Source organism: Muntiacus reevesi, chromosome 21 (genome assembly GCF_963930625.1).
Source record: "Muntiacus reevesi chromosome 21, mMunRee1.1, whole genome shotgun sequence".
NCBI lineage: Eukaryota > Metazoa > Chordata > Mammalia > Artiodactyla > Cervidae > Muntiacus > Muntiacus reevesi.
This window is the reverse complement of record NC_089269.1, coordinates 23,425,868-23,497,956: the sequence shown is the minus strand read 5'-3', so window position 1 is coordinate 23,497,956 and position 72,089 is coordinate 23,425,868.

Sequence of the window (72,089 nt, the reverse complement as noted above, 5' to 3'; positions counted from 1 at the left end):
TGTAAACTAATGAAATGAGAAAATTCTCTAACACTAAATACAAAAATAAAAACACAATATATTATAACCCTCGATGTAAGACTGGATACTATAAAACTCTTAGAGGAAAACATAGGCAGAACACTCCAACATAAATAGCAGCAATACTTCTTTGGATCTATCTTCCAGAATAATGGAAATAAAAATAAACAATTGAGAAGTAACTAAACTTAAAAACTTTTGCACAGAAAAGGGAACCATAAACAACACTGAAAAGACAGTTCATGCACTGGCAGAAAATATTTGCAAATGGTGCTACCAACAAGAGATTAATTTAAAAAATACACAAACAGTTTAATAGCAATAAACAAACTAATCAGAAAGTGGACAAAAGATTTAAATAGACATTTCTCCAAAGAAGACATAGAGATGACCAATAGGCACAAGAAAAGATGGTCAATATCACCAATTATTAGAGAAATGCAAATAAAAATTACAATGAGATATCACCTCACACCAATCATAATGACCATCATCAAAAAGTCTGTGTGTTACTCACTCAATCATGTCCAACTCCTCGTGACCCCATGGACTTTGGCCCACCAGTCTCCTTTGTCCATGGAATTCTCCAGGCAAGAATAATGGAGTGGGTTTCCATTTCTTTCTCCAGGGATCTTACCGACCCAGGGGTCAAACCCGGGTCTCCTGCATTTCAGGCAGATTCTTTACCACCTGAGCCACCAGGGAAGCCCTCAAAAAAATCTACAAATAATAAATACTGGAAACATGTGAAGAAAGAGAAATATTCCTACACTGTTAGTGGGAATGTAAATTCATGCAGCCAGTATGGAAAATTGTATGGAGGTTCCTTCAAAATCTAAAAACAGAGTTATCATATTATCCTTCAATTCTATTCCTAGGCATATAACTGAAGAGAACTCTAATTCGAAAACATACATGCATCTCATTGTTTTATTTATAACAGCCAAGACCTGGAAGCAACCTAAATATCTATGGACAGAAAAATGGATAAAGAAGATGTGGCATATATTTATTTATACAATAAAATTAAATAAGAATGATATAATATCATTTTCAGCCACATTGATGGACCTAGATATTATCATACAAAGTGAAGCAAATCGGACAGAATGACAAATATATGATATTACTTATATGTCAAGTTTAAAAAATATTATACAAATAAGTCTACTTACAAAACAGAAATAGACTCATAGATATAGAAAACAAGCTTATGGTTACCAAAGGGGATAGTGGTTGATGAGAGAAGAGGTAAAATAGGAATTTGGGTTTATCATGTACACCCTACTATATATAAACTAGATAGACAACAAGGACCTACTGTATAGCATAGGGATCGATATGCAATATCATGTAATAATCTATAATCATATCATTTTAGATATGAATCTAAAATGATTCATATCATTTTGCTGTATACCTGAAACTAACAATATTTCAAATTAAGTATACATCAGTTGTTAAGAAAAGGTTAAAAAAGGTGTTGCTCATAACATTTTGTTCATAACCCTTATGGCAGAAAGTGAAGAAGAATTAAAGAGCCTCTTGATAAAAGTGAAAGAGGAGAGTGAAAAAGTTGACTTAAAGTTCAACATTCTGAAAACTAAGATCATGGCATCTGGTCCCATCACTTCATTGCAAATAGATGGGGAAACAGTGGAAACAGTGGCTGACTTTGATTTTTGGGCTTCAAAATCACTGTTGATGGTGATTGCAGCCATGAAATTAAAAGGCACTTACTCCTTGGAAGGAAAGTTATGGCCGACCTAGACAGCATATTAAACAGCTGAGACATTACTTTGTCAACAAATGTCCATCAAGTCAAGGCTATGGTTTTTCCAGTGGTCGTGTATGGATGTAAAAGTTGGACTCTAAAGAAAGCTGAGTGCCAAAGAATTGATAGTTTTGAACTGTGGTGTTGAAGAAAACTCTTGAGAGTCCCTTGGACTGCAAGGAGATCCAACCAGTCCATCCTAAAGTAGATCAGTCCTGGGTTTTCATTGGAAGGACTGATGTTGAAGCTGAAACTCCAATATTTTGGTCACCTGATGTGAAGAGCTGCCTCATTGGAAAAGACCCTGATGCTGGGAAAGATTGAGGGCAGGAGGAGAAGGGGACGACAAAGGATGAGATGGCTGGATGGCATCACCCACTCAGTGAACATGGGTTTGGGTAAACTGGAGTTGGTGATGGACAGGGAGGCCTGGCGTGCTGTGGTTCATGGGGTCACAGAGAGTCGGACATGACTGAGAAACTGAACTGAAGCAAAAAGTAGAATCAACCCTGATGTCCATCACCTGGTTGATAGATAACCAAATTTTTTTTTCATTTATTTTTATTAGTTGGAGGCTAATTACTTTACAATATTATAGTGGTTTTTGCCATACATTGACATGTCAATGCATGCCAAATTATGATATATCTTTAATTAATAAAATGAATACATTGCTGATAGGTGCAAAAACTTGGACAAGTATCACAAGCATTGTGTTACATTAAAGGAGTAAAATGCAAAAGTATATATCTTGTATGATCTATTTATTCAAAATTCAAGGAAATGTAAATTTATGGAGACAGAAACCAGAGCAGCACCTCCTAGAGTTTGGGAAATGGATTGACACCAAAATTGTATGAAAAAAGACTTTTGGAAGTTATTAAATATTTATGCCTTGATTTTGAAATAGTTGCAAAGCTGTCTATGAATGTCAAAGTTCCTAATTTGTACACTTAGTTAGATTTTGTTGTCTAACAATTATATCTCAATAGACATAGGATAAAATCAGATTTTAAAAAGTATTTGAAGTAGAATATTACAAGCAAAATAAATGGCTCTTCTCAAGTATAAACAATGTTTCAATGACTGTCTCAAAAATTTTTTCAGTTATCTCAATATCTAAGAAGAGAATATATTATTAAATTAATCTTAATCAAAATTGATAGTAAATGGATTCCATCCATAGTGCACCAAGTAAAATTCTCAGACAATGGTATCACAAGGCTAAAACAGATTTATTTTTGGGGGTCTTTGCACAGTATCAGTCAGGCAGCTAGTTTGCTAAATTTGGTACAGATTTAATTTGGCCACTGAATGCCTAATCTAGATTTCAGATAATTTCTTTTCCCAAGTGCACTGATCCCTGTGGCAATAAATGAATAAAGGATATTTCACTATTTGAACACCACTAATTTAAAGCAACTTAATCAACCCTCTTCATTGAAAGATTCTGGACTACAATTACAGCACTAATGTCTAGCTGTCGGTTCTTTTCAGGTCTGGCACTAGAGAATAATTGCATCTCATGTATTTTCTTGTGGAAATTGCTTCATGCCTGGAGGTAATATTTTCTCCTTTAATCATATCTTATGTGTGATGTAACTTTGAGTCATATACAGGACTTTTTAGCTACACTATAGCAATATGATCCCCCTTCCCAATCCAGACACCATTCAGTTAAAAAAAAAAAAAATTATAAGGATTCATCAATGTCAAAAGTACATCTAATGGTATAAAAGTCATAGTGTCGTTGCAATATGACACTTGATATTTGTATGATGTTCTGATTTTTAAGGTTCATTATAGGCTAAGAAGACTATTTCTGAAATTTTAACAGCATTTTGACATTCATTTTACCACTGTATCCTTTAAAATTTTTGTTGCAAAATAAGTTCTTAATAATTGACTAAAACAATATACCTTAAAAAATATTGCCATCAGAGGATTTTAATAGCTCTACCAAACATTTATGGATCTTCCAAAGGAAATTAAAACCAGTGACAGACAGGTAAAAGCATCATAAAATATAATCATGTATTTTTATATATCAAGTAAATTCCAATGGGAGTTAATATTCTAAAATATAGAACTATTCATCAAATATTTTGATTTTTAATATTTACAACTGTCCACTTAAAAAGGTCATTAGCCTAATTATGTTAAATACAATTTCATCCCAGTTATCATCAAAAGCAAAGTTACATTTCTCACTTAGCTTTCCTAAGTTTTATTCATAATAATTCTTTCTTCTCCAATTAGTCTTCAAAGTTCCTCCACCTCATTTATTCTATAAATTCCCCTCCAAAAGGTATTTGAAAGTGCCATAATCTTTGTCCAAAGAGCAGTATGAAAGTAGTATAATAATGTTCGTCCATTTGTGGAGAACAGTTGAATAATTTGTAACTTCAGGTCAAATGTCATGGTACAAAATATCATCTCATAAGTCTTTCTTGACTTAAAAGTTTTAAAGTTCTCCAAATTAGTCAGATAACCACACTATCATCAAACAAGAAGAAAAATAGTTGATCAGGACCTGAGTTTTACCTACTGAGGTTTAACACAATCAGACTTCTGTAATAATTTTGTATGTGAGATCATCATGTGTTTTTGTCACACAGTCAAAGGTTTTAGCATAGTCAATGAAGCAGATGTTTTTCTGTAATTCTCTTGGTTTTTCTATGATCCAACAGATGTTGGAAATTTGATCTCTGGTTCCTCTGCCCTTTCTAAATCCAGTTTGAACATCTGGAAGTTTTTGGTTCACATACTGCTGAAGCCTAGCTTGAAGGATCTTGAGCATTACCTTGCTAGCATGTGAAATGAGTGCAATTGTGCAGTAGTTTGGACATTTTTGTCATTGCCCTTCTTTGGGACCTAACCTTTTCCAGTCCTGTGGCCACTGCTGAGTTTTCCAAATTTGCTGGCATATTGAGTGCAGTACTTTCACAGCATCCTCTTTTAGGATTTGAAATACTTTAGCTGAAATTCCATCACTTCCACCAGCAAGGTATCTGGGGTCTGTCAAGAAACTTGCTTTAAAAACAAATAACATCATTGAGATGCACTTTGATATTTATAGCCTTCTGAGAATTGTAATGACTCCCTTATGAAGTGGTTATGAAGGGACACTTCTAAAATATGATAAATTTCTCTATAAATTTTGTTTAAAATCTTTTTAAAAAACTTCTCAAATTTTGATTTATTTTGTAAATCCACCATTTCTATTTAATGAAATGGTTCTTTTTATTTTTTTTCCTGCTTTTATTTATTTATTTATTTTTTGAGTAGCTTATTTATTTATTTATTTTATTTTATTTTTATTAGTTGGAGGCTAATTACTTTACAATACTGTAGTGGTTTTTGCCATACACTGACATGAATCAGCCATGGATTTACATGTGTTCCCCATCCCGATCCCCCCTCCCGCCTCCCTCCCCATCCCATCCCTCTGGGTCTTCCCAGTGCACCAGCCCTGAGCACTTGTCTCGTGCATCCAACCTGGGCTGGTGGTCTGTTTCACCCTTGATAGTATACTTGTTTCAATGCTGTTCTCTCAGAACATCCCACCCTCACCTTCTCCCACAGAGTCCCAAAGTCTGTTCTATATATCTGTGTCTCTTTTTCTGTTTTGCAAATAGGGTTATCGTTACCATCTTTTTAAATTCCATATATATGCATTAGTATACTGTATTGGTCTTTATCTTTCTGGCTTACTTCAATCTGTATGATGGGTTCCAGTTTCATCCATCTCATTAGAACTGATTCAAACGAATTCTTTTTAATGGCTGAGTAATATTCCATGGTGTATATGTACCATAGCTTCCTTATCCATTCATCTGCTGATGGGCATCTAGGTTGCTTCCATGTCCTGGCTATTATAAACAGTGCTGCGATGAACATTGGGGTGCACGTGTCTCTTTCAGATCTGGTTTCTTCAGTGTGTATGCCCAGCAGTGAGAGTGCTGGGTCATATGGCATTTCTATTTTCAGTTTTTTAAGGAATCTCTACACTGTTCTCCATAGTGGCTGTACTAGTTTGCATTCCCACCAACAATGTAAGAGGGTTCCCTTTTCTCCACACCCTCTCCAGCATTTATTGCTCGTAGACTTTTGGATAGCAGCCATCCTGACTGGAGTGTAATGGTACCTCGTTGTGGTTTTGATTTGCATTTCTCTGATAATAAGTGATGTTGAGCATCTTTTCATGTGTTTGTTAGCCATCTGTATGTCTTCTTTGGAGAAATGTCTGTTTAGTTCTTTGACCCAGTTTTTGATTGGGTCATTTATTTTTCTGGAATTGAGCTGCAGGAGCTGTTTGTGTATTTTTGAGATTAATCCTTTGTCTGTTGCTTTGTTTGGTTCTTTTTAAACTTTGAGAAACTGAATTAAATTTTCATACCAAATTAAACTGGCATGAAATCTGTTTTGCTTTTAAAGACAATGATGCTAATTTTTTTATTTCATATGCTGCCTCATATTCTTCTGTAAGTGCTATATTCATATACTATAAACAAACATGAAGTTATTTGTTTATAACATGAAGAAGAAGTTACAAATTCTTCTGTAAGTGTTGTATTCATGTTCATAAGCTTAATAATGTAAGTGTCTATTGAGTGTTTGCATAAAATAAATTTTGCATTTGTGTGAAGGAACTATTATAAGAAACACTTAGAGGCAAACACAAACATAAAAGAAGCAAACAAAAAAACTATTTTAATAATTCAGTATTAGTTATAATGATAAACTCATCCAAAGAATATAAAAAGAAAAATCAAAGAAATAATAAAGGGGGAAAAAAAGTATGGCATTGACCAGAGAAATCAAGCAGTAAGTGGTAATTTCGGAAAAGGATAAAACACAGTTATTAAAGATTACAGATTTAGGGGCTGAAATAGATCTGAAGAGATTTCTGTAAACAAAAGGAAAATCTATTCTTCAAAATTACTCTATAATCCTTTGACTCAGCTTATTCTAAGATAAAGAGAATTGCTCTCAATTGACTAATAAAACTGTAATCCTTGACTAATAAAACTATAATCCACTCAAGAAAGATAATTCTCACTCTTTCAGAGTCTGAATGCTAAGAGATGGACTTAGAAAACTGGAAGATAAAAAGTAGGATATGATTCAAAACAGTAAGGTAATCTTAATAATAGTGAGGTTTGAAGTATTCAAAATGTTAAGATCTTGAAATATATAAACTGTTCATATATAACTGAGTAATTTATACTATCTATATAATTGTGTTGGAAGCTTGGGACCAATTTGATTACAGTTTACTATTTTAAGCCTATATACAGAAATACTACAAGATATAAAAATCATGTAGATCCCAGTAACGGTAGAGTTGCAATATTTTGTCTCCCTATACTTAAACACTAAAAATCAGGAATTGAAATCCCATAACTGTGGTAGAACCCCCCGTATTTCACCTTCAACAAACATGAAAATGACACTAAATTATAGATCCCACCTCCTCTGTAATGTGTAAATATAGCCCTTTGCAAAAGTTTTATAGAAGTAATAAGGCAATTTCTTCATTGAACATCACCAAAATGAATTTACATGTTAGGGAGGATCTTTTGTTTACTGGAAAAATTTCACGGGCTATAGACTTGCAATATTAAGCAATTTCCATATTCTGTTAATGGCTTCTCAGGTAAGGCTTTGTACGGTAAATATTGTACTTCTCACATTTTTATGTTCTAGATAAAAAAACAAGAAAATTGTCTTATATGTTCTCTACAAGTGCTTAAAACATTTCTTTAATTTTTTCCACAAGTCTTCTGGGAGGTACAAGCAGCTTATTCAAGGCTTTGAAATTATTCATACAAGTCATTTATTGCTTACTTTGCTAAAATTCTTTCCCTTTCTCTTTTGATTGCTTCTTTTCCTTCTTTTCTGATTATTCCCTCATTGGACAATTTTTCATGCTACTAGGAAATATAAAGCTATTTTTATCACAGAAAACTATGAATAATGATTCAAAACATATTTCAATTTATTTAGCCTTTTCTGGGATAAAGTCCAATTACACCTTTTAAAGTATGCCCTAGTTGATACTATGCCTGCATTGAACTTCCAGGATATGTTTTATGATAAAGAGCCATTTAAGGAATGTATATTGGTGTGCGCTGATTTTAAGGAACTGTTTTAGTTACTATTTTCTTTTACAATTAGTCTTCACTGTATAATCTGTGTGTACATATAAGCAGCATACATTTTAAAAAAATTGCATTAAGCAAATGAGCACTTTGCAAACACAATTTGTTTTATCAGTGCTTGTATTCATTGTAATTGCTCACTATATTCAGATGACAAAATAATTTAAACTGACTACTGAAGTAAACTTTTGTAGTTTTCTAATTTGCAACATACAATCATTTTATTCATTTTATTAAAGAATATTATCCTACAGTATTTGTGAATGCCTAAATACAATAAATTTTAGATGTAACAAATTTCAATTATAATTTCAAATTTTAATAATAAAGCTTAGGTACTTTATGCTAACCACAAATATACCAATATTCATAATGGCAGGTCCTTAAAACAAGTAAATATTAGTTCAAACATTTATAAGAATCATCTTTTGGTTCTAGATGTTTCTATCCCAGGTTGGATTAAGTAGAATATGGGCCTTGCCTTTTTCCTAATGCAACTACTTCTGTCATTTATCTCCCTTTAATCATGCTTTTTCTGATACTAAAGAAGCTGTCTTATTTCTATTTATTTGAAACTATTAACTTTTAGTGGATAACTCTTGGTAAACATAATTGAACTCCTATTCATAAGACCTTAAATATGTGATTCAGAGTAAGTGGAACATCTCATTGAGTATAGAAAATAATGACTATTTAGTTATCTGTATATTGGGAAAAATAAAATTTGTTTTTATTTGTAAACAATTTCAGGACTCTTCAATGCTACTTGAAGTATGGAATTAAAAAAGAAACCCTCTATATTCAAAGTACTTGTGTGTTTTTCATTTAATTAAGATAATAAATTGTATGGCTATTGGTTACTGAAGAAACTTTTAATTGATTATTCTGAAAATACAAGAATAGCTGGTTAACAGCCTTGAGTAAGGGTAGAGGGGAGAGAATAGGAGGGTACTCCTTTGGGGGGAGTGTTTCAATTGTAAATTAAATGTATTAAATAAATTAGATTAATGTATCCCTTCATTTAAAATTTTAATAAATAATATAGTCTCAGCAACTGTAATAACTCATGCTTACTCCCCCCAAAATTAAATAATTATCCTCCTACAGGAGGGGTCTTTTACTAATGATTCTGCTCATTCTCATTGCTTAGATATGAGACGTAAAAAATGATTTTTGAAAGTGCTGATGTACATTGCCTTAAACATGTATTCTCAAGTCCAGATATCTGCCAAAGTCTGCCAGATACAATTTGCATTTGATTAGTCCTTTGAATTCAAACTTGTTCATAAATAAAATGACTTCATGGTCAAAAATCACTTGACAAAATTCTATGATTTATTATTATGAGGTCACCTATATTATATAACTTAGTTATCAGAAAAAAACATAAACCAGAATATAAAACTATAGATCATGATTAACGTAGTACCACTATTTCCCTCCTGACCTCTTGCCATTATAGTCCAGAGTTGTAAATGTTCCATAGTTTACACGGCACCAGCACAACCATCTTATTTGATTCTCAAAATCACCTAATGAGGAAGACTTATGATAACCCAGACATCCAGACAAGGCTTCCAAGAATAACAGAGTTTAAATCTATGTGAGCCTGGCCCTTATGTTGTTTAGTTGAGTCTGACTCTGTGACCCCATGGACTGCAGCACACCAGGCTTCCCCTGTCCTTCACTATCTCCTAGAGTTTGCTCAAGTTCGTGTCCATTGAGTCAGTGATGCTGTCTAACAACTTCATCTCTCTCCCACCTCTTTCTTATTTTGCATTCAATCTTTCCCACACCTGTGGGAAAGACTGACTCATTTTCTAATGAGTCAGCTCTTCGCATCAGGATGTCAAGTAATGGCGCCTCAGCTTCAGCCTTTCCAATGAGCATTCAAGGTTGATTTCCTTTAGGATTGACTGGTTTGATCTTCATGCAGTTGAAGGGACTCTCAAGAGTCTTCTCCAGCACCACTATTTGGAAGCATCTATTCTTTGGCGCTCAGGTTTCTTTATACTTCAGCTCTCACATCAATATGTAACTACTAGAAAAACTATAGCCTTGACTATAAGGACCTTAGCTGGAAAAGTAATGTCTCTGCTTTTTAACATGAAGTCTAGATTTGCCATAGCTTTCCTTCCAAGGAGCAAGTGCCTTTTAATTTCACGGCCTCAGTCATCATCCACAGTGATTTTGGAGTGGAGAAAAATAAAAGTTTCCCACTGTTTCCATTGTTTCCCCATCTCTCTGCCATGAAATGATGGAACCTTAGTTTTTGACTAAGTTTGATTGAGTTTTAAGACAGCTTTTTACTCTCTTTCACTCTCATCAAGAGGCTCTTTGGTTCCTCTTTCTGTCATTAGAGTGCTATTATCTGCATATCTGAGGTTGTTAATATTTCTCCCAGCAATCTTGATTCCACCTCATGATTCATTCTGTCCAATATTTTGCATGATGTACTCTGCATATAAATTAAATAAGCAGAATGACAATAGTCAGCCTTGTCATCCTCCTTTCCCAGTTTTGAACCAGTTCATTGTTCCACGTCCAGTTCTGTTACTTTTTGACCTACGTACAGGTTTCTCAGGAGACACAGACAAGTAAGGTGGTTTGGCCCTCATGAATATTGTTTATTATAGATAATTCCTGTTATAGGGCAGCTGTTTTAAATAACCAAATCAAGTATGCAGGAGAATAATGATAATACAAAGACAAAAATGCCATAAAACCTGAATTTTATTTACATATTTGTTTGCATTTGTTTTTCCTGTGCTTTTGGTTTTTTCTTAATCATTCTTTCTCCTAGCTTATCCAGTCAGGTTGAAAATCATTGACATTAACTAAACAAAACTAAAGCATTTTCTTAAAATTTTGTCAACCACCAGTCTTTGATCATTAAGAAAATTAAATAAACAATCCAATTTACCATCATATTAAAAATTATTTTGAATAGGAATAACCCTCCCTAAGGAAACATAAGACTTGTCCTCCAAATAATAAAAGATGTTGATTAAAGAAAGTGAAAGTCTCTCAGTCATGTCCAATTCTTTGCGACCCCGTGGACTAGTCCAGGGAATTCTCCAGCCAGAGAATTCCCATTGGAGTGGGTAGCCACTTCCTTCTCCAGGGGATCTTCCCAACCCAGGGATCGAATTCAGGTCTCCAGCATTGCAGGTGGACTCTTCACCAGCTGAACCACCAGGGAAGCCCAAGAATACTGGAGTGGGTAGCCTATCCCTTCTCCTGCCAATCTTCCTGACCCAGGAATTGAACCAGGGTCTCCTGTATGGCAGGCAGATTCTTTACAGCTGAGCTACCAGGGAATTGAAGAGAACATAAACAGATGGGAAGATATACTGTTTTCTTAAGATGTAAGACTCAATATTCTTAAAATGACCACATTGCCCAAAGCAGTTGACAAATTAAATGCAATCCCTATCAAAATGCCAATGGGATTTTTCACAGAACGAGAACAAATAATGTAAAATTTGTATGGAAACACAAAAGACCCCAAATGGCCAAAAGCATCTTGAGAAAGAAGAACAGACGTGGAGGAATCTTGCTTCCTGACTTGGGACTATAATACAAAGCTATAGGAATAAAAAAATATAGCACTGGCATGCATGCACACACACACACACACACACACACACACACACACACACACACGTGCACTCACACACAAATCAGTGGGACGGGCTAGAGAGAACAGAAATAAATCCACACACTTATGGTTCATTAACCCATGACAAAGAAGGCAAAAACATACAATAATGAAATGATAGTCTCTTCCATAAAGCTCCTAGAAGAAAACATGTACAGGAAAATCATTGACATAAATCATAACGATCTTATTTTTGGATCTGTTTCCTGAAGCAAAGGAAATAAATGTAAATACCAATCAATCAAACAAACAAACAAATGTGACCTAACTAAACTTAAAAGATTTGGCACAGCAAAGGGAAATACTGATGGCACAAAAGACAACCTACTGAGTGGGAGAAAATATTTGTAAATGATATGACTGATAAAGTATTCACATCTAAGACATATAACAACTCATACAACTCAACACTGAAAAACAAACATCCTGATTAAATAATGGGCAGAAGATCTGAATAAATACTCTTCAAACAGGACATACTCATGATCCACAGGCATATTAAAAGATGTTTAACATTACTAGTCATTAGAAAAATGCAAATGAAAACCACAATGAAATTATCATCTCACATCTGTCAAAATGGCTATCATCAAAAAGAAACACAAATAACAAAGGTTGGCAACAGTGTGGGCAGAAGCAAATCCTCACATACTGCTAAGGAGAATGTAAATTGGTGGGAAAGTTTGGAGGTTCTCAAAAAACTTTAAGTAGCCCTATCGTATGACACAGCAATCTCCCTTTTGGGAATATATCCAATGAAAGCTAAAATGCTAATGCAAAAAGATGCATGCAACTGAATGTTCACGGCAGCATTATTTACAATTGCCAGGATAGGAGGGCACACCAATTGTTCATCAACAGACAAATGGATAAAGATGTAATACATACACTCATAATGGCATACTACCCAGGCATATAGAAGAATGAAACCTTGCTAACTGTAGCAACATGGATGGACTTAGAGAGTATTATGCTAAGTGAAATAAGTCCAAGAGGGAAGGACAAATACTGTATGATATCACTCATATATGGAATCTTAAAAATACAAACTAGTAAATATAACAAAAGAGAAACAGACCCACAAATATTGAGCATAAACCATTGGTTACCAGTGGAGTAAGGAAAAAGGATGAGGGAAAATACAAGTGTAGGAGATTAAGAAGTACAAACTCCTATGCATAAAATAAGCTACAAGGATATCTAGTACAACACGAAGTATAGCCAATATTTTACAATAACTATAAATTGAGTATAAATTCTAAAAAGTATGACTCACTATACTGTGCAACTATAAATATATGATATTGTACATCAATTGTCCCTCAATTTAAAAAATAGAAATGCTGAATCTCCATCCCCACCCTAGTTGACTAACATACAAATTGAAGTTTACATTTGTAGTCACAAATTTTACATAATCATATTCAAAAAGGTAAACTTTCCTAATTGTTACCAAGGGTATATATAGCAAAATAGCTATCACTTCAAATTTTTTTTTAAGTTAAATCTCCTTCTGCAAGTATACCCAGTTTATCAGATAAACAGGAATGCATACTACAAAGTGTGCTATCGTCACTCAACCTTCCAAAGCTGGGGTGCAAAACAGTATTAGAAAAATTATAACTTAGGAATCTTATGTATATGGATGAAAATCATTTTTTTAATCAAATATTAGTTAATGATAGCTGTGCATATAAATGTAGCTGTATTAGCATTTTTCTTCACTTATTTTTATTAGTTGGAGGCTAATTACTTTACAATATTGTAGCGGTTTTTGTCATACATTGACATGAATCAGCCATGGATTTACATGTATCTTCTTTTCATTCAGGCCTGAATATTATCCAGCCCCTTTTGACTGGCTGGTGATTCTTAATAAATAACTTATCTGCTGAAGCATCCCTTATCTCATAAATAAATTGGGTATACCAAGAATTTTGTTTAGGTTGGTTGGGGATGTTATGAATCATGTGCAGAAATCATGTGATTTATAAAAGGAGATTGACTATTTAAAAATCATACACTGTGCTTTACATGTTGATTAAAGAATACAAAATCTTGTGGCATATTTCATATGTTAGTTAACAAATACATCTCCCAAACTTAGAAACTAATATTGATCCTTTTATTGTGATGTTCCAGCAAGTGTAAGCAGTATAGAATGAGGAATGAGAGAGCATTGACCATCAATGTTAAAGTTTAATTCCATTATGATATACACTCCATAAGAATAGAGTCTTAGTCAGTCTTTCCCAGGATGAGAGAACTGATTTTATTGAGTTGGTATCTTTGGTTTGAAGAAACTGAACTTACCTGGATAGGTTTATTCTGAGTTTTATATTTTAGCTCTCCTTGTCTGCAAATAAGAATTGTAAATGTGGAGAGGGGAAAGAGATGGTATTTAATTTACTTCAGAATTCACAGTAGCAGTGATCACTTTTTGGCTGCAGATCTAAACTATGTTTTCTATAATAATCTTCAGCAAAAATGAAAAAAAAAAACTAGCTAATTTTTTTTTCATTCCTACATGTTTCCTGTCTTTTATGGAAATCAATTTTTGCTGAACCTGGAGGTTATGTTTATTGGTTCAATAAACCTTAGCTAGATAGCATATTAAAAAGCAGAGACATTTGCATATAGGGTTATCGTTACCATCTTTCTAAATTCCGTATATATGTGTTAGTATGCTGTAATGTTCTTTATCTTTCTGGCTTACTTCACTCTGTATAATGGGCTCCAGTTTCGTCCATCTCATTAGAACTGATTCAAATGAATTCTTTTTAACGGCTGAGTAATATTCCATGGTGTATATGTACCACAGCTTCCTTATCCATTCATCTGCGGATGGGCATCTAGGCTGCTTCCATGTCCTGGCTATTATAAACAGTGCTGCGATGAACATTGGGGTGCACGTGTCTCTTTCAGATCTGGTTTCCTCGGTGTGTATGCCCAGAAGTGGTATTGCTGGGTCATATGGCAGTTCTATTTCCAGTTTTTTAAGAAATCTCCACACTGTTTTCCATAGTGGCTGTACTAGTTTGCATTCCCACCAACAGTGTAAGAGGGTTCCCTTTTCTCCACACCCTCTCCAGCATTTATTGCTTGTAGACTTTTGGATAGTAGCCATCCTGACTGGCGTGTAATGGTATCTCATTGTGGTTTTGATTTGCATTTCTCTAATAATGAGTGATGTTGAGCATCTTTTCGTGTGTTTGTTAGCCATCTGTATGTCTTCTTTGGAGAAATGTCTGTTTAGTTCTTTGGCCCATTTTTTGATTGGGTCATTTATTTTTCTGGAATTGAGCTTCAGGAGTTGCTTGTATATTTTTGAGATTAATCCTTTGTCTGTTTCTTCATTTGCTATTATTTTCTCCCAATCTGAGGGCTGTCTTTTCACCTTACTTATAGTTTCCTTTGTAGTGCAAAAGCTTTTAAGTTTCATTAGGTCCCATTTGTTTAGTTTTTCTTTTATTTCCAATATTCTGGGAGGTGGGTCATAGAGGATCCTGCTGAGATTTATGTCAGAGAGTGTTTTGCCTATGTTCTCCTCTAGGAGTTTTATAGTTTCTGGTCTTACATTTAGATCTTTAATCCATTTTGAGTTTATTTTTGTGTATGGTGTTAGAAAGTGTTTTAGTTTCATTCTTTTACAAGTGGTTGACCAGTTTTCCCAGCACCACTTGTTAAAGAGGTTGTCTTTTTTCCATTGTATATCCTTGCCTCCTTTGTCAAAGATAAGGTGTCCATAGGTTCGTGGATTTATCTCTGGGCTTTCTATTCTGTTCCATTGATCTATATTTCTGTCTTTGTGCCAGTACCATACTGTCTTGATGACTGTGGCTTTGTAGTAGAGTCTGAAGTCAGGGAGGGTGATTCCTCCAGTTCCATTCTTCTTTCTCAAGATTACTTTGGCTATTCGTGGTTTTCTGTATTTCCATACAAATTGTGAAGCCAGAAAGATAAAGAACATTACAGCATACTAACACATATATACGGAATTTAGAAAGATGGTAACGATAACCCTATATGCAAAACAGAAAAAGAAACACAGAAGTACAGAACAGACTTTTGAACTCCGTGGGAGAAGGTGAGGGTGGGATGTTTCAAAAGAACAGCATGTATATTATCTATGGTGAATCAGATCACTAGCCCAGGTGGGATGCATGAGACGAGTGCTCGGGCCTGGTGCACTGGGAGGACCCAGAGGAGTCGGGTGGAGAGGGAGGTGGGTGGGGGGATCGGGATGGGGAATACGTGTAACTCAATGGCTGATTCGTGTCAATGTATGACAAAACCCACTGAAATGTTGTGAAGTAATTGGCCTCCAACTAATAAAATAAAATTTAAAAAAAAAAAAAAAAAGAAAAAAAAAAAAAATAAAAAGCAGAAACATTACTTTGCCAACAAAGGTCCTTCTAGTCAAGGCTATAGTTTTTCCAGTGGTCATGTATAGATGTGAGAGTTGGACTGTGAAGAAAGCTGAGCACCAAAAAATTGATGCTTTTGAACTGTGGTGTTGGAGAAGACTCTTGAGAGTCCCTTGAACTTCAAGGAGATCCAACAAGTCCATCCTAAAGGAGATAAGTCCTGGGTGTTCATTGGAAGGACTGATGCTGAAGCTGAAACTCCAGTACTTTGGCCACCACATGCGAAGAGTTGACTCATTGGAAAAGACCCTGACGCTGGGAGGACTGGGGGCAGGAGGAGAAGGGGACAACAGAGGATAAGATGGCTGGATGGCATCACTGACTCGATGGACATGAGTTTGAGTAAACTCCAGGAGTTGGTGATGGACAGGGAGACCTGGCATGCTGCGATTCATGGGGTCGCAAAGAGTCAGACACAACTGAGCAACTGAAGTGAACTGAACTGAACCCTTAGCAGAATCATAGGTATTACCAACAAAGTGATTATTCCATATGAATAAACCTCAATGGTTTAAAGTATATGTTATTTTTGAAGTTGTTCAGCTATATTTTAGCATTCTGATTTGAAGTTATTATGACACAGGGTCAGGGCCAACTAAGGCTATAAAATATTTAATTTCAGAGGAGATACTGGCATCATAATCAAGGTTCTTATTCAGACAAAACACACTTGCCCAGCTCACTGTAAAATATTAAAATATCCTTCTTCTTGTTGACAATTATTGTTGCCAATCTCCCCACCCCACTTTCTTCCTATAGTCTATAGGAACAGATTTCAAGAGTTAATGCTTGCTTCAGTGTGGCACTTCCCAGTCAGCCTGTCTCTTCTACTTTTGGAAGTGTCCTGCCTATAATTTTGTGACTATTGTATCTTTCCCCTGCACCCCCAACCCATTATGAAATGTCTCTGTGTAAGGGGAGAACATCTGCTTTGGTTCATACCAGGTGATCTAGTGAAAGAATCAAGTTGCTTTCTGTTTCTACCTTCCAGGAAGTCCAGTTTACTCAATTATTTGGATCTGTCCTTACTATGCTAGGGAAACAAGGGTTTATTTAAACAACATTTTATTGAAATTGCCTATTTTTCTCTTTCCTATCTTCCTTTTCTTTTTTCTCTTTTCTTTTTCCAGTATAACTCAATGCTCCAAATTGGAAAATATGGTTCTCAGGTAAGTTGAGAAGGAATTTTGGTGAAGAAAATAATAGTTTTCTTTCTAAAAACTAAACAAATGAGATACATATAGATTAATTGTATTCTTATCCCCAGTTGTCTGGTGCTAACACATAACCACAAAATTATGTACTAGCCTGATATCACCATTAGGATTAGAATAAGAGCAATGCAAAAGATTCTACTTATCAATGTCACTGTAGTTCTAGCACAAATCAGTTGCTAAGGCCAAAAGTGCAAACCCTGTGATTCAGAAGAGATAGACAACATCAGAAAATGCACAGAGTCAGAAACAGTAGAGGAAAAATCGATGAAGAAAAAGATAGACTGAGTACTAAGTACTATTGAAGACTGAAGAAAAGACAGTAAAATCCTTGCTTTATTTTTTCAATCACCTACTTCGGTATATTAACAATTTTACAGCATACTATTAATTTGATATTGATAGTGCAATGCAATGTTCACTTAAATATCAATCAAGTTTTGCCAAAGCATGATTGACAGAATCACAGGAAACGCTAACCTGAATACTTTTTTGTTTTGATTACTGTCTTTATACTGTAACCAATTGCGAGATCCATGTGGTGAGAAACCATATGTCTTATCCCTTACCAAATGTATATTGCTATCACGTAAGATGGAAGTCAATATGACTGTATCAAATTGAATGAAATCTCACTGGTTAAATATAACAAATATTTTATACTCATGAAGGTCTTCAGAGAATTAGAAGGATCTTTAGAACTACATTGTTCCAATCAATTATTCATGAATTTAGACTGCTTTCATTTTACATCCTGTAATATCAATGGATGCTTTCTCTATCCCAGAAGGGAATATAATGAGGGAGTTGTCACCTTGTGACTCTAAGTAATTTCACTCAGAAGCGATACATGGTCCTGACAAACTTCAAAGAGGCTGTAGGAATATGGGAAAACATGGGTTATTTTTGTGGACCTTGAATATGTTTATAATATTTGGGAAATGACTGAAGCATTCTAGGCACTAGAAAATTGGTACCAGACAATTGTTCATATAACAAATGTACTAGTGAAAGATACTTTCTCCATAAAAACATGCTGATTTCTCAATAATTTGACTAACTAATGATATAAATTTTAAAAATACAGCTCTTCTTTTACAGTAAATTGCAAAGCAGGTTAACTTAGTGAAGTGAAAGTCGCTCAGTCATGTCGGACTCTTTGCGACCCCATGGAGTATACAGTCCATGAAATTTTCCAGGCCAGAATACTGGAGTGAGTAGCCTTTCCCTTCTCCAGGGGTTAATTCCGTATTCTAATTCAAAAAGATGGTTCACAACATAGAGTTCTTCCTTTACACGTTGAAGCCGTTGGTGACTCAGACAGTAAAGAATCTGCCTGCAATTCAGGACACCCAGATTTGATCCCTGTGACGGAAAGGTCCCCTGGATAAGGGAATGGTAGCCCACTCCAGTATTCCCTCCAGGAAAATCCAGTGGGCAGAGAAGCCTGGCGGGCTATAGGCCATGGAGGTCGCAAAGAGTCAGCCACGATTGAGTGACTAACACTTTCCTTTACACACTAAATTGGGGGACTACTCTATATGTAGTGTTTAAATCTGTATACTCTGACCCTAAACAGTGTCCCAACTATGTAAAACTCCTTCGGGTGTTTCAGACTTATTTTCTCTGGGAAACTCAAGAGACAGGCACTCTATTCATACTCATTATATATAAGAATGTGTGCGCATGCTCAGTCCTGTCCAGCTCTTTCGCAGACACCAAGGGCTGTAGCCTGCCTGGCTTCTCTGTCCATCCAGGCAAGAATACTGGAGCCGGTTGCCATTTCCCAATTCAGGGGATCTTTCTGATGCAGGGATTGAACCCGCATCTCGAGTGTCTCCTGCACTGCAGGCAGATTCTGTACCGCTGCAACCCCTGGGAAACCACATGATAATAATAAGAATAGACCTTCTAAATACCTAGCTTCTTTTCTGGTGCACACATAAAGTAGATCATAAGGTCTATAAAAACATTTTCATTGTTGACCTGACCAGGAAATGTGACACAAATTATAGTTACATACTATTCATTGATAGTGGTTGAAAATACAGACTGAAATTAAATTCCAGTTTTGTTATTTCCTGATTTTGTGATACTAGTCAAGTTATCTATAGGAATATTGAGACAGGTTGAGGGAATTTATTGAAATACTTTTTAACAGTGCTTGGCACAAATTAAGGATTTTCAAAAGTTAAGTATTAGTGCATAAAAATAGAAAAAGCTGAGCTTTATAATTAATGTCATTGAAATTGAATTGTTTATCTCAGGCTTAGTTATGCATTGTACAACTTTGATCAGGTGTGAATAATTATAACCTGATTAATAATCATATTAATCTATTTTAATATTTTTAATTATTCTTAGGACTGATTCTACTATTCAGTCATTTGACTTTATAAAGCGTCATTCTATTAAAATGAGTGTGTAATCTAATTAATGTTCTATTAAAGAGGCAAATTTCACATTTCCTTTAGCAGTATCATCAAAATTTTCCATGTAAACACACACACACGTATGGGAATGTTTGTGTAAGTGGAAAATTTATATAAAATATATGAATGGCCTTTCTTAGTTCTATAAAGAGTACAGCTTAAAAAGAAAATTATTTTTATTGCCTGGTAATTATTTTATCCATGCTAAGGAATTAATGTCTTATAATTTGATCACTGTACCCATTAACTAATGTTTTTCTAATTTACTGATAGATATCTCAGATCCATTGAAGAGAAAACACAAAATTTCCCAGAAAGAATCGTAGTTAAATGTAACCATTTATATGTTGAGCTTTTAAATTTCTTATAACCAATTTCTCTTTACAAATCATATTTTCAAATATTCCACACACTTCCTAATATTAGACTTACATTTCTTAAAATGCCTATTTTGAATTCTGTACTAATCTATACTATTTCACTCCTTTTACTCTACTCCATATCAAAATGCTGAACTTTTGAGTTTTGCACCCTGATGTACATAATTACTATCTTTTAAAATTATGATCATTTCATGTAGATTATTTTTCTCATATTTTTTAACATACTCAACCATAAATAAAAAACTGGTGTGAATATAGTATGTATCATACAAGTAAGGATTCAATAAAACTATATTACTTTTTTTATGTAGATGATTAATTAATTTTCTTACAAAATTATAATGGAATTCAACCATATTCTCATGTTGCAGTATGTGGTATTTTAATGTGTTTAAAATTTGCTTTAACCTTTGAGTCATTCATATTGGAAGGCAAGAAGCAACTTCTAGCTAAATCAAGTATGTATTGCAAATAAGGATATTTCAGATTGCAGTCAAGGAAACAGAGCTTTTATGATAATGCTTCAATTTTTATCAAAATTGATCCCCTTTCTAAAATGATTCCACTCAACTCACCCTACTCATTAACATGAAATATATGAAGGACGTGTGCCTCTTAGGAAACCAATAATACTTCAGTCCCTAGAGAAAACTTTATCTGAATACCAAGATATGATGAGCTAGATTGCCTAAAAAAATGGGGTACAGGTGGGGATGTCTCATTTTAATTATTCAAAAGTAACTCTATCTAAAAGTTTGAAGTGGAATTTTTTAGAATTTATTGAGGTCACCTTCATCTCTTACATATTAAATGAAATGATTTTTTCATACTTGTCTCCAAGCATATAGAAGAACATTTGAAGGATCTTGTTAAGCACACTCTGGTACTTAACTATAATATAATTTCACAATGTTCTGAAGAATGTGCAAGTGAAATAATAGTTAATAAAAATGTTACATCATAAAAGTTATAAGATTTAAATCAAACAAAAATTATCATATTCCACCCAACGCTTCCTTAATGGTAGCAGATAATTGAGACCTGCTCATTGTAAAGTTAAAAGTATCATTTCCTTAAGGAATAATAGTCTGGAATGGGTTCAGAGAAAGAATTGGTAAGCAATGCACTCTGTACATTGTCTTCATAAATCAATAAGACCATTAAAACTCAAGTGCATTAAAACATGCTATCAAAATTGGGCTATCAAATAATGATAAGGTTGCCAATGATAAAGTTCCAATTTGTTAGAAAAACAAAGATATCCACTTTTCTACATAAACCTCTTTCAGCTCCTTTTATCTTACTATACGAAAGACTCAACAGCAAGCAGAATCTCTATCCCCCTGAGCCACTGAGAAAAAAAAAACTATTTTAACTGCAGCAACAAAATGGTCCCAAATATTCATTTTGCCAGTATGCAAAAGTAGTTTGCATTGAAAATTATACAATAAAAAATAGTATCTTCTCTGACATATGAAAATATGCTTTTTATGCAAAATGTATGCTGATGTTTTAGGCCATCCAATGCCCAAAAGGTCACAGATTGGCTCCATAAAAGGCCAAGCTGCCCAGACAAGTTTACACCATCCTAAAGAGGAACGCCTACTGAAAACAGATTTATGGTAGGAAATCATAAAATCAACTTGAAAATATAATGTTATATAAATGAGAGTATTTTTTCTAGTTTACAGTTACAACTTTGCTTATATAATGTTTAAAGTAATTAAGTTATTTTCCATGTAAACTTTTCTTAATAATGATATACAAAATATTAAAGAAAACACAGTAGTTAGGAGATAGATGCTTCATTTTTGATCTGTCATGCTTAATTAACTATAATTAAATAACACATTTAATCTTATTCTTGAATATATGTGCTGAAAATTATTTAAAATTCAAGGTAATATTAAGTTTTATAAGAAACACTCTGAAATATTTTAAATAGGAAATTAGATATATACAATTATAGATATGATTAATGCAACTGTGAAAAAAGGTGTCATTTTTGTTTATAACATATTACTAGTAAGACCAGGTGTCCCCTACTTAGGTATCCAAAGTAGCTACTTCTCTTTGATTTGACCTTACAAAATCTATTTGATACACTAGTCACTATTAAAATATGAAGGAAACAGAAAAACATTTATTTCATTACCATATATTATACTGGTTATTAATACAGTTAACACCTAAAACCAACACCAATCTCTATTTTTCAACACTGTGTATTATTATAAATCCTGATAATTTATATTGATAAAACTCTGTTATTTTTATTAATTTACTTATTCTGAATGAGGGTTGTGACTAGTCAATATTAGAATTAAGTATACAGGACTGATGCTGAAGCTGAAACTCCAATACTTTGGTCATCTGGTTCAAAGAACTGCCTCATTTGAAAAAGACCCTGTTGCTGGGAAAGATTGAAGGCGGGAGGAGAAGGGGACGACAGAGGATGAAATGGTTGGATGACATCACCAACTCAATGGACATAAGTTGGAGTAAACTCTGGGAGTTGGTGATCGACAGGGAGGCCTCCCCTGCTGCAGTCCATGGTGTTGCAAACAGTCAGACACGAGTAAGCAACTGAACTGAACTGATACCCCAATAATTTAGCAATGCCACAGCAGAATGTTCAGAATGTTCTTTTGTTCTTCTTCAAGTACTTTGGACTTCAAAAATACTTTGTGAAGAGAACACAAAGGCTCTATAATATTATATTACATTGCAGTAACATCGTAAACAAGGATTAAGGTAAATTGTTTAATTATAGGCATTGTCTATTTCTTGAAAATTTTTTAGAGTGTAAACCATTTTGAGTACCAGCATACAACAAATCAAAAACTAAGTTTACATTTGTCTTCTATATTTTAATAGATAGTAAAGAAAAGGAAAAATATTTTGTGGGATCAGAAATAGCTAAATCCTATTTCTAGGTCAACCATTTATCAAACTGTGATCCTCTGCAATCTTCACAACATTTAGAATAACACTTTATGCAATTTAAAAAAAATGATTCCTAACATTCAGGTTTATTGTGCCTAAACACAATAGTGACAGTGAAAGTTTAGTCGCTCAGTTGTGTCTGACTCTTTGTGACCCCATGGATTGTAGACTATCAGGCTCCTCTGTCTATGGGATTTTCCAGGCAAGAGTACTGGAGTGAGTTGCCATTTCCTTCTCCAGAGGATCTTCCCGACCCAGGGATCGAACCCAGGTCTCCCACATTGTGGGCAGACACTTTACTGTCTGAGCCACCAGGGAAGTCCCCTAAACACAACAGATTACACATATAAAAGTTCTTAACACATCTTGTTTTGCCATTCTCCATATTGATGTGTACACAGTGCTGTATTTAAAATAGATAACCAACAAGGACCTGCTATATAGCACAGGGAACCTTACCCAATACTCGGTAATAACCTAAATGTGCAAATAATTTGAAGAAGGATATATATACATGCATAATTGAATTACTTTGATGTACATTTGAAACTAAAGCATTGGTAATCAACTATATTTAATATAAAATAAAAATTAGAAACATAAAAAAGGAATATCCAATTCCTGAATGGCTCACTATAAGAACTATAGTGATATTAAACAAAGTTCACATGGTAATTGATTTCTATGACCTTTGACAAGTTTCTAAGACTTCAGTCTTTATGTCTTTATCACTAATATGACTATAAAAAGTTGTGCTCTAAAATTTAAATGAGATACCAGTTGCAAATTAGGTAATGGTAAGACAGTTATAAATATTATAATAGTTTGTATTAGTTATCTGATTAAAAATGACCATTATCTTATTAGAATTGAAGATCAGAACACTTCATACTGACATACCGCTGAAAACTCCAATTTCTGATTTATAAGAATTAGTAATGTAAGAGAAAGAAAACTGAAAATGGACACACCCTTAACACTCACTCAGACACTGCTCTAGTCATCAATACCTGCTGACTACTATTATATATTTAATGGTATCCTCAATGTGATTTCCTTTTATTTTCCTACTGTATTATGGAAAATAAAAGCATATTGAAAGGCTGCATGAGAGATGCTATGCAAAAATTATATTCCACATAAGAATTTCTTGTATTTTCTTGGACAAAGGGATATATAATATTTGAATGGATGTGTGCAAACTAACTGGAGAAGGCAATGGCACCCCACCCCAGTACTCTTGCCTGGAAAATCCCATGAACGGAGGAGCCTGCAGTCCATGGGGTCGCGAAGAGTTGGACACAACTGAGCGACTTCACTTTCACTTTTCCTTTCATGCATTGGAAAAGGAAATGGCAAACCACTCCAGTGTTCTTGCCTGGAGAATCCCAGGGATAGAGGAGCCTAGTGGGCTGCCGTCTATGGGATCGCACAGTGTCAGACACTACTGAAGCGACTTAGCAGCAGCAGTGCTAACTAGCAATACTGTGGACTGTATATCATAACAACGAAATGTCATTTGATGATATTCTAAACAATAACAAAAAGGGGAAATAAATGGAATGAGGCTTATTATGCCTTCATTTATTAATAAGATTTAAAGATTCTTCTCAAATGGTTTCTATAAATATTTGAGGAAATTATGCAATATTTGGTTGAAAGAAGTATCACATTGTTTTTCTTTTAAAGTTCATTTTGTGAATGGGCTTTCCTGATAGCTCAGTTGGTAAAGAATCCGCTTCCAATGAGGGAGACCTGGGTTCGACCCCTGGGTTGGGAAGATCCCCTGGAGAAGGGAAAGGCTACCCACTCCAGTATTCTGGCCTGGAGAATTCCATGGACTCTATTGTCCATGGCGTCACAAAGAGTCAGACATGACTGAGTGACTTTCACTTTGTGAATAAATTTTCCAGTTTATTAGGTAAATATGAAATACAACTCAAACAGGTCAACAATCTGAACCTGATGATTACTGAAGTCATTGAGATACTTATGCAAATATGATGCATGCACATAATTGTTTGAAATGTAAAAATATCATTCAAGATAACAGGTGCCATTTTCTGGGATGCTTTTTCTACACTAAGCACCAAATAAGTGCTAAGAGTCTATCACTCATGATGGATAAAAAAAGCATTTTAACAAGTCATATAATGGCACTCAACCCAAGAATCCAAATACAATTAAATAACATAAGAGATTTTATATTTTGCCACAAAGAAATTCTTATAATAAATCTTTTACCAGTTGCTATCAAAGACCATCTATGGATCATGCTTACATGAGCTAATGCTTATAATATATTTCAAAATTCTAAAAATCACATTGTTATTCTTTCTATAATATTTTATACAGGATTAGCAACAAGGCAATATCCTACACTATGAAATAGTTTGGCAGATACATAGCTTTATCACCATTCCAAAAAGGCAAAGCTTCTAAAAGGAAAGGACTTAAAAATGCTAGAAGTTCTTCCATCTACTATTTATAAGTAGGTCTTGGTAAAAACAGTAATTTCAATGCTAGAAGGTAACATGTAGAAAGGTTTATGAGGCAAACATGCTTCATTAGCAAGCAAAGCAGAAAATGTATATTCTAGTGCTTTATATTTGGAGAAAAATAAAAATTCAATAATCATTTCTATATTTTAAACACTCTGTTAAATGAATTGTTCAAAAGCATTCAGATTATGTTAAAGTACAGTATACATTGGATAAGAAAGCATTTATATTTTTACTGGCTTTTCTTATTTGACAATTTATGTTTAACTGTTCTGGTTTCCATTTTTATTGACACCATTAATATTTTACAACTCAAGGACGTTATGGGTTAGGTCAGAAAACAATGGCTGAGAACTGACCTATCAAAAGCATGCATATAACTATAGCAAAAACTGTGTATACTTTTGGTTATGCACATTGAGGTAGTAGTGACTAGCATTAAGGATTTGTAGTAAAATTTAAAAGATATGTTTGCTATCAAAGTCCAAACAGTTTTTGCCATACATGCTTTTGCCATACATGTCTTTATCCACATAAATTTTGTCCAAGCTATTATTAATACAGAATCACAATGATTTACAGTTGGGTTCTTCATTGTTGTTTTAATGTGTTGTTGCTGTTTTAGTCACTAAGAATTGTCCAACTCTTTTGAGACCACATGAACCATAGCCCAGCAGGCTCCTCTGTCTACAGGATTTCCCAAGCAATAGAATACTGGAGTGGGTTTCCATTTCCATCTGCAGGGGGATCTTCCCAACCTAGGGATTGAACCTGCATCTCCTGCTTGGCTGGGGGATTCTTTACCACTGAGCCACCTGGGAAGACCTTAAGACAATATAATTCCACTCAATATTATGTGGCAGCCTAGATGGGAAGGGGGACTGGGGGGAGAATGCATACATGTATATGTATGGCTGAGTCCCTTTCCTGTCTACCTGAAACTACCACAATATTGTTAAATAGGCCATACTGATACAAAAGCAGTTTAATTTAAAAATTTATACACAAAAATTTCCAAATGTATTTTTTTTAAAAAAATTGAAGAATCAATCCTAAAGATAGTTAACCCTGAATATTCATTGGAAGGACTGATGCTGAAGCTTCAACACTTTGGCCACCTGATGTGAAGAGCCAGCTGACTGGAAAAGATCCTGAATCTGAGAAAGACTGAGACCAAGAGAAGAGGGCGACAGAGGATGAGATGGTTGGATGGCATCATCTACTCAATGGGCACATGAATTTGAGCAAACTCTGGGAGATAGTGAAGGATGGGTGAGCCTGGAGTGCTGCAGTTCATGAGGTCACAAAGAGTTGGACACGACTGAGCAACTGAACAACAACATATTCACACATTTCTTGACTAAAGACTTTTACTTTTTTATAATTACTTTCTGAGTCATCTTTTTTATTGCAATGCCTTATTTATGTAAATGTCATACTATATATATATATAATTAAATTTTTGCAATGTTGTGTTGGTTTCTGCCATACAATAATGCAAATTAACCATAATTAAACATACATCCCCTCCCTCTGTAGCCTCCCTTCCCTCCCCCATACCTTATACATTTGAATATTTCCCATTTAGAAACAGAAGGAAGAGTATGATGCACCTCACAACAAAAGATTCTCACAAAGTAAAATTTTCTTGCTCTTACACAATTGGAATTGTTTATATTGTGGTCTGATTTTTTATTTAACAATTACCATTGATCTCTTACAAAAAAATACATTTCATATAACAGAGAAAATACTTTTAAAATAAAATGGAAAATGTTTTTCCTTCAGTCATCCAGACATTCAAAAACACGTGCTTTGTACAATTAAAACTTCTACATGCTTGGAACACAGTTGTGAGCAAATAAAAAGCTGTCTTACGTAGCCACAGTTTTTGTGAAGGAAGAATACTGTTAAAGACAACAGGTCCAGATTGGAATTGCTTATACAAAGTCCCAGGTCATCAAACCAAAAATGAACTTAGCTACAGTTTTGACTCTCCCAAAAGGGGAATTGTAGCCTATCAATCAGGAATCACCTGATTAACATTAGGTATTCTGCCAGATAACCACCTCCCAACCCAGCCATCACCTATAAAGAAGTTTTTCAATAATAAATCTGCTTCATGCTAGTATAACATCCTTATTCTTGTTCCCTTCTGCCTGTAATCTTGGTAGATGCTTTTTATCCACTAGATTCAGTGTTGCCTGATTCATGAATGACTGACCAAAGCAAATAAGATCTTAAAAATTGACTCAGTAGAATTTTTTTCTTTGACAACAATTCTAAAAACTAGCACTTTATCTGATAACATATGTTTGGCATATATTTTTAAAACATAGCATTTTAAGGAATATAATCAGAAAAGTGCTCAAATATAAACTAACATTTGATAAAATGCCTGAAAGATGATTACATGGTGATTATGATTACACAGTGGAAGTGAGAAATAGATTTAAGGGACTAGATCTGATAGACAGAGTGCCTGATGAACCATGGAAGGAGGTTTCTGACATTGTACAGGAGACAGGGATTAAGACCATCCCCATGGAAAAGAGATGAATGAAAGCAAAATGACTGTCTGAGGAGGCCTTACAAATAGCTGTGAAAACAAGAGAAGCAAAAAGCAAAGGAGAAAAGGAAAGATATTCCCATTTGACTGCAGAGTTCCAAAGAATAGCAAGAAGAGATAAAAAAGCCTTCCTCAGCAATCAATACAAAGAAATAGAGGAAAATAACAGAATGGGAAAGACTAAAGATGTCTTCAAGAAAATTAGATATACCAAGGGAACATTTCATGCAAAGATGCACTCAATATAGGACAGAAATGGTATGGATCTAATAGAAGCAGAAGATATTAAGAAGAGGTGGCAAGGATACACAGAAGAACTGCACAAAAAAGATCTTCATGACCCAGATAATCACAATGATGTGATCACTCACCTAGAGCCAGAAATCCTAGAATGTGAAGTTAAGTGGGCCTTAGGAAGCATCACTACGAACAAAGCTAGTGGAGGTGATGGAATGCCAGCTGAGCTATTTCAAATCCTGAAAGATGATGCTGTGAAAGTGCTGCCCTCAATATGCCAGCAAATTTGGGAAACTCAGCAGTGATCACAGGACTGGAAAAAGTCAGTTTTCATTCCAATTTCAAAGAAAGGCAATGCCAAAGAATGCTCAAACTACCACACAATTGCACTCATCTAACATGCTAGTAAAGTAATACTCAACATTCTCCAAGTCAGCCTCCAGCAATATGTAAGCTGAGAACTTCCAAATGTGCAAGCTGGTGTTAGAAAAGGCAGAGGAACCAGAGATCAAATTGCCAACATATGTTGCATTATCAAAAAGCAAGAGAGTTTCAGAAAAACATCTATTTCTGCTTTATTGACTATGCCAAAGCCTTTGACTGTGTGGATCACAATAAACTGTGGAAAATTCTGAAAGAGATGGGCATACCAGACCACGTGACCCACCTCTTGAGAAACCTGTATACAGGTCAGGAAGCAACAGTTAGAACTGGACATAGAACAACAGACTGGTCCCAAATAGGAAAAGGAGTACATCAAGGCTGTATATTGTCACCCTGCTTATGTAACTTACATGCAGAGTACATCATGAGAAATGCTGGGTTGGAAGAAGCACAAGCTGGAATCAAGATTGCCGGGAGAAATATCAATAACCTCAGATATGCAGATGACACCACCCTTATGGCAGAGAGTGAAGAGGAAGTAAATGAAAGAGGAGAGTGAAAAAGTTGACTTAAAGCTAAACATTAAAAAAACTAAGATCATGACATCTGGTTCCATCACTTCATGGGAAATAGATGGGGATACAGTGTAAACAGTTGCTGACTTTATTTTTTTGGGCTCCAAAATCACTGCAGATGGTGACTGCAGCCATGAACTTAAAAGATGCTTACCCCTTGGAAGGAAAGTTATGACCAACCTAGATAACTTATTTAAAAGCAGAGACATTACTTTGCCAACAAAAGTCCGTCTAGTCAAGGCTATGGTTTTTCCAGTAGTTATGTATGGATGTGACAGTTGGACTATAAAGAAAGCTTAACCCTGAAGAATTGATGCTTTTGAGCTATGGTGTTGGAGAAGACTCTTGAGAGTCCCTTGGACTGCAAGGAGATGCAACCAGTCCATCCTAAAGATCAGTCCTGGGTGTTCATTGGAAGGACTGATGCTGAAGCTGAAACTCCAATACTTTGACCACCTCATGTGAAGATTTGACTCATTGGAAAAGGCCCTAATGTTGGGAAGAATTGGAGGCAGGAGGAAAAGGGGACAACAGAGGATGAGATGGCTGGATGGCATGACTGACTCGATGGACATGATTTTGAGTAAACTCCGGGAGTTTGTGATGGACAGGGAGGCATGGCGTGCTGCGATTCAGGGGGTCGCAAAGAGTCGAACATGACTGAGAGACTGAACTGAACTGAACTGAAAGATGAGAAATGAAACTACATGGGTATCAAAGGAAAGATGTCCTAAGCTAAAAAATACCAAGTACTCAAGTTTTATTTGTGACACTAGAGGAATACAGGGGACATTTGTGCATCTGGATTGACTGAGCAAAGGGAGAATAGGAAATTAAATCAGATATTTGAGAGGGAGGCCTGAGTATTTAAAAATCTTATGTGAGAAATTTTAATTCCAAGTTGAAGAAACTAGGAAACCACTTGAGGAATATGATTAGAAGAGTGATTCTCTGAAAAGGATCTCCTTAGCTGCTATGTGTGGAATGAATTGGGGAAGGGGAAAAAGGGCAGAAATATGGATAGCAGTTTCAGGCTATAGAACAATTTTGCCAAGAGTTAATGGTAGCTTGGACAAGTTTACTAAGACATATGTGCTGAAAAGTGTTGGATTCTGGTATGTTTTGAAGATAAAGTAAACAGGATTAGCAGAATTTGTTATGAGATATGATGGGAAAAAATTTTTAAATATTCAAAGTTTTTTGATATGAGCAACTGAAAAAGTGGAGTTGCTACTTATCAAAAAAGAATGCAAAACAGCCAATTTGGAAGGAAAATTATGAGATTAAATGTGACTTGTTAAGTTTGATGTATCTAATGGAAATCAAAGAAAATACAGTTAAATATACTAATCTACACAAGATTGGTCTTCCATAGACATTTAAATTAGGAAAAAAGAATCTGATTGAATTTACATGACATATGCCATGAAACTAGAGGAGAAAATGTGTAGAACTGGTCCAGATAAAGAACAGAAGAATTATGAGGCCTGAGCATTGAAGCAAATGAAATATAAATTTTGAAGGGATAAGAAGGAAAAACTAATGGAATTTAAAAGCAACAGTTTATAAGCCAGGAATAAAATCAGGACTGTGTTATTATGAAGCCAAAGAGGGAAGGAGTGCCTAAAAAATAGGTCAAGTAAATGGTCTGAGCATTGACCATTAGAATTAAGACAATGGGATTCATGTCCATCTTGATGAGCAGTTTGTGTAAAGTGGTATGGGGAAAAGATCTCTGTTGTGAGTTAAATAAGGGGTGGAATCCTAAGATTGAATACAAAGCAAGACAGTCCTCTCTCACCACTTTTGTTCAATAGTGGACTAGAGATCCTAGCTAGTACTTTGTTAACCAAAAGGAATAATTAATGAATAAAAATAAAACTGCTTAAGATGGAAAGATTATCTGCATATGAAATCCAAAAAACTTAAAGTGTCTTAAATAGTTAGTAGAATTTAAGTTCTATCAAGGTCTTTAGGAAAATAAAGAAAAGGGATTTTCAAGGACCCAGCAGTTATTGGTAATAATGGATTTAAAGATGAGTTAATATAGTATTTTGGTTTGTTTTAGACATGTACTTCAGAAGGAGAAAGAGAACTGAACACATGAATAGGCTAGCAACAACAACAAATAAAACAGCACAAACTCAGTTAGAATCAATATATTTTCAGATATAATAAGTTTGAAAAAATTGGAATCAAGGTGTTTGTGGGAGAAATGGAAAGGTTGTTCCTTCAAAAGTGGGATGCTTAAAACTGAAACTAGCATATAGGTACAATTCTTGGTAATGACAAAAATCACTGGTGACACAATATAGTAGAAAAGCTCCCTGAAAAAGTCAAGGACTGAGAAGCTTTGAGATAGAAGTGAGTGAAGTCGCTCAGTCATGTCCGACTTTTTGCAACCCCATGGACTGTAGTCTACCAGGCTCCTCCATCCATGGGATTTTCCAGGCAAGAGTACTGGAGTGGGTTTGCTTTTCCAGGGGATCTTCCCAACCCAGAGATTGAACCCAGGTCTCCCTCATTTCAGGCAGATGCTTTACTGCCTGAGCCATAGAGGTATATAAACATAAATATTGAAATTATCAAATATTGTCACAGGGATATTTTAATTAATATGTTGAGTAACCATAATATCTGTAGCTGATTATAAAAAGTAGGAAAAATGACAGGATATAATTTGCTTTTCAAATGACTAAAATATAGGTGCTTATAGGGAAAAAAAGTGAGAACAGAATCAGAGAGAATGTGTTGATATTGAGTGGAAGTACAATTACTTTGCCCACCCCAATCTCCTTAGTGACCTCAAGAGAATGGTGGGATTCATGCATAGGTTAAGAGGTAACTGTATAAATGGAATCATTAATCTGCAGAAAAAATTACATTAAAGTGTTTCAGATATTTTAATAAGCTAGGACAATGCATTTTCTTAATACATTGCATTTAAATTCTACATTCTTGAACGACAAGAATACTATAGAGAAAATTATTTATTTTTATGAGAACATTGTTAACTATGGTGTTTTTTGCTAAGGTCTTAGAGAATGAATTTTTAAAAAAGCTTATTTAAACCTTATTCTTGTTTTGTCCCTTGATTTGCTTAGATATATCTGAATAAACATGTTTCATATTCCTTAGTCATATATATGGAAATTAAACTTCTCTAGCTGAGGATAAAAGTGTTCTGTTATTTTAAAAAAATTATTTCTTAAAATTAAATCAAATAATATATATTTATATAATTTAGTCTCTCATGTAAATATATTTTGCTCAGTCATGTCCAGCTCTTTGCAACCACATGAACTGTAGCTCATCAGGCTACTCTGTTCATGGGGTTTTCCAGGTATGAACACTGGAGTGGATTGCCATGCCCTTCTCCAGATATTTTACCCAATATAAATATGGACACACTGATATATTATACAATCATTTCTGTTGGATCAATTGATTTTGAGAATAGCATGGAAAATTAACAATACCAATCAGTTGCTGAGGCACTGTAAGGAGGGTTTTTTCACATATAAATTCTGTAAAGATATTTAGAATTCAAAAAAACCTGTGAAAGACTCCGTTTTGATCCCCACTTTACGTATGAGGGAACTGCAGCATAGAAAATGTAAGCCGCATGCCTAATGTCAAAGATTTAGTAAAGGAGCTGAGGTCTGAACCTTAGCATCTTGGCTCCGGATGCTATGCTATTAACTACTACAGTAATTTATATCACAGATCACACAATACCCCAAACTGCATATTTTAAGCTGGTTACAAAAAATGAATTCTTCAACTGTCATCAAAAGTCTTATTTTTATTTATGCTTTTATGATTAGTTGCATTCGTGAAATATCTTTCCCAATGAACAGATTATTGGGGAAAAAATAAAACAGAAAGCAACTTATAAGCCTCAGTTTCCCAGCAGTTTTGCTTCAGACAATACACATGGAGATGAATATAAGTTATTTAATCTTGGAGCATAAGCAACAAAATTTGAAAGTAAAAACAGTAACAAAACTAATTTCAAAATGTATTTTTCCATTGTCTAGCAAAATAGAAAGCTTTTAATTTCCTGAACATCAGGGTTCAAACTGTAGTTCTTTCAGCAACTAACTGAATAATACTGCTAGACAAGTGAAGTTAACTTTCTAGGCTTCTATTTCATCTGCACAATAAGGGTAATGATACTTCCCTTATAGAAATTATTGGTAATTGAATAAAATTAGGAATTTGGGATACCTAGACAGAGACTGGTTCATTGTGAACATTCACTTGAGTGAGCAACCCACTCCAGTGTTCTTGCCTGGAGAATCCCACGGAGAAGAGCCTGGTGGGCTGCAGTCCACAGTGTCACAAAGAGTCGGACACAACTGAGTGACTACACTTACTTACTTACACTTAGACAGAGACTGGCTCATTGTGAGCATTCAGTAAAAATGTCAATGCCATACTCCGTCTGATCTTTAAACAAAAAGCTTTCCTGGAATAGAAGGACAGGAAGCAACAACACTTTTTTTTTTATTAAAGATCATTAAATTAAGATTTGCATGAAATATTTAACAGAACTACCCTGCAATATTGTCATTTGACCCATATTTCCAAAACACAGTGTCAAGCTAAGCAATATGTAAACATGGTACAAACAGAAACTTGAAAAACATTTTTAATTTAATCTCAGTTGCTATTCTTACAATTTTGTCTTTTAAGTCTTAGATTATATATAGAAAACTCTTACAAAAACCAAAATTCTAAGAATATCTACTATACTTCAATATTCATTAAATATATCTTAAGTGAAGGATGCTTTTATCTATTTATTTTTAAGAAAACAACTATACAGCATGAAGCTAAATGGCTTGGTATTCCTTCTCTGGTAAAATGAAAGCAATATGAACTTACTGAGTTTTGTTTTAGTTAATGCAGGCTTTCTTTTTTTTTTTTTTTTTTTTGTTTGAAGATACACATTGTGACAGCAGATACTCCATTATATTTTCATGGTCCGTATCCATGCACAAGATAGAAAACCATTATTGGTTCTTAAGCAAACTGATGATAGAACCAAAAGTTAGGGAAAAAAATAATTCTTGCTTTTATAAATCCTTTATAACCTAAAAATAGGTAAGATCTCTTTAGTATCAAGTTTTAAGATGAATAAAAAAATAATTCAAGTAGATCACTCTTTAAGTGTTCAATAACTTGAAATGCTGCCATCCTATTCTAGACTTTTGGAAATCAATACTAAAAATGAATCAGGCTGAAAGGGATTCGTCTACTAAAGCTTTCATCTGAATCCAGACAAAATAAGAAGAGTTATGTTATATATCACTGGGAAAGTGTCACGGAACATTGATTTACTATGGTAGTGACAGCACTGAAAAAACAAATCAAACTACCCAAGAAATAGCAAAAAATGCACTCTAAAAATGTCCTTTGGATAACATTATTAGCCCTGGGTAAAATCATGAAGCAGAAAAGTATTGAAAGTAGGCATGAACCTTACTCAATTCATTTGACCTCTTATCTTAAAAAACTCCAAAATTTTCAGCTTATTTTAATATATCTATTATACATTTGTCATTATGAAATTCAGTTCTACTTATATTTGTTAAAAACAAGGTCAAGTGAATAAATGACACAAACGTAGAAAATGTACTCTTTTGAAACAATGCAGCCTATGTAATTTGACCATCCAATTCTTAAGCAACGCTCTGAGAAGTCAAAGGTGAATTCTTTTTTCCTAAGCAACAGGTAAGATATTAAATACACATATTTTCTGCTTAATATAGAATAATAATTTTTTTATCACAGCACAGGCTTTTCACTTAAGCCAATTTGGCAGATATCTCATTATTCATTTTCTCCTTTTGCTTTATATCAAATTTTGATTAATATTTCATTGCAATATAATGACATTACTCTCCAAGTAGCCACAGAGACTTTAATTTTATCCTATGATGGTGTTATGTCATATAATAGAGGTTCTTTGGTTATCCATAAATTCAAGACACATGTTATAATTAAAATTTAATTGAACAGTAGCCTAAGGTAAGTATAAGGATTGGGACATATAATTCAAGTAATATGCCTTTTTTTTCCCCTCTCACATATGAGGTAAACTCATGGCATAAATGAAAGTCAAATGAGATTTAATTAAATTGTTTCAGATTAAGAGGATATTTTCTATTGCCACTTAAGAACTGATATGTAAGTCTAAAAATTAACATTCACCTAAAATATTTTTAATAATTAAAAATCAGAAACTCTACCATTCCTTTCCATAGTTATATTTATCGTTTCCTCCATTAATGGAATATTTATGACTATGAGTCTTACAAGAAGATGAACAGATGCAAATTCAGATGCAGAATTGTGGCCATTTTTGAGAGCAAAATCACAACTCCCTAAGAATTACTGCTTGGATTAAGAACACTTCGGTTCACAGAACATCAATTTCTAAGCTTTTAAAAGAGCAATTTCACAATCCTGAATGAGAAGTCATGACTATTGGCCCCCTTACAGAGAATATGACCACGTGAGCAGGTATGGTGCCCAGTAGAAACTGTGATTTATCATGCTACTGTCGATAAGCTACAGAAGACTTTGGGCCAAACAAATAGGAAGCCACGGTGGAGGGCCATGGTACAAGGAAGCCAAGTAACGGGGAGCCAAACTTGTGCTGGGCTAATAAGTTTTTAAAGCTGTAACTCAGCCCATGCCTTAGGGACACAATTTCTGTTTGGCAACATTTTCTGTGAAACTAAAACAGCTGCTCCACCTATCTCATATCAGATACTGTGCTATTTCAAGCAAATGTTTACCAAAAATAGCAATTGTCAGGCATGCTTTTCCAGAAAACTTAAATTGAACAAAAGAGATCATTGTGCCTCTATAGATTGAGGGTTGATACAAATTGTATTTGCTAATAAAATTACTGATATTTCTAGTAATGTGAAGAAATTAAGCAAATTTCTAAAGATGCTAAAAATAATATATAACCATGTTTCAATAACATCATTTAAAAATCAGTTGTATGCATAAAGGGTAACAGATTAATTAAATACACACTAATGCAGTTTGGAACACTTTTAACCTTTTATAGTATAGAAGGTTTCTAGAGTACTTAAAATAGTGATTTATTAATGAAAATTTAACTACCATTATATTTGGCTAGCTTTTCATCCTCCTAATGAAAAGAGTCTTACCAGGATGCCTGGTTTGATATCTAAAACATTGAGTGTACTTTTCATACTCCTTCGGGTTTTTCAGCACATTGATTGAAGCCTAGATCAGAAACTGCTATAGGACTAGCCAGCATACATTTGAAAAGAAACTTTCACCTATTTTGACAATGAAGATACAACATATTTATCTATTCATCATAGTGCATAGAAGTCGGCAAAATTCAATATGGTAGCGAAGCAGGACTTGTTTTGCTTTGTTTCCCAATGCTACATGCCAGCTCCTCTTTTGTAATCTGAGCTTTTAATCTTACAAAGATAGAATGAACATACTAAATAGGATAAGGCATGCATGACTTAGTATTTTTCTATGAATGTCAGCTGGAATCAATATAACTTAAGCACAAAGCATATTCGACAGCACAATCTTAGATGACTCTTATATGCCTCAGGAACAGAAAGGCTACAAGACCTCAGCAGAAGCTGAAGGTCAGGATGTAAAGAAACCTGTATCTAGGTTCAGGAAATGCATAAAAAAATGCTAGAAGGCAATTTCTCTAGCTTCTGGCTAAATTCAGTGAGATGTCACAGTCCAGATGAATCAGGTTTCAGGAAGTAGGATGAATGTCAAATGACTTATGCCAAAGAGCAGCTTGTTCTTGGAGCATGCTTAAGGCCATTTTGTTCAGAGATTTCAGAGAGGAAACAACCTGCAATTGTAATTCTGAAAAGCCCACTAAAAATCATTTAAAAAAAAAAAAAAAGATCTTTCAGACACACTGAATTATACAAAATGACTGAGTAGGCCTGAAGCTTCCTGAAAAACTTTTTTTGTTGTTAGAAAATTGTTTCAAGAGCAGGATGACTGAGAATAAGTCCATGTAGCATTCTGAGCCAAAGTTAGCAGATGTCTTCTTATCTTAAATGTTACATGAACAACAAGGAAAACAGAGGAAAGCATATGGACTTGACAAAATTCAGAGTTGGGTTTAAATAGAAACATACAGTGGCCAGTTTTAGTTTTGACTATACCTTCCTTCCAAATAATATGACTGACAGTTATGTGCTCGATTGGCCATAGACATCCAGCCAGTCACGAGAGCCCTTCCACTGCTGCCAAGATGACTTCAATGGTCCCAGGTGACAATGCCACAGCTATCACATTAGTACCATGCTTTCAATGCTCACATCACCCGATATTAGCTACACTGAGGTTCCATCTGTCAGAGACATATCTGGCACCTGAATAATAAATGATGCTCTATTACCATGGCTTAACAGAGTAATATTTAATAGCCACCATCTGTTTATTAAAAGCAAGGAAATTTGTCTAAACCTTGGCAAAATCTTGTTTTGTAAATATTTTCTACTGGTGAATTGGGTCAAAACGATCACAACAGATCTTTTTTAAAATAAATGTTTTTAAAGGAATACAATACTTTATCAAATATGATGTTGCTTTACAATATAATATATTCTGTAAAAAAAAGTGTTTAAGTAAAAATTATATTTGGTGAGAGAATCACAAATGCTTGTTCATGGGACTAGAAGGGAAGAAAAGACTGTAGACACAAAAATAAAGATCACCCATATACAGAAATAATAGTCTTCCCTTGGTTTCTGCAGGAGATTGGTATCCACAGGGGGTCCTAGAACTAAACTCCAAGGATGCTCAAGTTCTTTATAAAAAATAGAGTAGTTCTGTGAGTGTAGAATCTGTAGATTCAGGTGGTCTACTGTGAGCATTAAATATTACATTGAAAGTCACAAGAAATTTGAACTCTTTACAACATAAAATATAGCCTTCCATTGGAAAACAAGTTTAAGAAAACAACAACAAAAAGAAACTTCCGGCCAAAATCCTTTCCCTACTTACAATTACTAACTATACTCCCCAAACATTTTACCTAGTTATTAAAGAAAGAAAATACAGAAGGAAACCAAAATCTGTAAATGAATAAATGGGGAAATTGGAGGCAGGTGAAGTCATATTTCTATAGACACATAACTTAAAGAACTTGAAAACGTCCCCTTTGCTTTTTTTATATGACACAGAAAGAAAATATGCTGAATTAGAAATGTTCTTAAAAAGTATCTACATATTTATTTTCAACTTAGGATGACAAATATATAATTCCATTTTTATTCCAAAGAGAATAACTTCTTCAATGATATGTGCATGGGATTCTCTAGGCAAGAACACTGGAACAGACTGTCATACCCCACTTCAGGGGATCTCCAAACCGAGGGATAGAACCCATGACTCTTATGTCTCCTGCATTGGCAGCTGGATTCTATATCACTAGCACCATCTGTGAAGTCTTCAATGATATATAGATAGAATATAACTGACTTTTCACTTGAAATTTATAATTCACACTTTTTAGAATATATTATGTTGTTATTCTTGATAACACTGTTAAAATTATCAGAGAAACTGAACACTAAATGTAAAATCAGTCTTCCTAGATTAGTAATATTTGATTACTACATGAGGGCACTTATAGATTTCTCATGGAGCCAGTTAGTTTTATATTTATTCTTCCTGATTTAAAATTTCACAGATATGGTACACCAAGATATTCATACAGCTAATCATTTGTTAAGCATTTACTAAGTACAAGGAATTAGCCTAATTTCATATTAATTATTTAGTTTAACTCTAACAACTCTTTGAGATAAGCTTCATTATTCATTTAATTTTACATATGGTGATTTGAGTGACACAGCCCAAAAAACAGTCACTCAGTTATAAAGCATTAGAACTGGTTCTCAGCCCCTGGGAATCTGGATCCAAAGCCTGCAGTCTCACTTCACGAGCATGTTTCTCCATGAAAAGTCTGAACACTACATTATGTTGTTGTTCTTGTTCAGTTGCCCAGTCATGTCCAACTCTTTGCAGCCCCATGGACTACAGCACTCCAGGCCTCACTGTCCCTCACCATCTCCTGAATTTGCCCAAGTTCATGTTCATTGCATTAGTGATGTCATCCAGCCATCTCATCTCATGATGCCCTCTTCTCCTTCTGCCTTCAATCTTTCCCAGCATCAGGGACTTTTCCAATGAGTTGTCTGTTTTCAGTAGATGACCAAAATACTGAAGTTTCAGCTTCAGCATCAGTCCTTCCAATGAATATTCAGCATTGATCTCCCTTAAGATTGACTGGTTTGATCTCCTTGCTGCAAAGGGGACTCTCAGGAGTATTCTCCAGCACCATAGTTTGAAGGTATCAATTCTTTGGCGTTCTTCCTTCTTCATGGCACAGTTCTCACAACCATATATGACCACTGGAAAAACCATAGCCTTGACTATACAGACCTTTGCCAGCAGAGTAATGTCTCCACTTTTCAATACACTGTCTAGGTTTGTCACTGTGTTAGGTCTGATCTGATATATCACACATACTGTGGGATTATTTCCATTCAGCTGATAATGCACATATGGTTCCTACTTCCTGTCATTGACAGGGCACCAAGATGTGGATACACTAAAACCGAATCTAATTTTATACTAATAATTTTAACTCATGTCACTCAGTAGGGAGCTTAATTTCAAGTAGGATTTCCAGGTATTTTTGAAACAATAAACCTTTTTTAAAACTGTTTTTCAGCATTATAGCAATTAGAATGAACTTGAAACTTGTTGAAATATTTTAATTTATTAGTAAAACACTTTAAAACATATCTTCATGAGTTGGCTTTTCATAACTCTAAAACAATTTACAATTCCAATTTAAAAAAATAATGTATTATCTACTGTACAGAACCATTTGTTCTCTATAAGCAACTTTCTTTAAATTCTGCCATATCACTGAAAAAAAAAAAACCCGGTAAATAGTGCAAAATCAATAATAAAATCTAATATCATAACCTCAGGGTCCTCTCTCCAGGTTTAAAACAATCCATTCATCAGTTCCCCAGGTGTAATTAATCAACCAGTAACTATAATGTTACACATAAATGAACTATCATCTATCCCCTAGAATGAAATATTATGAAACTTTTCCTGAATCACACAAATATACAAATGAAATAAAATCTTGACATTATGAATTTAAACTTGCTGTTTGCCTTCTACATGTCATTATTTTCCTTCCAAGTGCTACCACATCATCTATTATATTAGCTGTTCTAAAATTTTTTCAGCAGTAAACATTTAATAAATCTGGAACTTTTGGAATCTATCTTTCTCAGTATTCCAGATACCATCTGCTGTGTCTCAGGCAATTTCCTCCAACTTAAACATATCTATATTTTTATTCATTTTAACTTATCTATCTTGTATATGGCATAATTAGTGTAGATACTACTTAATTAAATAATAGTGACTAACAATCTCCCATGGACAGAGGAACTGGCATGCTTAAGTTCATGAGGTCACAAGGTTAGATACGACTTAGCAACTAAACAACATCATTTTATTTGGATTACAGAGTAGGGAGAGCTATAAATATCTTGATCCAGTCTTTAACCAAATATACAAGCAAAACTGCATGGACTCATCTTTCCCTTTCTCATGAAAATCACAGAAATTCAAAACAAATAGGGGAAAAGTCCCAACGTTACATGACCAGTATAAAAATCTGACCGATATAGTCTATGTTTCATAGTTTAGGCAGTATTTGTAAAAGCAAATTGGGCAGAATAGATTTTTGAATTGAAATTAGGCAGAAGTTTTTGAAAAAGTAAGAAAAAAAGTTCAGCAGTGTCAAGAAAGATCAGCCACTAAAGTTCCCAGAAAACAACAACGAAACCACTAACGGAGCATAGTCTATCATGAAATGCAAAACTATGGTGTAATTGCAATATGGCTTCTTAGAACAAGGATTGAGAAAGTTTATTGACCAAAATAGTTCTGGATCTAGTTTGGATCAGAAAAGCAGAACAGCCCGGGCCACACAAAGAAATCCAGAGACAAACCATGTGGGCAGGAAAGAGTCCTTCCATAAGAGTACAGGAACAGAATATCTTAGATTCAATTGTGTTTCTTTCCTCCAAAGAATTGTACAAATGGTTGACCAAGGAATTTAATTCCATTCAAAGACAATGAACATAAAGCAGAACTGGTCAAGAAACAAATATTGCATATATTTAAGTCTTTCGTCATTAAAGTTTTGTCGATTTCTATCTTTTAAAAAATCTGGAGGAAAATAAACAGTATGCCCATTATCACCACTCTTATTCAGTATAGTACTAGAAGTTCTAGATAGAAAAATTAGGCAAGACAAAGAAATAAAAAAGCATCCAAATTGGAAAGGAAGAAGTTAATTTAATTATGTGCAGATGATATGATTTTGTATATAGAAAAATCCCCTAAGTAAAAAAAAAACTATTGGAATTAACCAATGAATTCAGTAAAGTTGTAAGATACAAAATCAGCACAGAGAAAACAATTGCATTTCTACAACCTAGTAATGAACAAGAAATAAAACTATCCTATTCACAATAGCATAAAAAACACAAAAATATCAAGAAAAGAAAATTAACCAGAGCAGTGAAATATATGTACAGTGAAAACTTTGTACAGAGAAATATGATGGTGAAAACTCCAAGACTTTGATCAAAGAAATTGAAGATACAAATGGAAAGACATCTAGTATACATGAATTGGAAGAAATAATACTTTTAAGATGTCCGTAATACCCAAAGTCATCTATAGAATCAATGCATTCCTATATAGATTCAATGTGTTCCCTATCAAAACCTCAATGGCATTCTTCAAAGAAAAAATAGTTCTTGAATTCATGTGAAATCTTAAAGACACTAAAATAACCAAAATATTTGAAAAATAAGAGAGGGAGGTGGGAGGGGGGATCAGGATGGGGAACACGTGTAACTCTATGACCGATTCATATCAATGTATGACAAAACCCACTGGGGGGGAAAAAAAAAAGAAAAGCTGAAAAAAATAATAATAATCAAGCTAGAGGTACTATATATTCTGATTTCAAACTATATCACAAAGTTATAGGAACTAAAACACTATAGTACTGGCATGAATACAGACGCAGAAATCAATGAAACAGAATAGAGAGCCCAGAAATAAACCCATGCATGTACATGCAGTCAACTAAAAGGGACAAGGCAGCCAAAAACACCCAATGGAGAAGAATAATCTTTCCAATAAAAGTGCTGGGAAAACTGAATAAATACATGCAGAAAAAAAATTGGTCCCCCATCTTTTATCATTAACAAAATTTACCTCAAAATGTACCAAAAACTTAAGACCTGATACTGTTAAACTCTTTGAGGAAAGATCCTCAATATTGGTCTTGGCAATGAATTTCTTGAGTGTTATACCTAAAGCACAAACAACGAAAAGTACAAATATACAAATAGGACTATACCAGACTCAAGCACAACAAAGGGAGCAATAAAATATAAAGACAACAAACAGAATGGAAGACAATATTTGCAAACCACATCTAAGTGTTTAATATCCAAAATATATAAAGAACTCATACTCAATAACATAAAAAACAATCTCAAAATTGGCACAGAAACTATAACAGACATTTTTCCAAAGATGTATAGATGACTAACAGGTACACGAACACTGTTGAACACCATTAATCATTAAGGAAATACAAATTAAAGGCACAATGAGATATTACCTCAAACCTGTTAGAATGGTTATCATCAAAAAGATAAATGAAAACAAGTGATAGAAAGGATGTGCAAAAAAAGAAATCCTTGTACACTTTTGAAGGTAATATAAGTTGATTCAGCCATTACAGAAATAATATGGGGGTTCTTCAAAGAGTTGAAAATTGATCTATCATATGATCCAGCAATTTCACTTCTGGGAATATATCAAATGAAATGGAAACAGTATATCAAAGAGATATTTGCACTCCCATGTTGACCGCATTATTATTCACAATAGCCAAGACATAGAAGCAACCTAAGTGCCTGTTAACAGATGAAAAATAAGAATGTGGTATACGCACATACATATATAATGGAATATTATTTAATCAGAAGAAAGAAAGACACCCTGCCACTTGCAACAACATATATGGACCTTGAGGACATTATATTTGGTGAAATAAGTCAGAGAAAAAGGAATACTGTATGATATCATTTATATATAGAATATAAATATGACAAAGTCATCAAATCACAGTACAGTGACTGTTACCAGAGGATATAGGGTGAGAGGATACAAAAGACAGCATTTAAGGGTACAAAAATGCAAAAAGTAATACATCATCTCTAGAGATATAATGTTCAGTTTAGTGAATATAGACAACATTATTATAAACCTGCTAGGAGATTAGATCTTAATGACAATGATCACTAGAAACAAATAATTATGTGATATCATAGAGGTGTTAATAATTGCTATAATACAATCATATTACAACATATGAAATATCAAAATATGTTGTTACATATTAAAAGAAACACAATAGGATTATCAAAGAGATTTTTCTTAACACCTTTGAGATATAATTAACATATCATATAATAGACCTGTTTTTAATTATAAAGTTCAATGACTCTTTCTAGATTCACATTATTTTGTAGTTATCATCATAATCAATTTTTTTAAATATTTGATTACCTCCAAATAAAAATCTGCACCCGTTAGTAGTCACTCCCACTTTTCCTACTCTGGTAGTTTTCCCAGTCATTTCCCTAATCTAATTCCTGCTTCTAGACTTGCTTATTCTTGACATTTTTCACACATGGAATCATAAAATATGTGGTCTTTTACAACTGACTTTTGTAACTTAAATATTTTCAAGAATTATCTATGTAGGTAACATGATCACTGATTCACATTTTTAAAATGCTGAGTAATATTTCATTATATAAAATATATATTTTATTTATCCATTCATCATTTGGTGTATATTTAGGTTCTTTCCATTTAGGGACAAATACAATTTTTTAATTTGCCTTTCTCTATACTTAACTGAAAAAATTAATAATACATATTTAAATACAAAAAAGGGCTAAAATTATTAATTCAAATTTAATTGTCTTCTTAAAACAGTGAATGATCATCTTTTAAAGTGTCAATAAAATAGTCACAATATTTGACCTTAACCTAATCTCACCATATTCAGTAATTTTATAAACATAGATTGAGTACAGATATTAATATACGCTTCCACTGCAGTAAAATCTGAATTTAAAAAAATACTTTAACTTTTGCTAATTCAGTTCAGTTCAGTCGCTCAGTCATGTCCAACTCTTTGCTACCCCATGGACTGCAGTATGCCAGACCTCCCTGTCCATCACCAACTCCCAGAGTTAACTCAGACTCATATCCATTGAGTCAGTGATGCCATCCTACCATCTCATCCTCTGTTACCCTCTTCTCCTCCCTCCTTCAATCCTTCCCAGCATCAGGGATTTTTCCAATGAGTCAATTCTTTGCATCAGTTGACCAAAGCATTCGAAGCTACACTGCAGTTTTTTGTAAAACTCACCATTTGGTAATACTGCTTTTATAATGGTGAGACCAGAGAAGTCCAAGACTATACAAAGGAGTTGATAGTGTTGAAATAAATCTCTAGGCTCAAGAAAAGCTGCTGCTGTCCAGGGTGCCAAGTCAGCAAGCCAAAACTTAAAATCAACACTCGTGTCCTTGTTAACACTCTGCTTGACCAGAAAGGCAATACATATAGCCAAATGATCCCCAAAATGCCAAGCCAACCCTGGACCCTACATTTCTTTCCTCAGTTCCTCTTCCCCAAGCAAGGTTGACTATGTGACCCCAGCCCTTCAGATATATTTTTCTCTTTCTTGTTCCTTATCCTGTAAAATCTTCCTGCTTTCTCCTCCATTTTGCCATTCTCCAAAAGGAGACAGTCCCTTTCACGAAGAGTTGAAGTTTGTTTGTATCACCTAAATTTTCTTATTTTTCAACAACAGTCTCATAAACATTTATTTTTCAGTGACGATACTCACTTACTGAATATTTGTACTGCAAACACTGATTTTTAGGATTTAAAACTAGAGCTCCAAGTTGGAATTACTGCTAGAAGTTATTTTTGTTTGTTTGGGGTTTTATGTGTGTGGCATCATTGCATTCTGAAAAGTAAACTGATGTTTGATATCTACAGGCAGTGAGTGATAAGTTGACACAGAAATGTTAAAAACAGTGTACAAAATCACGTAGAATCTTGGAATCACAGACTTACCATTTGGAAGTAACCTCTCGGAACAGCAAGGTCTAAGCATTTCAGTGCATCTGCAGCAATTGCTCCAGTGTCTGAGATTGGAGCTTTTATAATGGGATCATTCACAGCTGTTTTCAAACTTGAGTGAGTATCAAAACGACCTGGGTGACTTGTTAAAACATATTGTTAAGCCCCACCACCAGGGTTTATGCTTCCTAGATGTGAAAGAGGTCTGAGAATTTACATTTCTAATGTGTTTCCAGGTGATGATAATGATATTGCTCCAGGGCTGCACTTCAAGAGGTAAACAATGGCAGTTTTTGACACAGCCAGAAGTCTTCTTTGTTCAAGCACATGCAGGTTCTATTCTTTCTCTCTTTTACCCATTGAATTTTTTATATGTATTATTCCTTTATAGTAAAAGAATGCTTGTCCATCACTACAACCAATGTGTTGTGTTAGAAAATTATTACATTGAAATATAGAGTAGGACCATGTTTCTAAAATAAACTATCTTTATGTAAAAAGAAAAAATAAATCCTCCAAATTCAATAGTTTGACACAACAAAAGATTATTTTTCACCTACTCTGCATGACCATCAAGGAACAGTCTGTTTTTCCTCACCTGTGACACAAGCTGCTTCTGTGCTCACTCATGTTCTGCTCTTTGACCCGTGGATTGTAGCCTGTGAGGCTCCTCTGCCCATGAAATCTTCCAGGCAAGAAGACTGGAGTGGATTTCCATTCCTTCTCCAGGGGATCTTCCTGACCCAAGGATTGAACCCATGTCTCCTGCTTTGCAGGCAGTTTCTTTACCTGCTGAGCCATCGAGGAAGCCCCCATGACACACGGGATAGAAGAAATTATCCTTGACTATGTTGTTAATTATTGAGAGAAAGAATGGGATATAAAAAATGCACAGTGACTCTTAATGTTTCCATCTAGAAGTGGCATATTTCACCCCCACTCATTTTAATTTCTAGGGAAGGACATTTGACCACAGTTAAAGTGGTGAACATCATTTATGCCTCATCTCAAAACAGCTCAGCCCTCCATTTGATTTGACTTTTGCTGTACTGAAATAACTGTATTCTTACAGCTTTATAGTACCATGGCTTAGTGGCATGTTGTATATTTTTCTTTCTATGTAGTTTTCTTTCCCAGCCATTGAAGTTAATTTGGAGGAGAGCTCATGTAGTCATCCAGGAATATGCAAAAACCCATGCCTACAAAAGGGTAGTATCCCCTGGATCAATCTTTGGATCAATCTTTGATTAAAATAACCCTCTTCTTTCCAGGCAGTCAATACCATGTTTGATTCTGCATGGTTTCTCAGAGTTTTTGCTGAGAGATTAAGTTCAAATTTCCATTGAAATAACAGCTCAAAAATTCATCATGGATAGACTTCCCCACCTTTTCATTTGCTTGTTTTATTCTTCCCAGTTTCCTCTTTCCTATTCTCTGAAATTACTTCCCCAAGTAAAATATCTGCATATAAACCCATCACTCAAGCTCTGTTAAGATAACTAACTTCAAAAGTGATAGGAAAGTACATTTGTACAATATGCCAGATGAAAGCAAGCCAGAAATATTTGTTGAACATCACTGATAACTATAGTCAGTAAATTATTGATATGGACATATCAAAAGTAAGAAATATTTTGACACAGCGAGATTTGTGCAAGAAATGAAAATTTAGGTAAACATTTAGAAAACTATTAGTATAAACTATGTGCTTAATATATATGTTACCTGAACACATTATTTTAAAAGATCAAAAGATAAAATATACCTGGCAATCTACATAGATGATGAAAAAGTATTTGCAAAGCAGTTGTAAAACCATTAGTCAGAATTATTATGATTGGATAAAAATATTCTTTATATGACAATTTACATACATACCAAATCACTTCATTGTGTCTGACTCTTTGCAACCCTGTGGACTACAGCCCACCAGGCTCCTCTGTCCATGGAATTCTCTAGGCAAAAATACTGCAGTGGGTTGCCATGTCCTTCTCCAGGGGATCTTCCCCACCTAAGGATCAAACCTGCATCTCTTATGTCTCCAGCTTTGGCAGGCTACCTCAACTATAAAATGGATGTCATACTTAATGGGAAAATATACTGGAATTTTCACTAAAGCTAAAAACAAAACAAATGCATTCGCCAATGCAGAAAGAGAAGGAAGGATGCAATAATTATAAGAAGTGAAGGAAGGAGATAAAAACATTTGCATAAATAATACATCAGAATACCTGAAAGGAAAAAGCAAAGAACTATTAAAAACAACTAGGAAACTATAACAAGTCAATTGTATACATGACAATTATGTTCATGCATATGAAGAACATGTAGGAAATACCACAAACATAAATAAAATATAATATTTTATAAAAAATTTAAAGAAAAATGCTAGACATGTATTATAATAAACCAAAAATAACTTAAAATACTACTATAGACACAAAGGAAGAGTTGGCACAATGAATATATATAGCATATTCTTTCTAGACAAAAACAAAAAGAGTTAACCTGGAGTTATCCATCATACCATATGCCATGGTAAATTGCAAATTTGTTTAAGCTTCAAGTTGAAAAAAAATTAAATTGAAAAGCCTGGACTATTTCTTTGAAAACATGGACAAAAGAAGGACTTTCTAAATCTAATTCCAAATACAAAACTAAATATAATACAATAAAAGATTGACATTAATTTTTAAATAAAAATCTTTCTTTATTAACACAATGAACATGTACGTCATAAGCATAGTCACAATACAAAAGGCAAATATTGCATCTCCTACCTTAGATAAAAGACCTGTATTTTTTAATATGTGAAGAAACCTAGAAACCAAAACCCAACAAAAAAATTGGAAAGGATATAAACAGTGATGAATTTTCTTAAAAAAGATCATTTACATATATGAAAAGATGCTTAACCTCCTTCATAAAAGATACTATTTTCTTCTATCTGGTTGGTATATCTGAGTGTCTTTTACTTTTATACTTGGCAAGTCTTTGGGGAAGTAGCTACTCATACTTTGCTGATGGGAGTATAAACAAGTATAAACCCTATGAAAAGCACTGTATTAATAGCAATAGTCACATGACTTTTGATCCAACAATTCTGAGTGTTCATCCAAATGATGTATTTGCAGATGTACATAGAGATATGTCTGGACCCGCCACTTCATGGCAAATAGAGGGGGGAAACAATGGAAACAGTGACAGATTTTATTTTCTTGGGCTCCAAAATCACTGCAGATAGTGACTGCAGCAATGAAATTAAAAGACACTTGCTGCCTGGAAGAAAAGCTATGACAAACCTAGACAGTGTATTAAAAAAGCAGAGATATTATTTTGCCTACAAAGGTCCAAATAAACAATGCTATGTTTTTGTTTTGTTTTGTTTTGTTTTTCCAGTAGTCCTATAAAGAAGGGAGAGCTGGGTAATAAAAAAAAGTTGAGCGCCAAAAAAATGATGACTTTGAAATACAGTTTTAGTAAGACTCTTGAGAGTTCCTTGGACAGCAAGGAGATCAAACCAGTCACTCCTAACGGAAATAAACCCTGAATATTTATTGGAAGGACTGATGCTGAAGCTGAAGCTCCAGTGCTTGGCTACCTGATATGAACCTATTCATTGGAAAAGACCCTGGTGCTGGGAAAGACTGAAGGCAGGAGGAGAAGGGGACGACAGAGGAAGAAACAGTTGGACGGCATCACCAGTTCAATGGACATGAGTTTGAGCAAACTCTGGGAGATGGTGAAGGACAGGGAAGCCTGGTGTGCTGCAGTTCACGGGGTCGCGGAGTCAGACACTATTAAGCTACTACTGAACAACAGAGAAACAAGTTTATAGTATGTCGTTGCATCATTTATTTTAAATCAAATGATTGGAGATAGTCTAAATATTAAGATTTGAATGATAACATACTGGGTTGGCCAAAAGATTCATTCAGGTTTTTCCATAACATTGTATGGAAAAACCATAACAAACGTTATGGGCAATCCAATATCTAAATACAAATATTATACAACTCTAAGAAAGTTCTTTACAATATTACAGAGTGTTCTTTAAAATGTATCTTTATAATTAAAAAGTATAAAGTAGAACAGTGTGCATAGGAAATAGGATTTTTTTTTAATGGTAGGAAATAAGAAATTCGTAAATTTATATTTGTTTAAATATGCATGAAAAACTCTGGAATGATACACCAGAAAATATGAGTGATTCCCTTTTGTGGAAGAATGCTAAGAACAATCAAAATCGGGAAAAATATTTTTTATTATAGCTTTTTATGTTTTTAAAATTCTGAGCCTTAACAAAACATTCTGCTGTTTGTGTGTGCTCAGTTGTATCCGACTCTTTGTGATCCAATGCACTGTAGCCTGTAAGGCTCCTCTGTTCATGGGATTTTCCAGGCAAGAGTCCTGAAGTGGTTTGCCATTTCCTCCTTCAGAGGATCTTCAGACCCAAGGATAAAATCGGCACCTCCTACATCTTCATTTCCAGGCTGATGATTTACCCCTAGTCATGTGAAAAACTAAGTTATCTTCATGGTTCAAACTGTAGTAATCTTGCCAGCATTATCTTCCTGCTTCTGTTCTTTTTCTCCAGGAAAGACATGATCATCTTTTCATTTCCCAAGGCAGTCCTGAAACAAAGAGTAAAAAGAGGATGGAGTACCATGTTGGTACTGGAGAGGAGGCACTTGTGTTTAATAAAAGGAGAAAAAGGGATTTTAGAATAAAAAACAAATTAAAAACCATTATTAACCTATTGAAATTAGGATACTAAAATTTAGCTATTTTATTTAACATTTCTTACTTCCTATCTCTTTCTTCTGTTGCAAGATAGATTCTTTGCCCAATATACCCTTAAACTTTCTTCCCTTTTAAGTCTCAAGGACCTGGACAATATTTTCTACACCTACAGGAAATCTAATAATCATTTAAGGTTCTAATAATAGTGTACACACCATTTTATGATTTTATGCAAAGTAGTCCAACTCCTTTTTATCTCAAACTTTTCATTGCAGACAATGTCTTTCCTTTAATAACCAAAGGGTGATGAATGTATTATATCAAACAAAGAGTCATCTAACTTTAGTTTCCACTATTAGAGATACAAAGTACTGGCCACGTTTTGAAATAAATGTTTTTCTTTCATTCCTCCAACACACTGTTTGAGTCCCAGGGATTTATTTGGATGACTCACTGGTTTGTACTTTAAGAATTCCTTTTCTTTTCTTAAAACAGTTTAAAAAGGAATTCTAACCATAGAAATATGCTTAATTTCTGAACTTACACTGACACTTTTTTTCTGATGTCAACACAAGAGGAAGCATCTCCTTTATTTTCAAAGCAATGATCTTCAGACATCTTCTATAAATATTAATGCATTGTAATGGACTCATAGTGCATTCACCATGTATTCCAGCTCCCACCTCCCACTGTACCCACCCACTTACTATTTGTATGAACTTGGAAAAGTTATTTAAACTTCAAGTTTCTCATTTTCTTCACCACAAAATGGAGAAAACATGTCAAAGGCTGATAAGAGAATTAAATTCCTCCTTATGGGTTCTGACACCCTTTACCAAGATGAGTTTATGTTTGACACTCTTCTAAACTTACTTGATCATTCAACTATGTTTTCAATTCTGATCATTTTCAGACACATTGTGAAAGGTACCATCCTATAGTCACCCTTATTTTGTTCATGCTTTAACACTGCAATTTTGGCCAATTTTTCTCTTCCTACAGTCTCCATCTTGGATGCTTAACCTTGATGTAAAGCATACAGTGGTTTTAATATTAAATTGTTGTTTTAGAAGAGAAGGCAAAGAGGAGGAATAATTTACAGGATTTGACACTCGTTTTCATTATTACTCCATGTGCAGTATTTTTGTAATTTTCTTTTACTCAGTTATTTAAAATAGTTTGCTTAATTGGCAATATGTGAAAATGTTCCATGTACTTCTTTGTTATTAATTTTCAATTTAATCCCATTGTCATCAGAGGCTATTCTCTGCATTACTGCAATACTTTGAAATCTACCAGGACCTTCTTATGCCCCATGGGCTTACTTGGAATGTCCCATGTGCCTCTGCAAAATAAAGTGTATACTATAAATGATGAGTGTAAGGCAGTGTGAATGCCATTATGTTCATTCTGTTTATAGAGCTTTACAATTTCCTGCACATTTTATTTTTATTCTTATACTGGATTCTGAGAAGTATTAAAACTCCACCTAAACATATATTTACTTCTTTCTCTGTTTCTCTCCATTTTTGCATCATGTTTTTGAAGAACAGAGAAATCAAAATTTTTATTTATTTTAAATACTCTGATTACATCATCAGAATTATTTTATTTCTCACAAATATCTTTGTTTTGACACCTACTTTTTCTGGTATTAATAAGACAATTCATAATGCTTCTCCAGAAGAAGTGGCAAGAACTATACAAAAGAGATCTTAATGACTCAGATAACCATGATGGTGTGATCACTCACCTAGAGCCAGAAACCTTAGACTGTGTCAAGTGGGCCTCAGGAAGCATCACTATGAACAAAGCTAGTGGAGGTGATGGAATTATAGCTAGCTATTCCAAATCCTAAAATATTATGTTGCAAAAGTTCTGCATTCGATATGCCAAATATTTGGAAAACAGCAGTAACCACAGGACTGGAAAAGGACAGTTTTCATTTCAGTCCCAAAGAAGGGCAATGACTAAGAATGTTCAACTTACACACAAAATTACACTCATGTAACATGCTGGTAAAGTAATGCTCAAAATTCTCCAAGACAGGCTTCAATAGTATGTGAACTGAGAACTTCCAGATATTCAAGCTGGATTTAGAAAAGGCAGAGGAACCAGAGATCAAATTGCCAACATTCATTGGATCATAGAAAAAGTAAGGAAATTCCAGAAAAAAATCTACTTCTGGCTTTGTTGACTATACTAAAGCCTTTGACTGTGTGGATCACAACAAACTTTGGAAAATTAAGAGATGGGAATACCAGACCACCTTATCTGCCTCCTACAAAACCTGTATGCAGGTCAAGAAGCAACAGTTAGAATTGAACATGTAGCAACAGAGAGGTTCCAAATTGGGAAAGGAGTAGGGAAAGGCTACTATTGTCACCCAGCATATTTAACTTATCTGCAGAGTACATCGTGTGCAAAGCGGTGCAGGATAAATCACAAACTGAAAGCAAGGTTGCTGGGAGAAATATCAATGACCTCAGACATTCAGATGACACCACCCTAGTGACAGAAAGGGAAGAGGAACTAAAGAGTCTCTTGATGAAGGTGAAGAAGGAGAGTGAAAAAGCTGGCTAAAAACTCAACGTTCACAAAAACTAAGATCATGGCATTTGGTCCCATTCAGTTCAGTCAATTCAGTTCAGTTGCTCAGTTGTGTCCAACTCTTTGCGACCCCATGAATCACAGCACATCAGGCCTCCCTGTCCATCACCAATTCCCAAAGTTTACTCAAACTCATGTCCATCGAGTCAGTGATGCCATCCAGCCATCTCATCCTCTGTTGGCCCCTTCTCCTCCTGCCCCCAATCCCCCCCAGCATCAGGGTCTTTTCCAATGAGTCAACTCTTCGCACGAGGTGGGCAAAGTATTGGAGTTTCAGCTTCAGCATCAGTCCTTCCAATGAACAGCCAGGACTGATCTCCTTTAGGATGGACTGGTTGGATCTCCTTGTAGTTCAAGGGACTCTCAAGAGCCTTCTCCACACCACAGTTCAAAAGCATCAATTCGTCGGCGCTCAGCTTTCTTCACAGTCCAACTCTCACATCCGCACATGACCACTGGAAAAACCATAGCCTTGACTAGATGGACCTTTGCTGGCAAAGTAATGTCTCTGCTTTATACTTCATGTCAAATACATGCAGAAACAATGGAAACTGTGCAGACTATTTTCTTTGGCTTCAAAATCACTGCAGATGGTGACTGGAGCCATGAAATTTAAAAAAAAATGTTTGCTCCTTGGAAGAAAAGCAGTGACAAACCTAGACAGTGTATTAAAAAGCAGAGACGTTACTTTGGTAATAAAGGTCTGTCAAGTCAATACTGTGGTTTTTCCAGTAGTCATGTATGGATGTGAGAGCTGGACAATAAAAAAGGCTGAGCACTGAAGAACTGATGCCTTCGAACTGTGGTGCTGGAGAAGACTCTTGAGAGTTACTTGTGCAGCAAGAGATCAAACCAGTCAATCCTAAAGGAAATCAATTCTGAATATTCACTGGAAGGACTGATGCTGAAGCTGAAGCTGCAATAATTTGACACCTTGATGCGAAGAAATGACTCATTAGAAAAGGTCATGATGTTGGGAAAGATTGAAGTCAGGAGGGGAAGGGAACAGCAGAGGAGATGGTTAGATGGCATCACTGACTTGATGGACATGAGTGAGAGTAGGCTCTAGGATATGGTGGAGAGGTAGGCCTGGTGAGTTGAAGTCCATGGGGTGGCAAAGAGTAGGACACACTGACAGACTAAAAACAACAACAACATAATGCTTAATATGCTTAATTGTTAAAAACATATTTTTCTATCTCTTTAATTTTGTCTTCTCAGTTTTGTTTAAACATTTAAATTTAAAAAATGAAAACCACATAAATGTTTTTTATTTACATACACATGCACATAAAAGATGATGCTGTGAAAGTGCTGCAGTCAGTATGCCAGCAAATTTGGAAAACTCAGCAGTGGCCACAGGACTGGAAAAGGTCAGCTTTCATTCCAATCCCAAAGTAAGGCCATCCCAAAGAATGTTCAAGTTACCGCACAACTGCACGCATCTCACATGCTAGTAAAGTAATGCTCAAAATTCTCCAAGCCAGGTTTCAACAATACGTGAACCATGAACTTCCAGATGTTAAAGCTGGTTTTATAAAAGGCAGAGGGACCAGAGATCAAACTGCCAACATCTGCTGGATCACTGAAAAAGCAAGAGAGTTCCAGAAAAATATCTACTTCTGCTTTACTGACTATGACAAAATCTTTGACTGTGTGGATCACAACAAACTGTGGAAAATTCTTAAAGAGATGAGAATACCAGGCCACCTGACCTGCCTCTTGACAAATCTGTATGCAGGTCAGGAAGTAACAGTTAGCACCAGACATGGAACTACAGACTGGTTCCAAATCAGGAAAGCAGTACGCCAAGGCTGTATATTGTCACCCTGCTTATTTAACTTATATGCAGAGTACATCATGAGAAACGCTGGGCTGGATGAAGAACAATTTGAAATCAAGATTGCAAGGAGAAGTATCAACAACCTCAGATATGCAGATGACACCACCCTTATGGCAAAAAGCTAAGAAGAACTAAGGAGCCTCTTGATGAAAGTGAAAGAGGAGACTGAAAAATGTGGCTTAAAACTCAACATTCAGAAAACTAAGACCATGGCATCTGGTCCCATCACTTCATAGCAAATAGATGAGGAAACATTGAAAACAGTGACAGACTCCAAAATCACTGGATGGTGAAATTAAAAGATACTTGCTCCTTGGAAGAAAAGCTATGACCAACCTAGGCAGCATATTAAAAAGCAGAGACATTACTTTGCCAACAAATGTCTGTCCAGTCAAAGCTATGGTTTTTCCAGTAGCTATGTGTGGATGTGAGAGTTGAACTATAAAGAAAGCTGAACGCCAAAGAATTGATGCTTTTGAACTGTGGGGTTGGAGAAGACTCTTGAGAGTCCTTTGGACTGCAAAGAGATCCAACCAGTCTATCCTAAAGGAAAACAGTCCTGAATATTCATTTGAAGGACTGATGGTGAAGCTGAAACTCCAATACTTTGGCCACCCGATGGGAAGAGCTGACTCATTCGAAAAGACCCTGATGAAAGAGAAGGGGATGTCGGAGGATGAGACGGTTGGATGGCAGGACTGACTCAATGGACATGAGCTGAGTAAACTCCAGGAGTTGGTGATGGACAGGGAGGCCTGGCGTGCTGCAGTTCATGGGGTTGCAAAGAGTCGGACTTGACCGAGTGACTGAACTGAACTGACTGAACTGATGAATGCACATGTATATATGATATACATTTCTGTTTTACAACATACTTAATGGTTTTAGTGCTGTCTTTCCTTGCTGTGTACGTTTATATTGACTAGTGTTTTTTCTCTTGATTATGTGTTACATTTTCCTGTTGTTTTCATATGTAAAATTGTCCTTGTATGTTGGCATTGTGCATATTACATTGTTGAAAGTCTGGATTTCCTTTTATTCTTCCAAAGATTTTGAATCACTGACTATGGACATGAGTTTGAGTAAGCTCCAGGAGTTGGTGATGGACAGGGAAGCTTGGCATGTTGCAGTCCATGGGGTCACAAAGAGTCCGACACAACTGAGTGACTGAATTGAACTGAACTGAACTGAGACACACAGTAATTTTCCTGCTGGATTCACTTTGTCCTATAAAGGCTTATGTTTCATTCTGACAAGGCTAATTTTAGAGTACTACCTTAGCGGTTAGAGTATATCCTATTAAGGAGTGACCCTTCTGAGATCTTAACTGATTGTCTGGGGAATGAGTGAAACTGTTCTTTATCTGGTGTAAATATGTCTCTAATCACTGTGAGTGCTCCAGAATTCCCATATACCTCACAAGCTCTTTTTCAGTGGCTCTTTTCTAAAAAGCTGGTCTTTATTCTCTGCCAGGTTTCATGGAGTCTCACCATGAGTACATGCAGCCCAGTAATCTGTCAGAGAGTCAAGAGACCCTCTCTGAACTTCTAGACCTCTTTCTTTCTACAGTTCCCTTATCGATGGTTCTCTGTGCTGAAAATTATAGACACATTAGCAATCTAGAATGTAGCTCTTTATTTTATCATTTTGTTCTGTTTTGAACTGACTTCTCAGTAGTAGTTTGAAAAATGACCATGGAAAAACAGAGTAATTATGAAACTGATCTCATATGTTTTCCTTATTTGAATGGTAGTGTCTTTACATTTGCTGTCTAATACATGAAAAACTTTATTTACTATAGTCTATCAAGTTTTATAATTATTTGTGGTATAACAATAAGGGTGATACTCACTACTCTGTGCTGGAACAAAATAACATCTATTAAATTGCAGTTTAAAATTTCTCTTCAGTCTCCTTTCTTCTCTCATTATATTATCTCTAATATTAACCCTTCCCTCTATATTATCACTCATTCATTAAATCACAAGTATAAATATTATCTCTTCCCTTGATCTGATTAAAATCTCTAAAATCAAAATATCTCACAATCCAAAGTGCCAACAAACTTTCAAATATTGTTGATTCTTTCTTTGCTATATATTTCATCCTTAAAACTATAGTTGCTGTTTTTCAGTCACTATGTCATGTTCAACTCTCTGCAACCCCATAGACTGCAGCACACCAGGCCTACCTGTCCTTCACTGTCTCCCAGCTTGCTCAAACTCATGTGCATTGAGTTGATGATACCATCCAACCATCTCATCATCTGTCACCCCTTTCTCTTCCTGCCCTCAATCATTCCCAGCATTAGAGTCTTTTCCAATGAGTTGGTTCTTCCCATCAGGTGGCCAAAGTATTGGAGTTTCAGCATCAGTCCTTCCAATGAATATTCAAGGTTGATTTCCTTAGGATTGACTAGTTTGACCTCTTTGCTGTACAAGAGACTCTCAAGAGTTTTCTATAGCACCACAGTTCAAAGACACCCATTTTTTGGCACTCATACTTCTTTATGGTCCAACTCGCATATCTGTGCATAACCATTGGAAAAACCATACCTTTGACTAGATGGATCTTTGTCGGCAAAGTAATGTCTTTGCTCTTTAGTATGCTGTCTAGATTTGTCACAACTTTCCTTCCAAGGAGCAAGAGTCTTTTAATGTCATGGCTATAGTCCCTGTCTGCAGTGATTTTGGAGCCCAAGAAAATAAAACTTGTCACTTGTTTCCACTTTTCCCCATCTATTATCCATGACTGATGGGCCTGAATGCCAAGATCTTAGCTTTTTGAATGCTGAGTTTTAAGACAGAGTTTCACTCTGGTCTTTCACCTTCATCAAGAGGCTCTTTAGCTCCTCTTCACTTTGTGACATAAGGGTGGTGTCATCTGTACATCTGAGGTTGTTGATATTTCTCCCAGAAATCTTGATTCCAGCTTGCGACTCATCTAGACCAGCATTTTGCGTGATGTAGTCTGTGTACGAGTTGAATAGAAAGGTGACAATATACAGCCCCATCATACTCCTTTCCCAATTTAGAACCAGTCTGATGTTCCATGTCCAGTTCTAACTGTTGCTTCTTGACTTGCCTGCAGGTTTCTCAGGAGATAAGTAAGGTGGTCTGGTATGCCCAGCTCTTGAAGAATTCTTTACAGTTTATTGTGATTCACACAGTCAAAGACTTTAGAGAAATCAATGTATCAAAGTAGATGTTTTTCTGGAATTCCATTGCTTTTTCTATGATCCAACAGATGTTGGAAATTTGATTTCTGGTTCCCTGGACCACCAGGGAAGTGCAAAATTATAGTAGGACAATCTAACTAAACATGACAAATACACTGGCATTAATTAAGTGGGCAGGTTAAATTTCCTCTAAGTTACAAGTTGGTTTATGTAATAAAATGTCTGAAATCACCCATAATTAAAAAATGGAGTGAAACATTGAAGAAACTTATAGTCAATGTTCTCATTTTCTCCTTGAATTTTCTCCTGTCTGAATATCTACTTTATTTTTCTTACCACAAATGAACTTTCTTTGCTTCACTATTCAGGTGAAATAAAATTGCTATCCAGAGCACCAAACTTTACATAGTAACTACTAAAAAGGCAGGATTAGAAAGAGACTGGTTGGTCCCAAAATTAAATTTGTAAAGATAGGTATCATTCAATTAAATTAGATGATACTATCTCCACAAAGGTCTATTAAAAGACTGATATTGTTTACATTGGCTGACAAAGGTCATCTCTGGTAGAACATGCATAGTTGTTTCATGGGGTGTTGTATCATAGCAGGCCAACAACCAATAGCTGGTTATAGTATTTAACCTCTAAGTACTCAGACTATTCACACATTTTTTTAAATATGCATAAAAGTTCTCTTAGACCAATTATTTTATATGAAAGACACCCTTATGCTAACACTTATTGCAATCTGTCTTTTATTAGTTTCTGTAATTGTGATGGAAAGAATAGCACTGAAATCAACTACATTTTCAAATAGAGCTTCTATCATTAATTACCTTTGTGACTTTAGGAAAGGTATTTAGTGTTTATGAAGTTTATGTTTCTGTTAAGTATGGATAACTTAGTACCTATTTCATAGGCTTGTTATGAGAATACATAATGCAGTTAGTACACAATACAACACCTAGTGCATGGTATGGTTCAATAAATCTTAGCACTGCTATGCTTACCTTTCTCAGTAGGATTTAAACCTTTAGAAATTAGGGAATAAGTCTTAAATGTTTCAAATAGTCATTGCTCAATAAACAATTACATATTTATTTATTTAAATTAATTATTTACAAATCAAATATTCTGGCCAAAAAGTCAGTGATGTCCTAACAGCCAAAGTTATTTTTCAGATCCTACCAGTCTGATAGTTCTTCAGTATAATACTGTTAAAAAAAAAAATCACTGATTTTTTAAAATGTTCTTTTCTTGTTCTCTGTATTTCCATTTCTCTCTTGAATTTTGTGACTTCTTTTCTTCTGCTTTCATTGCTTCTATTCTTGTTTCTATACCTTAAATATGGGGGAATAAAACTCAGGTTATGGTTCACAGTTCTCATTTCTCTTAGTCATCTTACTTAGCCATATCATAAAATCCCCAGGTTTATATATTAACTCTATGCAGATTAATTTCAGATCTTCAGCTTTGGCTTCTTTCCTAAGCTCCAGGCTTTCAAATTCTATTATCTACCATAAACTGCTTTCCAAATACTTTGTTAGTTCCACAAACTCAAAATTGTGAGACAATTTCAGTCATTGCTAACATTTGTCTCAATCCTTATTCCCTTCAAATTTCAGGTTTCTAATAAATATCACCATCATTCCCTCAACCACATAGGACTGAATTCTGGCAATGTTATAATTTTGGGGAATACAACTGAACATGTGTAGAAGAAAATAATGTAAATGAAATCTAGAGTAGAAGGTGGGATATATCAGAATGAAAACAGATACACAAAACAATTTTACTATTTGAGAAAACTAATGTATGTTTTTAATAATGTATTAATTGAACACATGTTTACTGAGGAACAACTAAATATTAATCATTGAAGAGGTCAGATATTGTCCTTGCCTCATGAAACTTGAACACAGTGGATAGGGAGACAAGGAAACAGGAAGTAACAAAGCATATTGTTAAGTGCTAAGAGAACATACTAGAAACATGCAGGGTGAGCACCTAACTCATTTTTGGAGACTTGAATAAGGCTTTCTAGAAAAAGCTTAGGTATGCATACAAATGTGAGTGAGGTAAAGCATGAAAAAGTGTTCCTGGCAGAAACAACAAACTGGCTGACAAAAACGTATCAAACTGAATATCAGGGAAAAAGTTCATTAACAAGGGTTTACAATTTACAAAAATAGGCTGAGATATGCCTAGAGAGCTCATTAGGACCAGGCCGACAGAAAACTTCAGTTCAGTTCAATTCAGTCGCTCAATCGTGTCCGACTCTGTGACCCCATGAACTGCAGCACAGCAGGCCTCCTGCCCATCACCAACTCCCGGAGTTTACTCAAACTCCATTGAGCTGGTGATGCCATCCAACCATCTCATCATGTTAATGAGTGTGGATATGTGTGTGAAAGTTGCTCAGTCACATCTGACTCTTTGTGACCACATAGGTCACCAGGCTCTTCTGTCCATGGAACTGGAATGGGTAGCCATTCCATTCTCCAGGGAATCTTCCCAACCCAGGAATCAAACCACAGTTTTCTTCATTGTAGGTGGATTCTTTACTATCTGATCTACCAGGGAAGTGTGGACCTGATTCTAAGTCCAAGGTTCTGAGTGTGGACTTGATTCTAAATGTGATGGAGACTCAGTGAAATGTTTTGATCAAAGGAGTGATCATAACCCGACTTAAGACATAGAAAGGTCACTGTACATGCATGTGACTGAAGGAATTAAACAAAGTTAAGTTTTATAAGAGTATAAGTTAAGAAACTGTTATAATAATTCATATAATAATGGGTGTGATCTTTATTTAAGTGATAACAGTTGATAGAGTGGGCTTCCCTGGTGACTCAGATGGTAAAGAATCTGCCTGCAATTCAGGAGACCTAGGTTTGATCCCTGGTTTAGAAAGACTCCCTGAAGAAGAAAATGGCAACCCACTCCATTATTCTTGCCTGGAAAATTCCATGGACAGAGGAGCTTGCTGGGTTACAGTCCACGGGATCAATAAGAGTCAAATATGACAGAGTGACTAAACGCGAGTGAATGGGGTAATGGATAGACAAATTTGGAACGGGGAAATCTTTTTAAAAGATATTGTGACTGGATAGCTCTTGGGAAAACTGGATATTATGTATTAAAAACAACTAGACCAGTGTATATATAGATCATAATTCCATGTACAACTATTAGGGTAGCTTAATGATAAAAAGACAGAACATGATGTGCTTGCTTGGGGATAACATAAAGCTAGAGAAGAGAGATGAGGAGTGATCCTTAAGGAATGACCATATGGAGGGAAGTATGAAGAGGGAAAAGGAGTTGCTCAATGAGAAAGTCTCTGAGGTAGAGTTGTTGAAAATCAGATAGTGTGGCAACATGAACACATTTAAAAGAGTATTTCAATCTTCATTGCAGCACTGTTTATAATAGCCAGGACATGGAAGCAACCTAGATGCCCATCAGCAGACGAATGGATAAGGAAGCTGTGGTACATATACACCATGTTACTCGGGCTTAAAAAGAATTCATTTGAATCGGTTCTAATGAGATGGATGAAACTGGAGCCCATTATACAGAGTGAAGTAAGCCAGAAAGATAAAGACCAATACAGTATACTAATGCATATATATGGAATTTAGAAAGAGGATAATGATAACCCTATATGCAAAACAGAAAAAGAGACACAGATGTACAGAACAGACTTTTGGACTCTGTGGGAGAAGGCGAGGGTGGGATGTTTCAAGAGAACAGCATCAAAACATGTATGTTATCAAGGGTGAAACAGATCACCAGCCCAGGCTGGATGCATGAGACAAGTGCTCGGGCCTGTGCACTGGGAAGACCCAGAGGAGTCGGGTGGAGAGGGAGGTGGGAGGGGGGATCGGGATGGGGAACACATGTAAATCCATGGCTGATTCATGTCAATGTATGGCAAAAACCACTACAATATTGTAAAGTAATGGCCTCCAACTAATAAAAATAAATGGAAAAAAAAAAAAAAGAGTATTTCAAGAAGGAAGTAAATAATGACAAAAGTCAAAATTGCAAAATGAACAACTAAAAAGAAATTGAAATTGTCTTGTGGATTTTACACAGAGGGTAGAAGACACAAATTATTTTCAGGAGATAGTCAATAAACAGTGGCCTTCAAAGTAAATGGAAGTCAAAGTGAGAAGAGTCATTTTTTTACTAGTAGTAGTATATAATATTATACTTTGATGGTTAAAAAAAAAGAAGAATAACAGCTGGAGAGAGATCTTTATTTGTGGATTTTATTGTTTCATTATTTTAAACCTAGAGACACTTGATCATAATTAAATTCTTATGATAATAAATATGAAGAAGAGATTCACTAACCAGGGGAGATTAAAAAGTGGATGGAAGGTGCCATGAGAAAAATGGAGAGGATAAGCTCTGATTGGTAAGTGGGAAAATTAACTTTAGAAGTTCAATATCTTATCTAGTCAAATAATAAAAATGAGGAAAAGTTAAATGCATACAGTAAAAATTACTGTATAGTAGCAGAAAATGGAAGGATTTCAAATATAAGGCTCCTATTGCATAGAAAGTGCAGCATTTATATACATAAACTTTGTACACAGATTGCTTGAATTCTAATCTCATCGTTGCTATTTACTCTCTATGATATTAACAAGTCTTCGAATTAGTATATGCTTCAGTTTCCACATAAGGAAAATGCTGATGGACATAGGCCCCTGTCTCATAGGGTTGCTGTGAGGATAAATGAGACTGCTCTTAGTGAATTGCTTAGGATTTTCCTAGTGCAAAGTAGCAATTTATTATTACTGTTATTAATTCATAAATTTAAGTAGAAAGTTTATAGGTAATTGTAGAAAGATTTCATATGAAAGAAAAATCTTACTGAATCTATTTAGTGTGAAACAAATAATTTACCCAGAAAACATAGCAAAAGCTAGGGAGTTCATGTTCCCATTTGAGATTGAATACGATAAATATGTATTCACTGTTTGGGTTAATCAACTGATTTGGGTGAGTTTTGACTAAATGAATCATCATTTGATCAAGTTTATTGATTAAAAATGTAAAGACTATTTCACTCTGAAAATTATCTGAGTATATGGCACAAGTATATACTATTTTTTTTTTTTAAAGAACACTTTTACAGAAGGTACATCTCCAAAATATATGAATAACAGAGAAAGTAGACCTTGATACAGATACTGAAAAGCTTTGTCCATTTATATTTCTGTGTAAGTGACAATTTTTCTTGAAACTCTACATCCATGCACAAAGATTTACCAAAGAGGATAATATCTTCTATCAAGCTTTCTGAAAATTAATTCCAAAATTCTATTAAAATGTCTACCTTAGGACCTGAAGAACATGAAAAATGCTCGAAAAATACTGTTTATTAGAGAAATGTAAATCAAGCCTACAATGAGGTAGTCTGGCCATTTTGCGGTGGTCAGAATGCCATCATCAAAAATCTACAAACAATAAATTCTGGAAAGCATGTAGAGAAACAGGAACACTCTTATACTCTGTGGGAATTTAAATTGGTACAGTAACGATGGAGAACAGTATGGAGGTTCCTTAAAAAACTAAAAATAGAGTTACCATATGATTCAGTAACCCTACTCATGGGCTTATATCCACAGAAAACCATAATTTGAAAAGATACTTGCATCACAGTGCTCATTGCAAAGCTATTTATAGTAGACAGGACACAGAAGCAACCTAAAAGTCTATCAATAGAGGAATGTATAAAGAAAATGTGGCACTCAGCCATTGAAATGAATGATATAATGTCATATGAAGTAACATCGCTGGATCTAGAGATTGTTGTATTGAGTGAAGTAAGCCAGACAGAAAGAGACAAATATTGTATGACATCACTCACATGTGGAACTTAAAAAAGGACACAAATGAACTTATCTACAAAAAAGAAATAAATTTGCAAATATAGAAAGCTAATTTATAGTTGGGGGCATTAAAGGTAGGGGTAAATTGGAAGATTGGGATTGATATACACACAGCAATATACATAAAATATATAATATATAAAATCAATATTAATATAAAATTAATATGAAATATATAATATATAAATATATATAAAATAGATAACTAATGAAGACCTAATGTATAGAACAGGGAATTCTACTCAATACTCTGTAATAACCTTATGGGAAAAGAATCTAAAAAAAGAGTGGATATATGTGTGTATATATATATATATATATATATGTATATATATATATATATATATATGTGATTCACTTTGCTGTATGCATGAAATTAACACAACATTGTAAATTAACTATACACCAATATTTTTTTAATTGCATGAAAAATCTGTATTTATTCAGATAACAATCATATCCTGATTTTGTGTTATCTATTAAATATTTAGTTATTTATAAGTTACTAGACATGATATTTTAAGTTCTTGAGTCTTTGAAAGTGAGTTGCACAGTCGTGTCCGACTCTGCGATTCTGTGTACTGCAGCCTGTTCCTGCTCCTATGTCCATGGAATTCTCCAGACAAGAGTACTGGAGAGGGTTGCCATTTCCTTCTCCAGGGGATCTTCCTGACCTGGGTATCAAACCTGGGTCTCCTGCACTGCAGGCAGATTCTTTACCAACTGAACTACTAGGGAAGCCCCATAATTTTTTAGGTTCCATCTATATTTTGGAGACAGATCACTTATGTTTCTAGATGTGGTCATGAGTCCAAGAACACACTGTGTACACAGAATATTTGCTTATCATCATATCTCTACTCCCTGAGGGCTCAGATGGTAAAGAATCTGTGTGCAGTGCAGGAGACGTGGGTTTGATCCCTGGGTTGGGAAGATCCCCTGGAGAAGTGAAAGGTACCCCACTCCAGAATTCTTACCTAGAGAATTCCATGGACAAAGGAGTCTGGCAGGCTACAGTCCATGGCGTTGAAAAGAATCAGACACAACTGATCAACGAACACACACACACATATCTCTACAGCCTGGTGGTAAAGAACCTGCCAGCAACGCAAGTGATCCGGGTTCAATCTCTGAGTTGGGAAGATTCCCTGGAGGAGGAAATGGCAACCCAGTTCAGTATTCTTGCCTGAGAAATCTCATGGATAGAGGAACTTGTTTGACTACAGTTCAAGGGGTTGTGAAAGAGTCAAACACCACTTAACGACTAAATCACACAACCACAGCCATTATTAGATGCATTAAGTTTACATATGAGCCAATTATAATTTCACTCTATAGAAAGGAACTGTTAAAATGTTGTATGCCTATTTCCAATAATTGGTGATTGTTTCAAAAAATCTGAAAGAATACAGTTGGGTATAAACTGGAGGTGACCACCTAACATTTAGTAAAATGAGTCTGCATAATTTTCTAAAAGCGCTTTTGTACCATGGAACTTTCTACAATACAATTATTTGATGAAAAGAAGGTGACATTTTAAGATCCCTTTCATAATTCTATGCACATTATATCAAAGGTCTGTGAGGAAGATCAAAGGTGATCTTCAGTGTAGGAAACTATTATGTCATGCTAGAAAACTTGTTTGTACTTGTCCTGAAATGCCAATAGTGGCTTAGAATACTATTTCATGCTCAGCAATTTTAAAGAAAAGAATATTAAATTTGTCCTACTCAAGAAATTGGTCCTTAGCCAAAAGCCACGGCTAAATTCAAAATAAGGAAAACATATTATTTGCAAGACATGTTTCTGTTATATTTCAAGGCAGAAATTATTACATTACAACATATTAATTGATTAGATACAGTGAAAGAATGATACTTTACACAGAGAGAGAGAAAAAAAGAGAGAGAAAGGCTTCTTTGGCATAATATTGTGTCAACTACTGCCTTGAATATATCTCAAATTATTCTTGGACATTGTTTATACACATTGATCATCCATACCAAGATAAAATTACAATGCTGAAATTATTTTGTAAATGGTAAAGAAAACCACAACTAATGCAAGATAATGTGGTACTACAGAAAGCTATTTCTCTACCATCTTATTTAAAACATTTTTTGGAAGCATGGTTACAATCCATGAAAATAGCTCATAATGAGGTTTCTGAGGAAGCACATGCTTATTAAAACCACTAATCCAGTTTTTCTCCAAGCCTTGGGGCATTCTGCATATTCGCCTGGATATTATATTTAATTGCAAGACTATAGTTTTCTAATTTAATTACTTTGAAATATAATTTAGAAACATCAAAAGTACAGTCTAAACAAGAAAAATGTATTTGTACTTCTAAATTTTTGGTTTTGTATTTGAATTAAAGTCAATAAAGTAATTCACTAAATTATATTTACATGTTTCAAGCTCTTGTAAAATTATCTTGTTTCTTTTATTATGGACAATGTTATAAAAAGTATTTAAAGTGAGATGCAATTTGGTTAACCTGAACATAACAGAGGGATGACCACAGAGATGAGGACTCTTTCAAATTAATATCTTTGAAAATAAATGATACTTTAGCACAACAAAGCCTTCAGAAAAGTTTTAATAAAACTTGCTTTGTAACAATAATTTTGAAATTAAGTTAGAAATTCTGACAAATGTGCACCTACAAAGATTAATGTTGTCCATCCACCTCCAAGCAGGTATAGTATAAAGTGGTTACAAATTCTAAACATTTAAAAATCATGACTTTAAATTCTGTGCAAATCATAAATACAATAATGTATATGAATAAAAACAATAGTGTTATTGGTTATTTCAGTGATCACTGAAAATGCTGCACTCAGTCCTTCAAAGAGATTTCTGAACTTTACATTTGCAGAGGATAATGAAGGATTGATATTTGAAGTCTTATTTAATTAGTTGAAATCATATATCTAGATCTAATATTTTATCTTTTAGATATGAACTAAATTAAGGATAAAATATAGGATGTAGCTGAGAAAATACTGATTTATTAAATAGACAGCTTAGCCAGGTTGCAAGAAACCTAGAAAAAAATGAGAAATATAAATTGATCACATTAAAAATAACCAATTGCTTATTTTTCTTCAACTTCTTTATTTACTATTTTTGAAAACTCTGATATAAGATGTTTTTATTGCCCTACTTACATTGAATGAAGTTGCTCAGTCATGTCCGACTCTTTGCGAACCCATGGACTGTAGGCTATCAGGCTCCTCCGTCCATGGGATTTTCCAGGCAAGAGGATTTGAGGGGACTGCCACTTCCTTCTCCAGGGGATCTTCCTGACCCAGGGATCAAATCCAGGGCTACTGCATTTCAGGCAGGTGCTTTACCCACTGAGCCACCAGGACTCAGTGATACTTACATTACTGGCACTAAAAATAATTTCCTTGTAAGTGGTCAAAGATGGAAGAAGAAATTTTAAAATTGATTTAGCTTTAGAAGATTTAATGAGTTCCCTTAGAGTAATCTTCATTCCGGTTGTTGCATGCAATTGAAAAAAGTATGCTGCATTTGTTGTTGAAAGATGAAAGCAGTATCTCTGGGTGAGGCCAAACTTAATTTATCATGTACTCAAGGGTCTCTTTTAGGCTCACTTGTTGCCTAAAATGCTTTAGTTTGACAATTTAAATCTTGAAATTTAAAAAAAAAAAAGCAAAAATGTAACCATTTAATGATTAAAAGGAAAAGACAACTAGAATATGTTTGGTAGTACTTTGTTATATGTGTATACATATCTGCAATTAAACACTGGTTTTTGTAATATATCACAGACCATTGCATCAAACAGTGTGCCTATTATTCTTAATATTTTGTACTTAACGGTTTTTACAACATAAACTAACACATTAGGATGTAATTTATACACAAAACATTTCAAGATATTGGTCACTAGATTATGAACTCAAGCAGGGAATACAAAAAAAGTGAAATTTAATTCACTGAACCTTTGATATCAAATCAAAGGTTCAATGCAAAGTCAAGTGGAATGCAAAGTGAAGCACGCTTTAGGAAGCATCACTATGAACAAAACTACTGTAGGTGATGGAATTCCAGTTGAGCTATTTCAAATCCTAAAAGATGATACTGTGAAAGTGCTGCATTCAATATGCCAACAAATTTGGAAAACTCAGCAATAGCCACAGGACTGGAAAAGGTCAGTTTTCATTCCAATTCCAAAGAAAGGCAACACCAAAGAATGTTCAAACTACTGCACAACTGCACTCATCTCACATGCTAGTAAAGTAATGCTCAAAATTCCCCAAGCCAGGTTTCAACAATATGTGAACTGTGAAATTCCATATGTCCAAGCTGAATTTAGAAAAGGCAGAGGAACCAGAGATCAAATGGCCAACATCTGCTGGATGAACAAAAAAGCAAGAGAGTTCCAGAAAAAAAATTTACTTATACATTATTGACTAGACCAATGTCTTTGACTGTTTGGATCACAGCAAACTGGAAAATTCATCAAGAGATGGGAATACTAGACCACCTTACCTGCCTCCTGAGAAATCTGTATACAGGTCAAGAAGTAACAGTTAGAACCAGACATGGAATGATGGACTGGTTCCAAATTGAGAAAAGAGTAGTTCAAGGCTGTATGTTGTCACCCTGCTTATTTAACTTAAATCCAGAGTAAATTATGCAAATCACCAGCCTGGATGAAGCACAAACTGGAATCGAGATTGCCGGGAGAAATATCTATAACCTCAGATATGAAGATGACACCACCCTTACGGCAGAAAGTGAAGAAGAACTAAAGAGCCTCGATGAAAGTGAAAGAGGAGAGGGAAAAAGTTGACTTAAATCTCAACACTCAAAAAACTAAGAACATGGCATCTGGTCCCATCACTTCAAGTCAAATAGATGGGGAAACAATGGAGACAGTGAGAGACTTTATTTTTTTAGTCTCCAAAATCACTGCAGATGGTGAATGCAGCCATAAAATTAAAAGTGGATTGCTCCTTGGAAGAAAAACTATGACCAACCTAGACAGCATATTAAAAAGCAGAGACATTACTTTGCTGACAAAGGTTCATCTAGTCAAATCTATGGTTTTTCCAGTAGGCATGTATGAATGTGAGAGTTGGACCATAAAGAAGGTTGTGTTTGTTTGTGTCTGTTAGTCCCTCAGTAGTGTCAGACACTTGTGACCCCAACTTATGGGGCCCACCAGGCTCTTCTGTCCATGGAATTCTCCAGGCAAGAACACTGGAGTGGGATGCCATTTCCTTCTCCAGGAAAGAGGGCTGACTGTGTAAGAACTGATGCTTTTGAACTGTCGTGCTGGAGAATATTCTTAAGAGTCCCTTGGACAGCAAGCAGATCAAACCAGTCATCTTAAAGAATATTAACCCTGAATATTTACCGGAAGGACTGATGTTGAAGTGGAAACTCCAGTACTTTGGCCACCTGATGCAAAGAGCTGACTCACTGGAAAAGACCCTGATGTGGGGAAAGATTGGAGGTAGGAGAAGGGGACTACAGAGGATGAGATGGTTGAATAGCATCACAGACTCAACAGACATGAGTTTGAGCAAGCTCCAGGAGTTGGTGATGGACAGGGAAGCCTGGCATTTTGCAGTCCATGGGGTCGCAAAGAGTCAGACATGAGTGAGCAACTGAACTGAACTGATATCAAATCAATACATTAAAGGTAAAACATATCAAATAACTGAGCTTTATTGCAAAGGACAGAACAGTTTTCTACCACAGGTACTAGGCTATTTTTAATATAGAATAGCAAGTAAGTCTCATATATGTGCTCCAAATTGTATATAGTAACAAAGTTGCCCTTTGGCATTTATCCAAAGGAATTTCTCCTAGGTCATGATAAGTAAATGAAGACTCAAATTTGATTCCTTTTGTGGTTAGAATGAATATCCCTTCCTAAGTACATACACATACACAGCCATGCTACTATCATTTTAACAATTATTTATGCCAAGAATAAGTAAAAAAGACAATGAACACCCATACTATGCTGAAAGATGATTCAAGACAGTTATTTCCTTTTAAAGCTAATTAAACAAAAATGTACCTTAATCCTATAGCTTTATTGTTTAAGGTTGTATTCTTCATGCCTGTGATCTATGCAACATTCAAAAGCCAACACTTCTATCTATCAGTCACAAACAGACTCTCCTCAAGAGATTATTCCTGAAATCATATCAGGATTTGATTTACATCCATTAATACATGGTCAGCTGTTTTTTCCAGTGAATTCTTTCCATTGGCATTCAAACATTCTCCCATCTTTGGTGAAGCAGAACTTTGTTACTCAAACCCACTGTTTACAATGCTCTCTCCACTTCCTCACCTCCCATTTTTCTTTGTTTTTTATGTATGTAAATACATAAACTACAAAAAATAATTCAATGGGGAATGTTATCTCCATATTCCACATTATGTAGATATTTTATATGTGCTTTATACCTTTTACCTAAAGTAACAGACTACAAATTAAAGTTGGTATCTCAAACTGCTTTTCTGTTTTCCTCCCACTTATCACCCACTTCTCCAACACCAACTACCATTTTGAATTAGTCATGTAACAGGGCATATTCTTACAATTTTCATTCACAAATGCACACACCCATATATCTAATTCAGGAATACATGAACACATATGTGTGTGCATGCATAAATATTTATGCACCCACACAGATATAACACATTCATAGATTAAGAAATTTGAAAATGTCAGAACAGAAGATTTTTTAAAACTTCCTGAAGATCAGAGAACTAATAGGTGAAGGTCTCAAGATCTATTTACGGAGAGTCTCACTCCAGAGATCATATTCTTAGTCAGTACTTGACATTTTGTGAAAACGTGACACTCTTTTTAGGCAACTCTCTAATAGGAACTGGTGTATGCATATTATACACCAAGAATTTTTGGAAACATGCCAGTTATCTTTACTAAGAAATTGCATCAATGAATCTGGCACAACCAATTACATACAGATTTCTGTTTCCTTATCACATTGCATATTAATTCATATGCACTACTTGTCACTGTTCCCTTCTTATTTTTTCTAATTTATAGAAATCATTTATCATCTTGTCAGTTCAGTTCAGTTGCTCAGTCCTGTCTGACTCTTTGTGACCCCATGGACTGCAGCAGGCTAGGCCTCCCCGTCCATCAGCAACTCCCAGAGCTTGCTCAAACCCATGTTCATTGAGTCAGTGATGTCATCCAACCATCTCTTCCTCTGTCATCCCCTTCTCCTCCTGCCTTCGATCTTTCCCAGCATCAGGGTCTTTTCAAATGAATCAGTTCTTCCCATCGGGGTGGCCAAAGTACTGGAGTTTCAGGTTCAACATCAGTCCTCCCAGTGAATGTTCAGGACTGATTTCCTTTAGGATTGATCAATTTGATCTCCCTGCAGTCCAAGGGACTCTCAAGAGTCTTCTCCAACACCACAGTTCAAAAATCATCAATTCTTCAGCACTCAGCTTCCTTTATAGTTCAACTCTCACAATCATACATGGCTACTGGAAAAACCATAGCTTTGACTAGATGGACCTTTGTCAGCAAAGTAATGTCTGCTTTTTAATATGCTGTCTAGGTTGGTCATAGCTTTTCATCCAAGGGGCAAGTATCTTTTAATTTCATGGCTGCAGCCACCATCTGCAGTGATTTTGGAGCCCCCCAAAATAAAGTCAGTCACTGTTTTCATTGTTACCCCATCTTTTTGCCATGAAATGATAGGACCAGATGCCATGATCTTGGTTTTTGAATGTTGAGTTTTAAGCCAACTTTTTCACTCTCCTCTTTCACTTTCATCAAGAGACTCTTTACTTCTTTTTTGCTTTCTGCCATAAGAGTGGTCTCATATCATATTTTAGTAACTTTTTATTGAAAAGTGCTTGTGGTTTTACTTTTTTTTTTTTTTTTTTACAATTTTAGTTTTGACTTTGCAAGTAGCACAGTGGTAAAGAATCTGCCTGCCAATGCAGGAGACACAGAATACGTGGGTTTAATCCCTGGGTTGGGAAGATCCCCTGGAGAAGGAAATGACAACCTGGTCCTGTATTCTAGCCTGGAAGATCCCATGGACAGAGGAACCTGGCGGGGCCACTGTCCATGTGGTCACAAAAGTATTCGACACAACTTAGCAACTAAATAATAACCACAAGGAGTGAGTCTGAATTATAA